General features: G+C 46.5%; 1 protein-coding gene across 2 annotated transcripts; it reads left to right on the top strand.

The window, feature by feature from the left end:
• Positions 1-599: 599 nt before the first annotated feature.
• On the top strand, positions 600-12450 carry NEK2 (NIMA related kinase 2). 2 transcript variants are annotated; one of them, XM_004275281.3, is made up of 8 exons: positions 603-821; positions 1998-2215; positions 2485-2725; positions 4808-4890; positions 5633-5759; positions 6806-7025; positions 8449-8574; positions 11372-12450. In XM_004275281.3, the coding sequence occupies exons 1-8, from the start codon at positions 726-728 to the stop codon at positions 11596-11598; spliced, it is 1338 nt and encodes a 445-aa protein (XP_004275329.1). In that variant the 5' UTR covers positions 603-725; the 3' UTR covers positions 11599-12450. The 2 variants fall into 2 exon arrangements, with proteins under 2 accessions (XP_049569181.1, XP_004275329.1); XM_049713224.1 differs by lacking the exon at positions 8449-8574 and having other exon boundaries at positions 600-821.
• The last annotated feature ends 48498 nt before the right edge of the window (positions 12451-60948 follow it).

The raw sequence follows: 60948 nt of genomic DNA, 5'->3' as shown, positions 1-60948 counted from the left end.
GCAAATACTATAACCTTCCTGTGCTTCCATTTCCTCATCGGAAATAACGCCAATTCCTGCTTTATTACTTTACAATACATGTAAAGTGCTTGTCCCGCAAGCACTGTACACAGTCCCGCAGCACTGTCAGCACTTATTTGCGCACCCTTCAGGGAGAGACAGTCCTTTTCATCTCTGTACTCAGTTCTCACCCAGACTTTAGCGTGACCCTGCCCCGGGCTCAGGGTACAGGAACCTGAGAGAGGAGGGCGCGTACAGAGAATGGGTTGCGTGAGAGGTCAGAGTGCAAAGGCAGCTGGTTGAGGCAGTGAGCAGAAAAGTCTGAAGAGAGGTCTCTGGACTTCGGTTGCCTTGGCAACCTCAGCCAGAGGAACAGGGTGGCGGGGAACCGCCTGGCACTGCGGCTTTCTGTGCCCCGCCCTCTCTTTGGTTTTAGCTCCGCCCCTTTCTCCCGAGACGTCGGAAGCAGACGCCGACACCGACGCCGACGCGGTTGCCTAGCGATACACTTTTCCCAAGATGCCCAGGGTGTTGTGTTCTTCTTAGCCAATCAGAGAGACGAAGCGGCCTTACCGCAGGCCAATAGACTGCGAGGCGGGGGCCCGCGACGGTTAAACTGGGCTGGAGACTGGGGCGGCCTGGCGCTGTGGCTTGAGGTCTCCGACTCGGTGGCTGCATATCCGCCACAGTGGTGCGACGTTCAGGTGTCCTGCGCGGGTCTGGCCATGCCGACTCGGGCGGAGGACTACGAGGTGCTGTACACCATTGGCACGGGCTCCTACGGCCGCTGCCAGAAGATCCGGAGGAAGAGCGATGGCAAGGTGAGCGCGGGCTTGGTGCCTGTCTCCGCCCCCGCCGCGGTTGTACAAACTGCGGGGGGCGCGCCCTCTGCCGCCGAAGGGAAGCGAGGGGCCTGGGGCTGTGCGTCTGGAAGGCAGGGTGCTCAGAAGAGTTAGCCATCTCCCCTCAGGTCTGTGTCGGTCCTGGGTCTCTCAAGGGATGGGAAACTGTGTCCCTTTTTCCTTTTTTTTTTTTATTTTTCATTTGTGAATCTGTTCTTAATCTTTAAATAAAATTAATAGAATGTGTCAAATAGAATATTGTCAAATACATAACACCGCTTTGCTATTTACATGAGATTGCGCATTTTTATATATTTATGTTATATGTATATATATTTTTTCCATCTTTTTTCCTTTCTCTTCCATTTTCTTCCTTTTTCCCAATTTGACCTGCTAAGGGCCTTCAGTTGGTGACAGCTAGCTGACTCCTGAGCTGTTTTTTTTTTGCGGTACGCGGGCCTCTCACTGTTGTGGCCTCTCCCGTCGCGGAGCACAGGCTCCGGACGCTCAGGCTCAGCGGCCATGGCTCACTGGCCCAGCCACTCCGCGGCATGTGGGATCCTCCCGGACTGGGGTACGAACCCGTGTCCCCTGCATCGGCAGGCGGACTCCCAACCACTGCGCCACCAGGGAAGCCCTCCTGAGCTGTTTTTAGAGAAGAGCCCTCTCGGTCATGACCATCAGCACCTCGAACTTTTATGTCTTGTAGTCAGAATTCATTTAAAATACCCATTATTCGGATTGTTGGATTCAGATTTCCCAAGGTGTGTAGGTAGACTTTACACAAAGCAACAATGGAGAGGAAATTGGCTCTGACGGAAGGACCTTTACTAAGTTCTCTTACCTTGGAAATCTTGACTTGGAATGTTCGAGGACTTTGACTACCTCTACCCCAGCTTTGACCAGCTTTGACTAAGCAACGGAGGTTAGGGGGTTGGGGGAGGTCTAATGTACCTCGTCACTCTCTGTTGCATCATTTACTGCTGAAAAATTAGGGGAAGATTATGGAAGTAAACTCAGGGGTCCTTAGGTTCATTGAACTACATTAGATGATGTCACTGTATGATCTACTTACTAGAGAAGTAATTTTTAAAAGTTTTTAAAAAGGTTTTGAGTATAATGAGTTTATTTGTACCTTGGAAATTTTTATTTCAGATCTTAGTTTGGAAGGAACTGGACTATGGCTCCATGACAGAAGCTGAGAAACACATGCTTGTTTCTGAAGTGAATTTACTTCGTGAGCTGAAGCATCCTAATATCGTCCGATACTATGATAGAATTATTGACCGAACCAACACAACACTGTACATTGTAATGGAATATTGTGAAGGAGGGGACCTGGCTAGTGCAATTACAAAGGGGACCAAGGAAAGGTAAAATCTCTTAAATGGGCCTAGTTTTGCTTCTGTTAAGCATCCTGTATTAGGATCAGGGACAGAGTACTTAGTAATGCGGAAGAGTCTTCTGGTGTTTGTTTGGTGGGTCCACGGTACTTTAGAAAATCCTTGGTACGTCAACACCCATATTTCATATCAATTTATTTCCCTATGTGTACACTTTGAAAACTAGATAATTCACATCATCCCATCTTTGTTATGGTTTTATTCAGAAGTTATAGGCTATATAACTGCTTTGATTTCAGACAATACTTGGATGAAGAGTTTGTTCTTCGAGTGATGACTCAGTTGACTCTGGCCCTAAAGGAATGTCACAGACGAAGTGATGGTGGTCATACTGTGCTGCATCGGGATCTGAAACCAGCCAATGTTTTCCTGGATGGCAAGCAAAACGTTAAGCTTGGAGACTTTGGGTTAGCTAGGATATTAAACCACGATACGAGTTTTGCAAAAACATTTGTTGGCACACCTTATTATATGTCTCCTGTAAGTATTTCAGAATTTAGATGCTTTTTAAACATCTTAATGCTAAACACTCAACTTTTTGTTTGTTTAGTAATATCCAATAGCCAAGAATTAACAATACTGTTTTATTTTAAATTTATATTTTTCCAAATGGACCACCAGACCATTAAGTTCCTGTATTAGCAATATAAATCAAGCTTTCACTGAATGACTACCAAGTGCTAAGCTCTGGGATCACAAAGATGAGATAGGTTTTGTCTCTGCCCTCAAGAGCAGCACTTCCCAAAGTGCCGTAGGTCCTGGACACCAGCTGGAACTCATCTGGGGTGATCGTTTAAAATGCAGAGTCCTGAGCCCCAAATCCAGTGAATTTGGATCTCTGGACAGGTCTTTGCACTCATCTTCTTTTTTCTTTGTTTGTCCTCCACCACTTTTTATTTTGGACTTTGTATTTTAACAGACCTTCTAGGTGATTCTTGTGCATGGAGATTCAGGACCCAGAAGGCTCACTCACTTCTGACAACATATTTTTGCAGTGTTAACTTTTTGTACTTATTCTTTTTTTATTGCCTTTTCCTACAGTGCAGCTGCAGAGTCCACCCATTTACCTGTTTCCTCAGTTGCTGAATATTTTGTTTCCAAAATGTCTCACCATTCTAAAGAGCACTGCTATGCATGTCTTTGTATGAATTATTCTTTCTTCCTTTTTGGTTATTTCCTTGGTGTTTAGCTCTCGAAATGACATTTCTGGGTCAAAGGGTATGAACTGTTTATGGCTCTCTAGTGACTTTTGAAAAGCTTGAATCAATAAGTGATAGCACCAATGTGTTGTATATGAAAGATGAGCAGATAAAGATGGAGAGAGATTTATTTTTTTAGCTGTTCACAAACATTTTCAGGATTTTCTCAGTCTTTTTTAGTTATGTTAACCAATCTGACTACAATATAAAACGTTGTAAATTAGTGATTTTTTTTTTTGCGGTACGTGGGCCTCTCACTGCCATGGCCTCTCCCGTTGCGGAGCACAGGCTCCGGACGTGCAGGCTCAGCAGCCATGGCTTACGGGCCCAGCCGCTCCGCAGCATGTGGGATCCTCCCGGACCGGGGCACGAACCCGCGTCCCCTGCATTGGCAGGCGGACTCTCAACCACTGCGCCACCAGGGAAGCCCAGTGATTTTGTTTTTGACTCAGATTAGACATGGCCAGAGCAGTGTCGTTTTCTCACTGGATCAGATTCCAAATAGAAAGCCTTTGATATAAAGGAAAATTATCCAGAGGTGGTTCTTGGAAAAATTGAAACCTGCACAATTCTTTTGTTCCTGTTCCCCCCTGCCCTTGTAAATAGATCAGTTTAGCCTTCCCTATGGGATTGTCAGGAAGTGGCACCAGACTCCCCTGTTGGACTTTAAATTACTAAGAAGACTTCTGAAGATTTCAGTACAGTACTTGCCTCTGTGCCCTCTGTTGAGAATAAGAGCCGTGGTGGACTGTTGTTACTGTACGTGTGGAAGAAAGGCAAACAATTAAAATAGGAAGTGAGAATATTACTTACTACTGTGGTATATAAGTGGACTAAGGGAAAAATATATAAATGAATAATTCAATTAGCCATTTATGTCTATATTCATTTAAATGTGGGCTAGATGTTATTCTAGAATTTTCTGTGGTTCTTTTAAAATGGAGTTTCTAGATTATGAATTCTTTGAGGGTAGAGGGTAGAGCTATCTCATGTTCACCTTTAACTTGCCAGTGCCTTGCCTGTAGTAACATAATAAATATTTGCGAATGAAAAATAAGTGAATGAATTATATATGACAAAGTATATTAGGATAAGATCATTGCCTTTTTTCCATTATAAATTTGAATATAAAGTACCATCTTTTTGTTGTTATGATATAAGATCTAATCAGCCTTTTGTATTTGAAATTTTTGTTATAGATATAAAATATTTATAATATAAAATTTGTTCCCTTCTTTTCCTTGAGTGAATATTACCAAACTTTAAGGTTCCATTTTTGTCCCAGGACTAATTTTATAAGTTTTAAAACAAAATGAACTTTAAACTCCTATTTTCTTACCTTTTTTTTTTTCCCCCCCTTAAGGAACAAATGAATCACATGTCCTACAATGAGAAGTCAGATATCTGGTCACTAGGTTGCTTGCTGTATGAACTGTGTGCATTAATGTAAGTATAATGAAGACAGATTTTTAGTCTGAGGTTTACACTTAGAGAGATTTGTCACCTTTCACCAGGTTCAGCTTTTTGAGCATCCATGCACATTCAAGTCTGAAAGAATTGTACCGTGGGTTAAAATTAAGGTAGATGGACAGGTTAAAAAAATTATTTACAAATTAGTAATATAATCCCTGAGGCTGGATCTAGACTTGTTCAAGCTTCTAACCTGGTTAGATGTTTCTCTGTTAGACTGAGCTTAGCTCAAGGGGAGAGCATATAGGTCAAACCTGTGGAAGAAATGAAATAAAGATCTAGAGAAGCAGTCTAGGGTTTGGACAGGAAAGAGTTCTGATTCTTTCCCTTTTTTCTTTCTGTTTTTTCCCTTCTAAAGTATTCTGTAGAGCAGTGGTTCTCAACCAGCGAAGGGGAATTTTGCCCCCCAGTTTTGCCTCCCATGGGACATTTGACAATGTCTGGAGACATTTTAGTTGTCACAACTAGGGATAGCTACTGGCATCTAATGGACAGAGGTCAGTGATGCTGCAAAACATACTAAACAATGCACAGGACAGTCCCCATAACAGAATCATATGGCTCCAAATGTCAGTAGTGCCAAGGTTGGGAAGCTTAGCTACAGAAGAAGATCCTAGAAGTAGAAGCATAAATACAAACTGGACCTTAAACTCTGCTTTTGGTTTGCTTCTTCTTATATATTTTCATTTTTACATTTAAAAAAAATTTTTTTCCCCAGGCCTCCATTTACAGCTTTCAACCAGAAAGAACTAGCTGGGAAGATCAGAGAAGGCAAATTCAGGCGAATTCCATATCGTTACTCTGATGAATTAAATGACATTATTACAAGGATGTTAAATTTAAAGGTAAAGTTTATAAGATGATATACTGTATGTTTCCATCTCTCAGCTAAGTTTTGCAGTGTATGCGCTCGTGGAGCAATGAGTCTAAAGAAACATTAAATATATTTCTTTAGCTAAATCTACTGTTACCACGAGTGAAAACGTGTATCCTTGGCACATTGCAGGCCTGCCTTCTGTGCTTTCTTTGTGTCTCCTCCCACTCTGCCATGCTAACAGATGGTTGGTAGCAAGGAGAGATTGCAATAAGGATCCAAATCCTCAGTTCCCCTTGTCCTTGCCTACCTCAAAGTGGAAGGTGGTACAGGAAGGGGCCAGGAATAATACCTTATTACTCTGCCTCTAGCTCTGAGAAATTAGAGATCATTAGAGATGGGAATCGTGGGGGAGGGCTGACTAAAAAGAGTAGAGGGGAAATAAAGAGATTATGTAGAAAAAAATCTGGCAGTGGGATGGGGAGGGAGATGTCCTAGGGATCGGGCTGTGTAAGAATAGAGTTAAATGCTGTGGGAGTTCAAAGAGAAGGAAGGATGCAGGTGAAGTAACAGGATTGAAGGTCGGTGAGAGAGCACCCTGCTTAATGTAGTTTGGAGATGCAAGGGCAGTACGTGCCCTGAAACAGACCGACCCTAGCAACGCTACCCAGCACAGCACAGGGATTGAGCCTTCTTAGGTTAAAAGGGGAAAAAAGGTAAGTTAAAATCTGCATTACTTTGTGGACCCAGAACCTCATGAGTTAAAGCCACCAGTGAACTTATTTTTCAGGTGTTTAAGACCCATGTGTGTGTGTTGGGGCGGGGGGAATGGGCAAAATGGGCGAAGGGGGTCAGTTGCATGGTGATGGATGGTAACTGAACTTGTGGTGGTGATCACTCTGTAGTATATACAGATGTTGAACTATAGTGCTGCGCAAGTAAAAAAAAAAAAAAACCATCTGTAAAGGAGTCCTTTCTTTTGCCTTGGAAATATATGCTGTTTTAAATGTCACTGCTCTTTCAGGATGAGTAGTCCATTATGTAGTGTGCCCGTAACACCGAATATTTTTTTCCCAGGATTACCATCGACCTTCTGTTGAAGAAATTCTTGAGAATCCTTTGATAGCAGACTTGGTTGCAGAAGAGCAAAGGAGAAATCCTGAGAGAAGAGGGCGGCGATTAGGAGAACCAGGAAAGTTGCAGGACTCCAGCCCTGTATTGAGTGAGCTGAAACTGAAGGAAATACAGTTACAGGAGCGGGAGCGAGCCCTCAGAGCAAGGGAAGAAAACCTGGAGCGTAAGTCTGAGTGGGGGTGAAGCACAGAGAGCTCCAGGAAGCTTATTCTAATGTATGTGAAAATCTATCTGAACAGAGGATCTCATGTCTGAGTTCTATTAGAACGTTTTTATAAATACTTGCGAAACCAAGATATGCACATCAAGCTTGCTGCACCTTCATGTTGAGCCTCTTTCTCTGAGATCAGCTGTTGTCGTCACATTGTTGGGCCGTAACTGTGACAGCCCAGCCCTGGGCTGTAGAGTCACTCTTTTCTTTATCTTTCTTAATATATGGACCCTGAGGTTTCCCTTTGTAAAGAAGGTCTTAGAATTTGCCAGCGCTTCTCCCTTCTGATACGCTGCTCCAACACAGCCCGGGTCTGAAATCCTACAGTGTGTAAGACCAGATGTATTTGGGCAGTTCCACAGAGCATGTGGGTACAAGATACTTAAATACTCTGATAGGTATTGACGGACTGGGTGCTAATGAGTTTTTGATGTTGAAACTCTGTCTACTCCACTAAAGTGAGAGCTGCTACCCAGGTTTTAGGATTCTGCAAGGCAGCAGCAGCAGTGCAGCTCTGCATTTTGACATCGAGGGATGAGACGGGCTGCGACTGTCTCCTTCCCCCCTCATGGCTCACCCAATCTCGCTTCTGCAGCTCAATGCCGATGCAGACTTCATAAGTGTTTTTCTATTTAAACGTACTTACAAAGCATCTAAATGCGTTTGTTAATGTTTTACTTCCTAATGATAATTGTCTAGTACTGTGAGATACGCTGTCTGTGGGAGGTACAGCCTGTGCTTACCTGAAAATCTTCGTCTCTTCTGTCAAAAGAATTCTTTAAAAAAAAAAACAAAACCCACAAAAAACAAACAACCAAAAACTTTTCATTAAAACTTTCCCCAGTGTTTTGTAATTTCACAAAGCAGCTGAAATCTGAACTCTCTGAATGCTGGGCCATGAATAAATAATAGCCTTTGTTAGTACCACCTAACTGAGCTGTGGTTTTTTCCCTTCTATTTGGGTGCTGTCATTCACCCAGGGGGAGAAGGGTTTGTACCGCAGCCGGGTAACGCCCGGAAAATGAACTGTTGCCCCTTCTCCGCGGAGAGCAGGGATGGCAGTAGCTCTTTGTTTTCCCCCATGAGTTATTCCCACAAATCACAACCAAAGGTTGAAGCTGACTTTGTCCTTGTGCTTAAGCCAGTCCTTAGGAGAAAACCTAAGACAACATACAACATACTAACCACACAGCATTATGAAACAGGAACAGTCCGGTTGGCTGGAGTATACAGTAGGAAACCCTTCACAAAGCATGACTCATCAGAGGTCAGGCTGGTAGCCTTAGCAATAAGGAAGAGCGGTAAGATTACCAAACGTGAATTGTTTATGCCACTTGTTAATTTCTTTCTTTCTCGTTCCATTCCCTTCTTAAAGAGAAGGAACGTGAACTTTGTGTTCGTGAGAGACTGGCAGAGAACAAGCTGGCCAGAGCAGAAAGTCTGTTGAGGAATTACAGCCTGCTGAAGGACCAGAAGTTCCTGTCTCTGGCGGGTGGTCCAGGTATGAGAACCAGCTCAGAGAACAGAAGCTGCTGCCACAAATGAGGAAACGGGCACCAGCGTTGCCCCGAAGGTGGCTTTGGCAGCCCTTTAAATTTCCAGAGTCTTGAATTTTATGATGGAGTGAATTGAATATATGCATTTCAGTGGAGATAAAAATTGTGTTTTAGCAATGACTGACTTAACTGTGATCAGAGACATGAGGCAATGAGTCAGGGTGATTTCATCTTCGGTTTTATTTGCTTTATCAAACTGTGTTCAGTATTTGATATTTATTTTTAAAAACTAGGTCATTTTAAAAAAATGCTGTGCCTTTCAGATTTTTCTCTGGGTATATTTTCAAAACTCTACATTTCTCTCCATTTTCAAGTGAAAATCCTAGCATTTTACTATTACCACACGACCAACTCATATTTGCCACATCCTTCATAGAAAGTATGGCTTAAAAGATGTGGTAAGCCAACTGTAGAATAGGCCATCACTTTTGGATCTGTGCTAAGACCCGTTCCAATTGAAACGTGTATGTCAAAGTGTGACTGCTTAATACCTGCATATGCTCTGTAATAAGTGATGGAAACAAATGAAACCAGTGATGGAAGTAAATCTCTTTTTTCTCAATATTGCTATCTACCATTTTAGTATTTTTATAATATTTATTTCAGCTTCTCTTAGATTCCACACTGCCATCCATAAAGATAAACTAGACTTAAATCATGATTACTGTGATAGAGTGAGGAGGAATTTTTATCTGGGTAAGCGTCATGCATCAAGCCCGTTGCCGAGAACTATATGGAAGGTCCTGTTGGGGACGGCTCTCCCAGTTAAAGAGTTTATTTACATCTTGCCCTGAGAGTCTTTGAGCAAAGGGTGAGAAGAGCTGGCAAAGGATGATGTGTTTCACTTCGTAGGACACGTAGGTAGAAGAATCTACCGGTTTGCGAATCATGGCAGAGACTTAAAATGAGCTGTGGGAATGGTGTCCAATGTGGGTAGGAGGTGTTTTAAAGTACTGAGCATGTCAGAGCCCTAAGAAAAGCAACAAAGCGGTGGGGAGGGGGTGCCCTTGTGAACTCAAGACAGTTGGAAATATCCTCTCCCCATCCTTGGGCTATAAAATTCAGACATGAGGAAAACAAATAAATTGAGATCATCACAGTAAGCAACAGCATCTTTTTAAAAGCTCTACTTAGTCTATTTAATGAAATACTAATTCTTTTTTTAAACACTTTCTTATAAAACTGTCTTATTAGTAGGATTTACAGTTTACACTGTCTGTTTACAAATGTATAGGTGTTTGTGGTAATAAAGGTGGATCTATTTGAAACAATGGAGTTGAGGCCTGAAAGCAATCTCCTAAAATGCTTTGCAGAGAAGCCGTGTATGAAATAGGAAGTTGGGACAGTCGGAGGGCAGCGTTTCTCTGTGCAGCCTGCTCCTCCCTCAGGGCGTCTCCATTTCTTTGGACTGGAACATTCATCTCTAGATAGTCACGTGACTTCTTACTTCCTCACTCTCATCAGGTCTCTGCTCAGAAGTCACCTTATTATGCAGCTTCATCACTGCCAACACCCCCAGCACCTCTGTCTCCCTCTCTCCGTGTTCATTTCCTTCACAGCACACACCATCCTCAAATATTCCTCATATGGGCTTGTTTATTTGTTTATGGTCTATCTCCTCCTACCACAATAGGGCCTTTGTTTGGTCCACAACGACCCATACAGTGAACTCAGTAAATATTTGAACGTATTTCCTTTAAATGAACGCAAAGGAAAAACAAAAAGGTTTTAGAATTCAAACCTTCAAGCCCCCAACCCCCAGATAGTTGTCAGTTCCTAATAGTGTAGCCACTTTAAGTAGATTATTATTTTGTTCATGTTAAAAGTACAGTTCGCTCACTGTTAACTCGATTTACTTTTACCGTGCTGAATCTTGCTTAGGTTCTTTTTGGAAGAAGTTTCTGGTCAGTTAAGCCGCTTTAAAATGTGTTCTTAAGTATTTAGCCAAAACTGTAGGTGCTCGCTGTGAAGACGAGCTTCTGCTTCCGTACTTTTCTGGAAGTAATGTGTTCTAGGTAGAATGACACTTGCTTTCAAGCATAGAGATAAATAACATTGGTTTCCAGAAGTTTTATATTGTGGCCCATAATCCTCAGTGCATTTAACCTTAAGAGGAATGTTGATTGTGAGAGAATAAAACATAGGTTCCTTGATTTTTGGCTACAGATTAAAAGGCTGATTGATTTCTGCCAACCTCATGCCCCTAACCTGTTAAAAAAGAGACAACAGATCCAAAATGGAGTCACTGGTCACCAAATGTCACCAAATCAGGACTTAATACCTAACTTACTGGCAGTTTCAGCCTCTCTCAGGAATGGAATCTTAAACCAGTTAATCTGGAATTACCTGGTCAGCACTAGTGAGGTCATCTGCCTGATAGACCCCTGCTGTCCCCTAAAGGACGGTGACCTTGCCACAGACAATCCCCCCTTTGCTGGTGTAACTTCCTGGTCCTGCCCCCTTCTACCTATAAAAGCCTTTCCTTTTGTACAGCTCCTTAGAACTCCTTTCTGTCTTCTGGATGGGATGCTGCCCAATTTATGAATCGTTGAATAAAGCCAGTAAGATCTTTAATATTTGCTCAGTTGAATTTTGTTTAACACTCCTATCCCAGAGAGAATAAACAGGTACCCAGATTTCACATGCAAACTGACAATAAATATTTTGGTAAGTTTGATAAGTATGGAGGAGTTCATCTCCTGTTCATGAAACTCAAAAACCTTTTTCTTTTTTTTTCTAAAGAACTTTTTGATCTTACATCCTCGATAACGAAGAAGAAAGTTCATTTCAGTGGGGAGAGTAAGGAGAATGTCATGAGGAGTGAGAATTCTGAGAATCAGCTCACCTTCAAATCCAAGTGCAAGGACCTGAAAAAAAGGCTTCATGCAGCTCAGCTTCGCGCTCAAGCCCTGTCAGACATTGAAAAAACTTACCAACTGAAAAGCAGGCAGATCCTGGGCATGCGCTAGCCTGACCCAGAGACACAGACCTGTGCACAGTGTTTAATGTTGCCAGCCCTTTCGCGATGGGTATTCTACTGCTGTAGCCTGTATACTTGGTTCTGCGAGCCGTGCCTTTTCTATAGTAAGCAGGGTGGTTTGGTATTACTCTTGCTGTTTTTCAGCAAGAATTGTACCAATGGGGCTTCCCTGGTGGCGCAGTGGTTGAGAGTCCACCTGCTGATGCAGGGGACGTGGGTTCATGCCCCGGTCCGGGAGGATCCCACGGCTGGGCCCGTGAGCCATGGCCGCTGAGCCTGCGCATCCGGAGCCTGTGCTCCGCAACGCGAGAGGCCACAACAGTGAGAGTCCCGCGTACCGCAAAAAAAAAAAAAAAAAAAAAAAAAAAGGTATTGTAAAGAACGCTTCATAGAAAGAATAACGCTTTCTTGGCCAGTTGGGTTTTTAATCCTGTGTGTGATTACTACTGGAACATGAAATGTTATATTCTATATGTTGGGGTGGGGAAATAATATTAGAAAAAGATATTTACCCAGGAGCAGCACTTAGAAGTTTTAAGGAACTGAAGTGGTGTGCTTACAATTGTCACGTCTAGAGTTAAAATTTAAGTCTGAGGCTTTAAATGTTCTTGAGCTTAGAGAAAACCTAATTGGATATAGATTGGTCACTAATACCTTGACATCTCGCTTATAAATATCCCCTTGCTCTGTAGTTTAAATCTGTCCCCTTTTGTGAAAATCCATCACTATAATGTCTCTACTCTTTTTCTTTCCCTTTTTATCCTGTTTAACAGTATGTGAGCTGTCTGTCATTTGCCCACTCTTTTTTCACTAAATAAAAGAATTCTTTAGTTTTCCTGTATTCATGTCGCTTGTATTTGTTGATCTTAGTTGGAGGGAGTCTGTGTTTATGATATTTAGGCATTGGAGGGTAGGGAAGAGAATGTGATGCTCGCAAGAGCTATACGGCACTTTACTACCCATCTCATTTGTCCATCTAAGCCAGTGGTTCTTACGGGGGCAGTTTTGCCCCCCAGGGTATATTTGCAATGTCTGGAGATATTTTTAACTGTTATGATTGGAGGGAGGGTGCTACTGGCATCTCTTGGGTAGAGGCCAGGGATGCTGCTAAACATCCTATAGTGCACAGGACGGCCCTCACAACTAAATGTCAGAGTACCACTCTTGAGAAACCTGATCTCAGCTGAAACTCGTTGGAATATACCCCACCCTTGAAGGAAACTTATTTTGGTTTTGATGGATTTTTTTTTACATGTCTGACTTTTAATATGAATTAGCAGTCCTTGCTGTGCCCATCACATTTTTCATGTGATGTTTTCCTGGCAATGCTAATCCTTTTAGCTTAATGAAATAAGACCAAGTTATGAAGGGTTATAATGTCATAAATGGGAAGAAATAGCTCCTTTATTAGTTATCTTATTATAGGTTTATTACACCGTTGATAACGTAGTTCTATCAAAGATATAATATCGAAATACAATCAGAAACTGATTACCAGGCCTTTATGGTATACCCACAGATTAATCCTAACAGAGCCACTTTGATGTAAATGTTGAGTATAATTTGCAGGGCCCAGTGCAAAATAAAAATGTGGTTCAAAAAGCAGGAAACAAGTACCATTAGAAGTACATATGGGACTTCCCTGGGGTGCAGTGGTTAAGAATCCACCTGCCAATGCAGGGGACACGGATTTGAGCCCTGGTCCGGGAAGATCCCACATGCCGCGAAGCAGCTCCGCCTGTGCGCCACAACTACTGAGCCTGTGCTCTAGAGCCCGCGAGCCACAACTACTGAGCCCGTGTGCTACAACTGCTGAAGCCCACGCGTCTAGAGCCCATGCTGCGCAACAAGAGAAGCCACTGCAATGAGAAGCCCGTGCACCACAACGAAGAGTAGCCCCCGCTCGCTGCAACTAGAGAAAGCCCGCGCGCAGCAACGAAGACCCAACACAGCCAAAAATAAATAAAGTTTATAAATAAATAGATAAAAGTAAAGGTATATATAAAGCCTTGTCCTTTCTTCCAAGGTCCCTTAGCTTATTGTGGTGTTGTTTGCTATTTAATTTTATAAGTAAAGAGAATTTGAAATTTTAAATTATTAGCATGAACTTTACTATTCATCTTTTATGTAGTGTGATGCCAGTTTTAAATGCAAGTAGCAGCACATTTAGCTCATCTGTGGGATCACTGAAATTATGTAATTCATATTTTGTGACTCAAGCTGGCCAGAAGAGACACACATACACATGCCTGTGACAGGTGCCTGGGGACGCGTGACTCTGGCACCTGCCTTACACACTGCTGGTTTGGAGAAGTGGAGCCCACAGCCTCCACTGCAGCAGATAGGTCCCCCCAAGGATCTTACACCTCCAAGCTGGGACTTTCTTTGTACCTTGATCGAGGTGCCTGGATCGCCCCCGCCAAGATAAGGCCTCTAGCTGGCTGCCCACCAGCCATGCTCTGGGGCTGCCAGCCCAGGACGGGGGAAAGGCATTGGGAGGCAGCTGCCGCCAACCCCTTTCCGGAGAAACTTCTGGGCACCCTTGCCCTGCCCATGCTGAGGCCCCTCTGGGAACAGAGTGTGGGAGGCTGGGTGGGGCTCGGTGCCCCAGGGGCAGGAGGCGGGACCATGTGAGCTGAGGCCCTGAGCCCATACCTGCACCCCTGCCCCACTGGACTGGACTTACAAAACACGAATTCAGCAACACATGATGAATTTCAAGACTGCAAGCACAGAGCATTAGACTCCAGGTGGACCCTTCTGAATGCCAGCTCCTACATGTGAGGCCTATGTGACTACACTGGACCCACACTCGTGAAACCAGTCCTTTCTTTAGGAAACTCCTTTCCTACCTTAGGAAATGAGGTTCCTTTCCAGTTTTAATCCTGTGGCATGCAGAGCTTCTCTAGTTTCCCCTATCTCAGACTCCACCTTTACTTTCATTCCTTCCTTCAATCAACCAACCAACAATTACTGAGCACCTACTACAGCTAGGCACTGTTTAAGGTGCTGAAGGTACAGCAGCGAAGAAAGGCTAAAATCCCTGCCCTCGGGGAGGTGCCGTTCAAATGGGGCAAGATAGTAAACAAAGAAGACACAAGTAGGGGGAGTCAGTGCTGAGTGCCACTGAGAGGAATGAAGCATGAAAGGGGCGGAGGATTGGGCGGGTGCAATTTTAGAAGAGATGGTCATTAGTGTTGAAGTGGGGTGGAGGAGAAAAGGAAAAGGGAGGTTTGAGTGGGGTATGTGGTCGGGGAAGAGATATCAGTAGGGGAGGGGAAAGTCAAACACGACTGGGAGATGTGATAGGGCAGGACTTGAAAGCGAGCAGAAGCTTGGAAACTGAGGAGTGATGTTTTTATTTGCTTATGCATCTCCACCCCTAAAGCTCGGAACATCTGAGGGTATTTGGGCAATGATGATCGTAATCTAAGAAGAGGATTTCTTTGACGGGGGAGCCGGGAGAGTCCTCCCAAATGATGCTTCTTCAGTATCACTTTCTAAGATATTTCTAAGGTGCATTGCATGACATCAACACCATACTTACCATTACAGTCTTTTATTGTTTAAACAATAATGAATTTCACCAAGCACAGCCTGCTCGTAGGCATTTGAAAAAGGGTCATTGGATTTGAGAAAGATTAACCAGATGCTCTGAGAGACAGCAACCACAAGGTGGCACCATGGGTCTGTTAGACCGGAAAGCCCACCCTGTCCATATAGCCCGGGCAGTTGGTTTGTTACTGAGAGATTGCACGTGGGCCTTGGTTAAATGCCTTATTCTCATTATTTCATTCAGTCCTCACAACACCCCCTGAGAAGTTGACATCATTAGTGTCACATTCTACACGGGGGAACTGAGGCTCAGAGATCACAGCTGGGAAGAAGCACGGTTGGCTTCTGAAATATTTCTGACTCCAAAGCTCATGCTCTTGACTATAACCCTCTACTGGCCTGCCTCCACAAGACAGCAAAAGTTTACCTTTGTCCCCAAACCATCTAGTTTCCCCTAATGATGCATTAAGGGTGAGATACCCCATAGCCTTACCCAAGACACTTGAATGATGCTGAGCCGGCATGGCTAGGGTCCAGGGGCCTTTCAGACCTGCTTGCTTGGGGAGGCAGGTGACTGTTTCGGGAGGGGGTGCCCAAGAGGTGGTTTTCCAGTGACCCTCAGAGGACCCCAGGCCTTCCCTTCTTTCCTCAGCATCTTCTCCAGGGCCACCTTACTCAGGCCTGTCCTCCCTGGAGATATTTTGTTTCCAGGTGACTTTCCTTCCAGGATAAAGCCCATATCCCTCAAAGACTCCAGGTAAGGCTGCCCTCCCAGAATGAACTGAGGATGAAAGCAAAAGATGATGCAAGGAAGCTGATTAGAAAAGAATGGAGAGAATGTCTATGTTCCAACAAGAAAGGATTATCATTCATTGGCCTTGATGGCGGGGAAAATATAGATCCATACTGGATGGATGGATTGCACAGCGAGGAGGATGACGAAAGCTGATGGAATCCATGGGCCCGCCTTCCCCATAACCCCGGCTCACCCCACACTGGAAGGGCAGAGGTCAGGGACCTGGGAACCCCCCCACATCTGAAAGGCTGGGTTCAACACCATACTCAGAGAGGCCAGTAGGGGCACCCTTGCTTACCTCCACCAAGGCTCCTCCTACATTTCTGACACCATGGCCACAGCCAGGGCTCTGAGGCTCCACAGCTCTGCTGGAGCTACTGAAACCCTAGACATCTAAGGCTGCCCCTCACTTGACACCCAGCCAGGAAGGAAACCCCCCCTCCTCCCACCTGCCCCGACTTTCTCTTGAGACAACATGCTGGCCCTCTTGATACCACTGGGTGCTCCTTAATCTTAGCCACACATTTACAGGAAATGTTCACAGCAGTTGATTTTATTCAATACATTTGTTTTTAAAGTCCTTAAATTATGAAGTGATAGCATCAATGTAAAAAATCTTAACAATATGTCCATTGCATTTTGTTCAGAGATTGTGACCAGATTTTAGAATGTGATTTTTCTTTGCAGCTTAATATGTGACCAGTGAAACATTCTATGAATTACAGGAGACAAAAAAAATCTATGTTCTTTTGTAAGACATGATGGTTAGCTTTCTCTGGACAACCCTGACTGATACATAATGTATATCTTTTGATGTGCATATTTAATTATGTCCTTGCTTATTATTCATCTGTTTAGTTTGTTAAAAACTCAAAATGTGTCAAAATGTTTCACTGCTATTGTTTTTCTGTTTCTTCTCCTATTTCTAACACCTTTCCCTTCAATACATTGAGATAGTGTTATTTGTCACTTAAAGGTTTATGAGAGTTTCAGCTTTGAGAATTATATCCTTGTTAGTAAAATGGTTCTCTTTGTGTAAAGATGTTTGTAAAAATTGTTTTGTCTGACATTGATATTGTTCACAATCAGTATACTGTCACTGATATTGGTATTGTTTCTTGTTAGTTGCATTTGCATAAAATACTTTTGTTATGTTTACTTATAAATTTTATTGTAATTTTGCTAAATAAGTTTCTGATGAACAGCATATAATTAGGTTTTGTTTTTTTTTAAACACAGTCTAAACATCTCTGTCCTTTAATGGAGGAATTCATCTAACTTAGATTTACTTTTGTAAATTGTAAATTTGGTCTTTGTCCTTTTGTGGTATTCTAATCCATTAAAAATGTTTTCTTGTTATTTCTGTTTTCAACCCTTTGATAAACTACATTTTCTCTGCATTTATGATTTATAGTTTTTGGAGCATATAAGCAGTTCCTAATTATATATGTAAGTAGTTACTAGTTTAAGTATATCATTGGTTTCCAACAAATTTTTCAAGAGCACTCTGTTAACTTGCATTTCTTTACATTGAAGTGGAGAAATCAACAGTAAAAAAAAAGATTCTAACAATATATATAGTATTTTACAATATATTTACAATATACAATATATATATATATTTATATATATATATATATACAATATATATTTATATATATATATATACACACAATATATATATACAATACAATATATATATTTACAATATATATAGTAAAATTTAAAAAGTAAAAGTTCTCTCATCCATGATCCCACTTTCTGTCTCTCTTTCCAGAAGCAGCTGTTAACAGTTTGGTGTTTGGTGTTTCCTTCTAAACCTCCTGTGTGTGACAGGGTTGGGAGGGGCTTTCGAGTGGGGAGTCTCTATGTATGGAGGTCTGTGGTGTGTGTGCGTCTACATATATGTATCTATCGAGTATGTGTATTTAAAACACACTCACACATAGGATCTTTTTTTTTTTTTAAACATCTTTATTGGGGTATAATTGCTTTACAATGGTGTGTTAGTTTCTGCTTTATAACAAAGTGAAGCAGTTATACATATACATATCTCTTCCCTCTTGCATCTCCCTCCCTATCCCACCCCTCCAGGCGGTCACAAAGCACCAAACCAATATCCCTGTGCCATGCGGCTGCTTCCCACTAGCTATCTACCTTACGTTTGTTAGTGTATATATGTCCATGCCTCTCTCTTGCCCTGTCACAGCTCACCCTTCCCCCTCCCCATATCCTCAAGTCTGTTCTCCAGTAGGTCTGTGTCTTTATTCCTGTCTTACCCCTAGGTTCTTCATGACATTTTTTTTCTTAAATTCCATACATATGTGTTAGCATACGGTATTTGTCTTTCTCTTTCTGACTTACTTCACTCTGTATGACAGACTCTAGGTCTACCCACCTCATTACAAATAGCTCAATTTCGTTTCTTTTTATGGCTGAGTAATATTCCATTGTATATATGTGCCACATCTTCAATATCCATTCATCTGATAATGGGCACTTAGGTTGTTTCCATCTCCGGGCTATTGTAAATAGAGCTGCAATGAACATTTTGGTACATGACTCTTTTTGAATTTTGGTTTTCTCAGGGTATATGCCCAGTAGTGGGGTTGCTGGGTCATATGGTAGTTCTATTTGTAGTTTTTTAAGGAACCGCCATACTGTTCTCCATAGTGGCTGAACCAATTCACATTCCCACCAGCAGTGCAAGAGTGTTCCCTTTTCTCCACACCCTCTCCAGCATTTATTGTTTCTAGATTTTTTGATGATGGCCATTCTGACTGGTGTGAGATGATATCTCATTGTAGTTTTGATTTGCATTTCTCTAATGATTAATGATGTTGAGCATCCTTTCATGTGTTTGTTGGTAGTCTGTATATCTTCTTTGGCACACATAGGATCTTAATACATGCACTGCTCTTTTATTTGCTTTTTTCAGTTAGCAATAATCCTTTCCTTTTGGTGCATATAAACTCTCTTCATTCTTTTCTGAATAGCTCCTTTGTGTCAGCTTTTGCATTTATCCCAAACTCTTTCTAGGAAGGTAACCTTACCTCCAGTCGAGGAGAACAGCATACCTGGAGTGCCCAGCATCTGGAGAACACAGTCCCGTCTCAAGAACTCGGGGCCTTGGGGATGAGGTTGGCACACACCTTTGAAATACTTATTCCCACAAGGCAGTTCACCTGCTCCAGTCACAGAATCACTGGCCCCAGCTTGGCCCTTGAGAACCTTCTTGGTCAATTAACTGGGGAAATGGTGGACCCAGCAAAAGGAATCCTCTCAAGCAGGGCTGACTGTCCCAGAGCATGCTGGGTAAATCCCCATGATGCTTGATGGAGACTCTCAGGGTTTGGAACAAATCTGACATGAATCTCCCCTCTGCTCCTTCTCAGCACAATGTTGGCCCACCTGCCAAGAGAACCACGTCCAAGGGCTTCCTACTGGGGGTCAACTCTGAACACAGAGAGCTGAGAGCCTCACTTAGACACTCAGCAAGGGCCCTGCCTTTGGCCTGTTTAACCTCTCTGAGCTTCAGTTTCCTCACCTGGAAAAAAGATTAAGTGGGACAGGGACTTCCTTGGTGGCACAGTGGTTAAGAAGCTGCCTGCCAATGTAGGGGACATGGGTTTGAGTCCTGGTCCGGGAAGTTCCCACGTGCTGCAGAGCAAAAACGCCTGTGTGCCATGACTACTGAGTACGCGCTTTAGAGCCTGCGAGCCACAAGTACTGAGCTCACATGCCACAACTACTGAAGCCCACGTGCCTAGAGCCCGTGCTCTGCAACAGGAGAAGCCATTGCAATGAGAAACCCGTACACCGTAACAAAGAGTAGCCCCCGCTCAACGCAAATAGAGAAAGCCTGCACGCAGCAACAAAGACCCAACACAGCCAAAAATAAATAAATAAATAAATAAAAATAAAAACACCAGCATCTCCTTTAAAAAAAAAAAAGATTAAGTGGGACAAACTGTAGTCAGGGACCTAGAATTGTACCTGCCCATGAATTTATTTCCCCTGACTTCGGGAAAGATTTTAAAGTGGCTTATAAGAAAATAAAATGCATACATTAAAATTAAGGAAGAAAGATGGAGCCAGGAATGGGTTCAGTGTGAGGATTGCACATAATTAAACACTTACTATTGTTGGGCCACAAATTTGACTTTAAACTTCCTAGCAGCCAAAACAAAAGGGGGGAAATGCTTGGTTATCCCCTATTGGCCTAGAAAATAAAGGCAGTCTGCTTGCTCAGGAAATGTGGGGCCATCGGGGTGCTAAGGTGAGAGGGTCCCCCCTTTGCACCCTTGTGAGGAGGACCCTCTACCCCACATGTGGGATGCTGGCATCACCCAAGCTTGATTCAGTGAAAGCTGTGATAACTGGGAGAGCAGTTTTTGAAATAGTGTGTTTTTCTCTTTCACAGTCCTGTAACTTTGCCTCTTTCCCCACCCCTATTTTCACGAAGCATGCCTTGGGGAGGATCAGGCCTGTTACAGTAAGAATGTTGAGAGAGACCACCAGTCCCTCCCATCAGGAAGCTTGTACAAGCCTCTTAGATAGCCTCATCCACCAGAGAGCAGACAGCAGAAGCAAGAAGAACTACAATCCTGCAGCCTGTGGAACAAAAACCACATTCACTGAAAGAGACAAGATGAAAAGCAGAGGGCTATGTGCCAGATGAAGGAACAAGATAAAACCCCAGAAAAACAACTAAATGAAGTGGAGATAGGCAATTTCCAGAAAAAGAATTCAGACTAATGATAGTGAAGATGATCCCGGACCTTGGCAAAAGAATGGAGGCAAAGATCGAGAAGATGCAAGAAATGTTTAAAAAAGACCTAGAAGAATTAAAGAATAAACAAACAGAGATGAACAATACAATAACTGAAATGAAAAATACACTAGAAGGAATCAATAGCAGAATAACTAAGGCAGAAGAATGGATAAGTGACTTGCAAGACAGAATGGTGGAATTCACTTCTGCAGAACAGAATAAAGAAAAAAGAATGAAAAGAAATGAAGACAGCCTAAGAGACCTCTGGGACAACATTAAACGCAATAACATTCGCATTATAGAGGTCCCAGAAGGAGAAGAGAGAGAAAGGACCTGAGAAAATATTTGAGGAGATTATAGTTGAAAACTTCCCTAACATGGGAAAGGAAATAGCCACCCAAGTCCAGGAAGGGCAGAGAGTCCCAGGCAGTATAAATCCAAGGAAAAACACACCAAGACACATAGTAACCAAATTGGCAAAAATTAAAGACAAAGAAAAATTATTGAAAGCAGCAAGGGAAAAACGACAAATAACATACAAGGGAACTCCCATAACATTAACAGTTGATTTCCCAGCAGAAACTCTACAAGCCAGAAGGGAGTGGCATGACATATCTAAAGTGATGAGAGGGAAGAACCTACAACCAAGATTACTCTACCTGGCAAGGATCTCATTCAGATTCGATGGAATAATCAAAAGCTTTACAGACAAGCAAAAGCTAAGAGAATTCAGCACCACCAAACCAGCTCTGCAACAAATGCTAAAGGAACTTCTCTAAGTGGGAAACACAAGAGAAGAAAAGGACCTACAAAAACAAACCCAAAACAATTAAGAAAATGGTCATAGGAACATACATATTGATAATTACCTTAAACTTGAATGGATTAAATGCTCCAACCAAAAGACACAGGCTCGCTGAATGGATACAAAAACAAGATCCATATATATGCTGTCTACAAGTGACCCATTTCAGACCTAGGGACACATACAGACTGAAAGTGAGCGGATGAAAAAAGATATTCCATGCAAAAGGAAATCAAAAGAAAGCTGGAGTAGCAATACTCATATCAGATAAAATAGACTTTAAAATAAAGAATGCTACAAGAGACAAGGAAGGACACTACATAATGATCAAGGGATCAATGCAAGAAGAAGAGATAACAATTATAAACATATATGCACCCAACATAGGAGGCACCACAATACATAAGGCAACTGCTGACAGCTATAAAGGAGGAAATCAACAGTAACACAAAAATAGTGGGGGACTTTAACAGCTAACATACACCAATGGACAGATCATCCACACAGAAAATTAATAAGGAAACACAAGCTTTAAATGACACAATAGACCAGATATATTTAATTGATATTTATAGGACATTCCGTCCAAAAACAGCAAATTACACTTTCTTCTCAGGTGCACATGGAACATTCTCCAGGATAGGTCACATCTTGGGTCACAAATCAAGCCTCAGTAAATTTAAGAAAATTGAAATCATATCAAGCATCTTTTCTGACCACAATGTTATGAGATTAGAAATCAATTACAGGGGAAAAAATGTAAAAAATACAAACACATGGAGGCTAAACAATACGTTACTAAATAACCAAGAGATCACTGAAGAAATCAAAGAGGAAATCAAAAAATACCTAGAGACAAATGTCAATGAAAACATGATGATCCAAAACCTATGCGATGCAGCAAAAGTAGTTCTAAGAGGGAAGTTTATAGCAATACAAGCCTACCTCAAGAAACAAGAAAAATCTCAAATAAACAATATGACCTTACACCTAAAGGAACTAGAGAAAGAAAAACAAACAAAGCCCAAAGTTAGCAGAAGGAAAGAAAACATAAAGATCAGAGCAGAAATAACTGAAATAGAAACAAAGAAAACAATAGCAAAGATCAATAAAACTAAAAGCTGGTTCTTTGAGAAGATAAACAAAATTGATAAACCATTAGCCAAACTCATCAAGAAAAAGAGGGAGAGGACTCAAATCAATAAAATTAGAAATGAAAAAGGAGAAGTTACAACAGACATCGCAGAAATACAAATCATCTTGAGACTACTACAAACAACTCTATGCCAATAAAATCGACAACCTGGAAGAAATGGACAAATTCTTAGAAAGGTATAACTTTCCAAGACTGAACCAGGAAGAAATAGAAAATATGAATAGACCAACCACAAGTAATGAAATTGACACTGTGATTAAAAATCTTCCAACAAACAAAAGTCCAGGACAAGATGGCTTCACAGATGAATTCTATCAAACATTTAGAGAAGAGCTAACATCCATCCTCTAAAACTCTTCCAAAAAATTGAAGAGGAAGGAACACTCCCAAACTCATTATATGAGGCCACCATCACCCTGATACCAAAACCAGACAAAGATACTACAAAAAAAGAAAATTACAGACCAATATCACTGATGAATATAGATGCAAAAATCCTCAACAAAATACTAGCAAACAGAATCTAACAACACATGAAAAGGATCTTACACCATGATCAAGTGGGATTTATCCCAGGGATGCAAGAATTCTTCAATATATGCAAATCAATCAATGTGATATACCATATTAACAAACTGAAGAATAAAAACAATATGATCATGTCAATAGATCCAGAAAAAGCTTCTGACAAAATTCAACACCAATTTACGATAAAAGCTCTCCAGATAGTGGGCATAGAGGGAACCTACCTCAACATAATAAAAGTCATATATGACAAACCCACAGCAAACATCATTCTCAATGGTGAAAAACTGAGAGTATATCCTCTGAGATCAGGAACAAGACAAGGATGTCCACTCTCACCACTATTATTCAACATAGTTTTGGAAGTCCTAGCCACGGCAACCAGAGAAGAAAAAGAAATAAAAGGAATACAAATTGGAAAAAAAGAAGTAAATCGGTCACTGTTTGCAGATGACATGATACTATACACAGAGAATACTAAAGATGCCACCAGAATACTACTAGAGCTAATCAATGAATTTGGTAAAGTTGCAGGTTACAAAATTAATGCACAGAAATCTCTTGCATTCCTATACCCTAATGATGAAAAATCTGAAAGAGAAATTAAGGAAACACTCCCATTTACCATTGCAACAAAAAGAATAAAATATCTAGGAATAAACCTACCTAGGGAGACAAAACACCTGTATGCAGAAAACTATAAGATATTGATGAAAGAAATGATGGAGAGATATACCATGTTCTTGGATTGGAAGAATCAATATTGTGAAAATGACTATACAACCCAAAGCAATCTACAGATTCAGTGCAGTCCCTATCAAATTACCAATGGCATTTTTTACAGAACTAGAACAAAAAATCTTAAAATTTGTGTGGAGACACAAAAGACCCCAAATGTCCAAAGTAGTCTTGAGGGAAAAAAATGGAGCTGGAGGAATCAGACTCCCTGACTTCAGACTATACTACAAAGCTGCAGTAATCAAGAGAGTATGGTACTGGCACAAAAACAGAAATATAGATCAATGGAACAGGATAGAAAGCCCAGAGATAAACCCACGCACCTGTGGTCAACTAATCTATGACAAAGGAGGCAAAGATATACAATCAAGAAAAGACAGTCTCTTCAATAAGTGGTGCTGGGAAAACTGGACAGCTACATGTAAAATAATGAAATTAGAACACTCCCTAACACCATACACAAAAATAAACTCAAAATGGATTAGAGACCTAAATGTAAGACCGGACACTATAAAACTCTTAGAGGAAAACATAGGAAGAACACTCTTTGACATAAATCACAGCAAGATCTTTTTTGATCCACCTCTTAGAGTAATGGAAATAAAAACAAAAATAAACAAATGGGACCTAATGAAACTTAAAACCTTTGGCACAGCAAAGGAAACCATAAACAAGACGAAAAGACAACCCTCAGAATGGGAGAAAATATTTGCAAATGAATCAATGGACAAAGGATTAATCTCCAAAATATATAAAGAGCTCATGCAGCTCAATAGTAAGAAAACAACCCAATCCAAAAATGAGCAGAAAACCTAAATAGACGTTTCTCCAAAGAAGACATACAGATGACCAAGAAGCACATGAAAAGCTGCTCAACATCTCTAATTATTAGAGAAATGCAAGTCAGAAGTACAATGAGGTATCACCTCACACCGGTCAGAATGGCCATCATCAAAAAATCTACAAACAACAAATGCTGGAGAGCGTGTGGAGAAAGGCGAACCCTCTTGCACTGTTGGTGGGAATGTAAATTGATACAGCCACTATGGAGAACAGTATGCACGTTCCTTAAAAAACTAAAAATAGAATTACCATATGATCCAGCAATCCCACTACTGGGCATATACCCAGAGAAAACCATAATTCAAAACGACACATGCACCCCAATGTTCATTGCAGCACTATTTACAATAGCCAGGTCATGGAAGCAACCTAAATGCCCATCGACAGACGAATGGGTAAAGAAGATGTGGTACATATATACAATGGAATATTACTCAGCCATAAAAAGGAACGAAATTGGGTCATTTGTTGAGACGTGGATGGATCTAGAGACTGTCATACAGAGTGAAGTAAGTCAGAAAGAGAAAAACAAATTTCGTATATTAACGCATATATGTGGAACATAGAAAAATGGTACAGATGAACTAGTTTGCAGGGCAGAAATTGAGACACAGATGTCGAGAACAAACATATGGACACCAAGAGGGGAAAGCGGCAGGGGTGGTGGTGACGGTGGTGTGATGATTTGGGAGATTGGGATTGACATGTATACACTAATATGTATAAAATTGATAACTAATAGGAATCTGCTGTATAAGAAAATAAATAAAATAAAATTCAAAAAAAAAATGTTGAGGGAAAGATAAAGTCGCTGTTCAGCTTGTGACTTCCAAGGCACTAATGCAAGATTTTTGAGTCTGCAGCATTCAGAAGCTGGGTTTCAGCAAGAAGGAAAAGGATTTCCCAAACTTGCTGAGCTCCCATGAATATGTTAAGAACCAGGCCAAGAGGACCAAATTATAGAGTCTGACATCAAACAAGACAGAAAGCACCCATGATGTAATGTGAGCAGTTGTGCTTCTCAGACTATAATGTGCACACGAATCACCTGGGCATCTTGTTGAAATGCAAATTCCAATTCAGTAAGTCTGGGTGGGGCCTGAGAATCTGCATTTCTACCAGGGTCCCAGGTGATACTGATGCTGCTTGTCCATGGACCACGCTGACAGCAAAGCTGTGAGGGGTAGCAAGGCGGAAAGTGAAGCAACAATAGCCCTCCCCGCCTGGCCAGGGAATTGCGGGAAGAAGATGGGCCGAGGTCGGGGATGTCCTGGCCTTCCTGCTCAAGGCGGAAGTCCCAGAGTGAGGAGGGAAGCTGAATAGACTGAGGGGAAAGACAAAAGCAGAGGGTCTTTGGGCTCCGATCCCCATTTAGAACTCTGGTAGTGGGAGGGTTTTCAGGTGCTGGGAACTATGGCAGTGCAGGGGTGAGAGGGTGCCCGGTTTGACATTCCCAAAGCCCTGGGCACCACATAATGTAGGAGAGACTGGAAGAGACCCAGCTTGCTTCATGTCCCCATGGCAGGGTTCCGATAAGAATCTGGCTGGGGGGAATTCCCTGGCGGTCCAGTGGTTAGGACTCTGCACTTTCACTGCCGAGGACCTGGGTTCAATCCCTGGTTGGGGAACTAAGATCCCACAAGCCATGTGGCGTGGCCTCCCAAAATTTATTTTTTAATAAAAATAAAAAAGAATCTGGCTGGGGCCATAGGGCTACACAAGGGTCTTGGGCTGAATAGGAGTTACAGCCATGCTTTGAGAGTCAGCAGAGCTTTTGGGAACATGTCTGTGTGCCAAGAGAACAGGCCAAGGGTTACACCCGCCATGGATGCCGGCAGGAAATGTCCCTGAGACCGCAGGGGCAGACTGGCCATCCTAGCTCATGGACCGGACAGACAATCACCCAGAGCAGAGAGCCATGGAGGGACCAGTTGGGGATCCGTCCCCACCAGAACCCTGAGCAACGCAGGAGGGCTACTACTCCTGACACCTCATTACCAAGGGCACCGGGAGAGGCGAAATGGCTCGTTAGAGTTGAACTTTGAATTCACTGAGTATTCACCCCAAACCAGTCAATTAAAGTCAATTAGCCTAGTGAACGTTTCTCTCACTACCCTCCCTACCAGGTGGAGATTGTGACAATATTTATTAGATTCCTTACAGGAAACAGAGGTCACAACTTTGCTCATCTGGGCCAAGTGTACGCATTTTTTTTTTAAGCAGGCATAACAAAGATGATCTGTAATGCTGATCGATAGAGTCCTTGCTGCCTTGTAAGAGAGCGCACACACAGGCAGCGTCTTCGTGGACTCAGCAGAGACACAGGGACGCAGGGCTGAGACCGCAAACCTGGGAGGGGTGTTGCTTCAGTTGGAGGTCTGTCCAATTTGAGCAGAAATCCAGAGAGGAGACACCTGGATTGTCAGAGAGGGAGCAGAGGAAGGATATGGGGAGGTTTCAGCAAAGCGTGGGAGAAAGCCTCATTCATTTGTCTCGGAGACCTTTATTAAGCTCCTGCTGTATGCCAGCCACTGAGCCAGGTACTGGAAGCTCAGAGAGCCATTCCATGCCGCGTGTGGCTCACTCTCCAAGGAGAGGCTGGAGGAAGGACAGCGCTTGGGGCGTGTTCGAGGTGGAGTGTTCAAAATACTCCGGAGAATCCCCTCGCTGCCCTGCCCTCTGCCCTCTGCCCTCTGCCCTGGAGATGCTGGTGCGTGGATGGAAGATCCATGCGGCATGTCTCCTCTCCCACCCAGATTTACCCTGGGGAGGAGGGAGCAGCCATTTGTATTTATTTATTTATTTTTATTTATTTTATTTTATTTTATTTTTGCCATCTGTATTTAGAAAGAGGATCCTAGTGACCTGCTTTTTTCCCCTCCTCTCCCTCCCTACCCCCCTCACTCTCACCCCCGCCCCCCACCCCCCCTCCCCCAACACACACACACACACACACACACACACACACACACACACAAGCAGGCTGATGGGTCTGGGTCCCAAAGTTCAAGCTGGGTCATGAAGTCAGGTGGCATCAGCTGCTGGGAGCCGGAGAACAGCTTGGAAGGCCTTTAAAGTCTCTCGTAAGGCATAATTGTAAGTGTATTACTACATTTTGCAGAAATTTTCAGCTGTGAATTCACTTTCATGCAGTATAGCCCTTCATTTTACAGTGGGGCCCTGCGGGGTCAGAGAGGAGGGCTGGCCCAGGGCTGTCAGGCACCTGACGGCCGGTCCTGAACCCAGTCACCCTGTGCAAGGCCTCTTGAAGGCTCCTGGCTGCTGGCCTCCAGCATGCAGGAAAGGATTAATTATTAATTTTTATAACAACCCAGGTACTGATATCCGTGAACCGCAAGCCCTGACACTTCTCCTCCAACGTCCAGCTACTTAATTGCGGTTTTTAGCTGGGTCAGCATAACAGTCTCGTAACCTCAGAAGTGGAGAGCCTTGAAGGCCTTCATCAGACATTCCTGGGGGGCGAAGTCCAAGTTCACAGGGGGCAGTGGTGTCACGGGAGCCAATAACGCTCTCTCTAAGAAACTCAGCCGCCTTCACTGCCCATCAGAGCTGGGCTTCATCATACTCCCTTTCCTGGCATTAATTGTCTCTTCCCTTCCTCATTTAGCTGCTGCTTTCCAAGCACTTTTACAAACACAAGCTCAGTTGATTCCCAGACACTGCTATCACAGGACTGGGCAGCTAATTGATTCTCTAGGAGAAAATAAAGATTCAGAGATGGAAGTGACTCACCCAAGGTCACACAGGCTCAAGCACTTTGTCTTCAGCACCACCCACCTGGAGGAATTCATAGCTGGATCAACCTTTTAATGCAGGATGTTAATTACAGTCCTTGGATGTGTTTGGGGTCCATGAATCCTCAGGAAGTATTGACAGCACTTGGGCATCTTTCTGAGATAAAGTCCATAATCTTCACCAAACTCTCTCTGACCCCAGACAGTAAGAACCACTGCTTTAAAATAAGCAGCTAAAACCCCTCTGTGCTCCTGCCTGCAGCTGTTCCCACCCAGTGAAGCCTCCTCTTGCTGGGTTCTGGGGTTTGCTGGGCAAAGTTGTGGCCAGGAGCTGGGCCAGGCCGGGAACTTTGCTGTCCCCAGATGTTTAGTTGACCTTGAATCTGGGACTGTCTGGGCAGCAAACACCAGGCTTGAAGACCTGTAATGCAAAAGGGTCCCATTTACAATAGCTACACCAAGGTGTAAAGCTTACAGGAAATGCACAATACTCATAATAAAAAATCTGCCAAACTACACCGAGGGACATTAACTAAATGGTAAAACATGCCATGTTGAGAACTCATTACTGTAAAATGCCATTTGCTCAAATTTATAACTTTTATGCAATTCTAATAAAAATATCTAAGGCTTTTTGTTTTTTAAATCTGACACATGAATTTACATGGAACAATTCGCTTGGAAAAATAAACATATAAATGGAGTCATGAAATTTGGGGGAAGAAAAGAACAGTGTGGATTTACATTCCCAGATATTAAAACACATTTTAAAGCTTCAGAGATGAATACAGAGAGGAATGGAATCAGGACAGGCAGCTCAATGGAAAAGAAGAGAAAGCCCGGGAACAGACCCTATGTATTAGAGAAAATCAGTATATGAGGAATGTGATGTTCAAATCAGTGTGGGAAAGATTAGCTGTTTAGTAAATGATGTTCAAGTAATGTGGGGAAATAAAGCTAAATCCCTACTTCATCCCATGTACCAGATTAAATTCAAAATCTCTGCTTCTTTATAGTAAGAAGGGCTATAGTTCCTGCCTTGTAACATAATTGTAGGTGTATGTGAGAGAATGCATGTCAAGTTCTTAGTATAGAACACACCTGATAAATATTTCCTAGTATTATTGGTGTTATGATTACTCCAGATGTATTATAATCCAAACATGTAATGACAAATTCATAACATTACTGAAATTTCAGGTATAACCTCCCTGATCTCAAGGTGGGAATTGTTTTCATAGAAGCAAAGGAAGAAACCGGCAAAGGCAGGATGTGTCAGGAGCCTTAGAAGGTTCTTGCCCTGTGACTCAGCAATTCCACCACTATGAGTCAATCCTAAGTATGTTCTCAGATCAACGTGCGAAGACGTTTATTAAACATTTTTTTACAGGAGTAAAAAGTAGAAACAACCTAAATGTGAAAAAGGGAATGGATAAAAAAACTTGTTCAACCACATAGTGGACTCTATGCAACCATTAAGATTTTTAAAATTATCTCAGTGAACATTAATTGATTGATTTGGGGAAATGCTTAGGTTAGAATGCTAACCATGAACCGAAGTATTCAACAGTGTATATAGTATGATAGCTTGAACCTAGCAAAATATACACCAAAACAGTTATCTCTGTGAAGGGAATAACTTGAGTTTTTTTTTCTTTATTCTTTGCAAATTCACTATGTTAAACCTGCTTCTTTTATGATTCTACCACATTTTTTAAAACTTTTTATTTTATATTGGAATATAGTTGATTAACACTGTTGTGTTAGTTCCAGGTGTACAAGAAAGTGATTTATTTACACATATACATGTATCTATTCTTTTTCAAATTCTTTTCCCATTTAGGTTGTTATATAATATTGAGCAGAGTTCCCTGTGCTATATAGCAGGTCCTTGCTGGTTATCCATTTTAAATACAGCAGTGTGTACATGTCAATCCCAAACGCCCTAACTCTCCCTCTCCCCCCACCCTTCCTTCCTGGTAACCGTAAGTTCCTTCTCTAAGTCTGTGGGTCTGTTTCTGTTTTGTAAACAAGTTCATTTGTATCATTTTTTTCTTTTTTTTTTTTAGATTCCACATATAAGCTATACCACACCATATTTGTCTTTCTCTGTCTGACTTCACTCAATATGACAATCTCTAGGTCCATCCACGTTGCTGCAAATGGCATTATTTCACTCTTTTTAATGGCTGATTTGTGCTTTTAAAAGTCATTTATCGAGCAGAGATTTTACAAAAGATACTTCTTCACCCTTGCCTCTCAAACTGGGGTAAGTTTGGGGTTTCTGCTAATCGGTCATCACAGGAACATGTCCACAATTTACTTGAATTATCTTCCTCTAGGTGCTCCTTTTACAGTAAAACAAATCCAAATGAATTGTGGGAAGAATACAAAATGCTTATAATTTCTCTTTTCAGAAGGAGACGCACGCAACGCTGCTGCCTGGACAAAGCTGCTTCGGGCAGGTCCCATGGATGAGCTCTTGGGGGGGCTCAGCTTCTTCTGCTCCTGTGCTACTTCGGAGAAGCGTGCGAGGAGCCTGCTGCCACAGCGACGGCCCTGAGGTCAAGTGTGTCCCCACCCCCAGGCCTGAGGTGGCCAGCTGTGTGCTGGGCTTTCTTGAGAGTTCAAAGTCTCGGCCATCACAAGTCCCCAGAGTCAAAGATTTCCCTCAGGTGGAGACTCACCTCCCAGAAGCCTCCAAAACAAATAGCGATAAGCAAACGAGACGCAGGAAGCTGGCGGGCAGCCAGCTTGGGGCTGGATGCCAGGCTTGGGGTGGCAAGAGCCCAGAAGAGACCTAGCGTTCCCACCACACCAGCCTGTCGGGCAGCTCTGGCCCAAGCATCTCCCCCCTCCCTCAGCAGCCGTCCCCTCTGGGCAGGATGAGGTGCAGAAGTGGGAACACAGCCTGCCCAGGTGAAACTTGGCCGGGACCAGGGGCAGGGGCAGGCTGGCAGGAGTGCCGTGAGGCTGGCAAACTCTGTGCAGGAGGGAAGCTTGGGCTCACATCATCTGCCCATACAATGCCAAGGCCTAGGGCGATGACCGTGGGGACAGCTCAGGCTGCCGGAGGGTGCAGGGGGGCAGACACCCAGTTGCCAGGCCTTGGTGTAGCCCATGCTTTCTGGGCCACCGAGTCCATGGACATCAGCCCAAGCCAAGGAGAGCAGCCTCGAAGGTTCAGGGGCGTGTGGGGCAGTGAATGTCCCACAGCTGTGACCCTGCTCTCACTGTGGGCTGCAGCCTTAACCCTGGCTTGGTATGTGAGAGGTCTGGAGTGAGGGAGGTGGGGAGAAGGGGGTGGAGGCCACAGGACAACGCGCATTTATTGAGCCTTTACTCTCCATTAGACTCTGTATTGGCTATAACATGTCATCGTTCACATTTTTCATCACAATTACTAGATTATCTCCATTTTACAGCTGGGGAAACTGAGGCTTGGACACGATGAATGGGGCTGGAGGAAGGCCACACAGCTAGTGGATCACTAGCTGGAGGGGGAGGGATTCACATGCAGATGGAGATTTCTGAGTCAGGCTGTTTCTACTGTCCTGGGCTCTCTGTCATTCTGGAACCCACCCCTCAGGACCCAGCCCTGGCCATGGACCTGCCACTGCACCACTCCAGGCCCCCTCTCAGGCCCTCAGGCCCCACTCGTGACTCCTGCCTTCTTCCCCTGATCAAGTCCCAGGGACCTTGCTGAATATCCTGTCTCTCCAGGAAAGCTGTCACCCGCTCCCGTGCCCCCCACCCCCAACCCCGGTCTGGCCCAGGACAGAGCTGGGGAGTGGAATGCTGACTACTTTCTACCTCCTTCCCTGGGCTGGTTTTCCTCTGGGAAATCAGGCAAGGGATCATCAAAATAGCAAGCATGAAGCTGCAAAGTTTTAGAACCTAACTGAGCTCTCATACTGCCCGCCCCCCACCATCCCCGTCCACGCCCACCCCCGTCCACCCACACACCCCGCCCCACTCCTGCCCTGGTTGGTAGTCCCTAACTTCCTCTGAGAAGGTAACTAGAAACTCAAATAGAGTTGAATTGCTTAAACTCCCTGCCGAACCCTGCTTCTGCACTTTCCCCATCCTCCCCCTGGTCTTCAGAGGTGTAGGCAGGAGGGCTCTCCCTTTCTCCGGTGGACTGTTTGCTTCTCTGTGATTTTCTAGTCCATCCCGCCACTCCCTTCCCCGGGGCCAAGGCTAACTTGTGACTTGCAGAAAATGGAGATCAGTTTCGGTGTTTTGCATTCCTTTTCCCAGGGGAGGTCACAGCAGGATGCCTTACCAGGGGCTGGTTCGTAGGCCCTGGGCTTCTGGGAGGGGCCGCAGCTGGCTGACACTCAGGGAGAGGGCCCTGCAAATGCTGTGAATGTTTGGAAGCCTAAGCTCACCTCTGCCTAATCAGAAGGGAGGCGAGTGGAGTCCCACGGGCCCAACTTGTAGGGCCTCAGAGTAGGGAGGCTGTCATCTGAAGGAGACTTCTTGGGGTCCCCATCATCTAGTCACATGGCCTCCCCATGGAGGGTGACATCGTCTCATATCTGGTCTTGCAGAGGCAGGAGTGCCAGCTGGGCTGCTCTTCTTCATAGTCTGTTATGTTAGTGTAAACAGCTCCCAACCCTCCTTGACCTGGGAGGTGGAGGCTGGCCCAGGATTCGCTTGCACAACCGTACCTTGAAAACACAGAAGCTCGGAGTCCACTGCGTTTGTTTTCTAAGCCTAATCAAAGATCTGAAATAATATCTATGTCTCCAGCCAGCGAGGGGCAGCCAGCATGGGTAGCACATGGCTGGTTAGCCGTAGGATGGACGGCAAGGACGCAGAGCCACACAGATCTCAGCCACCAGCTGTGTGAGGTCAGGCGGGGCGAGAGCTGGGAGCTTCCATTTCCTTGTCTGTCCAAGTGGGATGGGAACCTCTATTTCACAGAGTCGCTGAATACATAGACAGCACTTACATCACTCCTGGAACGCCGACAGCACTGAATTTATGTCAGTTGTGGTTATACTTTAGAGTCACAAAGCACTGGGGGCCTCAGTCATTCACTGACCAATAGTCATGAATAGTCACGACTGTTGTTCAGAAGATCTGAGGACCAGCCGGTGGTGGCGAGCCCTTGCCCTCACTCAGGGAGTACAGTGGGAAGACAGACAATAAACAAAGAACTGCACGTGGTGGGCCCTCAATAAATATTTGTTGAACAAATTGCAAAAAGAGATGAACCTATGATGGGAGTATGCAAGGTGCCATGTGGGGAGGCATGGGGGCTTCCCCGACCCAGGCCTCCCTGGAGAGGTGATGGTGAAGCCAAGTTTCAAGGATAAGAAAGGTTTGGCCAGGTCCTTCTCGGCAACCTTAAATAGGCATTTTCCAAGAGCTTAGGTGGGCTGGAATGCTACTCTTGGTTAGGAGGATAAACCATTTCAAGTGTTCAAGGTTCACGTGCAGATCAGGCCCAGAGATGACTTTTTCAGGTCTGGTGAGTATCCATTCTCTGACCAGTAACTTTGAGTGGAAGGAAGCTACTGGACGGTCCTCTCCCTCCCTTCCCGCTCCTCCCCTTGGCCCTGCTCTGCCCTGTACACCGAGAATTCTGATACAGTCAGAAACCTTGGGAATTATCTCCTGGCAGACTTGTTCCTCACAAAGGCCTCCTTGCACTTGCACATCCAAACTATTTTATCTAGTCTTTTAAAGCTTGTAGTGATAGGGAGTTTAAAAGTCTGGAGCCAAGCGCTAACATTTGCTGAGCAAGATCTCCTGTCAAGTTCATAACAGCCCAGTGAGAGAGGTGTTACGGTGATCAGCCCAATTGGAGGCACACGAAAGTTAAGTAACTTGCCTAAGATCACATCGTTAGCTAGCGGCCAGGCTGAGATTCAAACCCACACATCAGACTCCCCAGTGCTTTGGCTCCAGTTGGCTAAAGTTGGCCTAAGGGATTTCCCTCCCTCACCTCAGAGCCTACATCAGCACCGACCCTTCAGCTCTTCAGCACGACTGGGGCATTTCCCTCCAGAGATAACTTCAAGACTCATGGAGTCTCACGTTTACTGATGGGTCAGAACTGTCCCCAAAGGAGAATGTAAAGAGCCCTGTCTTGTGAGAACGCCCAGGACCCGCAGGCACCTCTGTTCTGGCTCCAGGGCCCGGGTCAGCTATAGCCAGGGGTGGGCAGGCAGAAACCGGCCTGAGAGAAGCACCCAAAACAGTGTCTACAGGCCTGTTAGGGGTGGATCGGAGGGCTGCTTCCTGGGGTGCTGAGCACCACTGAAACAAGTATGGGACCGGTTTCTGTCTCTGCTCAGAACTAAGGCATGATAGCTGATCCATCTTCTGCCAAAGAAAACAAACCACTGAGTAGGAATAAAATATGTATTTGTCCCCTGTCTACTAACCTCTACTGAAAGGTTTTCCACAGGCTGCCTTGTGCAATGTTGCTGGATCAGCAAGCCTGAGGTTGACAGTCACCTGAAGTGAGTGGTACCATGTGGCAGGTGCTATTCACTGGGAATAAGTTATTTACCATCAGAATTTAAAGTATGTTAATGTGTCTCCCGTCGTGAGCAGTTTTGGTTGTACTGCATTAGCCAAGGGCTGTTTAGACTGCTGTAACAAAGACGTCCAATAACGATATAGGGTAGAGATCAGTAAATTTTTTCTGTAAAGGGCCAGAGAGTAAATATTTTAAGTCATACAGACTCTGTTGCAGCTACTCAACTCTGCCACTGGACCGTGAAATAGCCATCGGACAATACATAAGTGAATGAGTATGGATGTGTTCCAATAAAGCTTTATTTATAAAAACAGGCAGTAGGCCTCTGTTTGCCTACCTCTGCTGCAGCTGAATGATGATAGAAGTTTCTCTCTCTTGCATGTAACAATGGTGCAGTGAGCGGTTCTAGTTCGGGGGACAGTTGTTTAGGGATCCAGGCTCCTTCCATTGACTTGCTCTGCCATCTTCCATCCTCCAGAGGCCATGTCCTCCTCTGCATAGTGGAAGGTTTAGGGAAAAGTAAAAAGAGCATGGAGGAGGCAGGACCACTGCCTTAAGGCTTAGAGATGAAACAAGACCTAATCACGTTCCCCTGGCCAATATTTAGTCCTCCAGCCCCACATAAGAGCAAAGGAAGCTGGGAAATGTAGTCTGGTTCTGTGTCCAGGAAGAAGGGAGAAGGATGTTGGAGGATGTCCGACAGCCAACCAGCCTCATTTTCCCTTCCCCTTCTTCTCACCACCTCCTCCATTGTTTTGTTCACGTGTCCATCTTCCCCACAACCCCTGCCCAATAAGGCTCAGGGGAAGTTGACTCCATCCCTACCTCAAAGGTTGGCCTGACTGGTCTGAGGATAATCCCAAACCTTTCCACACAGCGAATGGGTCAGGGACCTGGACTTTAACCAATCAGTGCAGAGCATTTTTCCTGGCCACAGGGATGATTTAGGAAAGAGAGAACGTGACCCTAATGAGAGGTTTGATTTATTAGGGCCATCTGGCAAAGAAGCCTTCTTTCCCTTAAAAGAGTCGGTCTCTTCAAAGTGGTGTGAATCCTGAGGTCACTGTAGCTATTTTTTAAAAATTGTGGTAAAATATACTTAACGTAAAATTTATCATTTCAACTATTTCAAAATGCACAGCTCAGTGACATTAAGTACATTCACATTGTTGTGCAAACATCACCACCATCCATCTCCAGAACATTTTTCATCTTCCCAAACTGGAACTCTCTACCCTTTGAACGATAACTCCCCAATCCCCTACTCTCTTCAGCCCCTGGTAGCCATCATTCTACTTTCTGTCTCTATGAATGTGACTAGTCTAGATACCTGTGTAAGTGGAATCATGCTGTGTGTGTCCTTTTGTGACGGGCTTATTTCACTCTGCATATCTTCAAGGTTCATCCCCGTCACAGCTCATGTGAGAATTTCCTTCTTTCATAAGGTGAATAATATCACGTTGTATGTATAGACCACATTTGCTTATCCATTCATCTGTGAATGGACACTGGAGTTGTTTCCACCTTTTGGTCATTCACTGCAGCCATTTTGCTCCTAGGACCTGAGCCAGCTTGCGCACGAAGCCAAGGCTTAGGAGGAAAACACAGCTAAAGGAATCACAGGGACTGGGCTGAGCTACTGGCCCTAGCTAATCCCGAGGGCTGCCCTACCTCTGGATTAGCAGATCTGTGAAATGATGAATTTCTTCTGATTGAATTGAGCTTTAGTTTCCTTACGGCTTTAAGTGATGCATCTCTCAAGAAGTTGCCTAGTTTCACAACTGGAAATGAAACCCCAAAACAAGCAGAACCACAGAAAAGGAGAAATGTTTTGTTGACATGAATGCCAGGAAAAAATTTTTAAGGCACGTTTTAAAAAAGATTTTGTAACTATATCTTTGCTAGTTACTTCTCTCCTGATGAGTGGAAATGACTGATGGTATGAGTGATGGGAAAACTGAAAAGACAAATCCAGTTAGGTGAATATGTTTGGTTATATACAGCGTATGTCATAAATACCTTATTTTGACCTTAAAAAATAGAAGACTTTTATCGAAAGGAAGAATCGGGTTTTCTTATACGTTGGCTGAATAAACGTTGTGTGAATATTTAGAGGAGGGGAACAAGATTACGAGCCTGCCTAGGGCTCTCACGTCCCCATCTACCTCAACTATGGAAGAAGCTGGAGGGTTGGGTCTTGGAGGTCCCCTCTGAGCAGTGGCACCATTTGTGGAAAATGCCCTGAACTCACTGGCCTCCCAGGGGTCTTTCCCAGCTGAGTGACCCTGGGAAAATCTAACTTCTCCGGGCCTCTGTTTCCTCATCTGTAAAATGGGTTTCTTGATATCTTTCTTATCTACCCTACAGAGTTGGTAGTGAAACTGATAAGTGCTGTGCACATTTAAGGTTCCAGGGGGAAATGTATGAACCCATCTTCTGTGCGAAGTTCAGCAGCCTGAGGGTGGGGCCGTAATCCCTCTTACAAACAGCCAGGACTGCCCTTTAGACTACAGTATGGGAACCCAGCAGCCAGAAAGCTTGTGGCAGCCAACGATCACGTTCTCCCAGGGAAGAGGAGATGGGCTCCTGGCCCTGGGTTCCCCTCCTGAGCAGGTGGGTCCTGACACTGGGGCTGGTCACATTCACACATGTTGTCCAATTTAAGCTGCTACAACTACCCTGGGGGATACTATCCTCATCTGAGAGGCGAAGCAACAGAGGCTCAGAGGGTTTACATTCCCATTGTCACACAGTTCATAAGTGGCAGAGTCCGCATTTGAACTCAGAGCCTGTCTTGGTCTCTGGAGCTCGCCCTGCTATTCCATGTTGCTCTTGTCTCCAAACGCTGGACACTTCTCCTACCATGTCCCTAGGTCTCTGAGGGTTCCTTCTCTCTGCTACTGGGCTATGATCCTGGATATGTTTTGGGTTGGTGGGAGGCATCTTGGAGGAGAGCAGATCCTCAGGGTAGAGACAAGGGGTTCCAGGGACATGTGTCAGCTCACAGGCCGCGGCTCCGTTTTCATATTCCTCACTCTTGCCCTGCCTTTGGAGCTGCCTCTAGGAATAAACATTGACACTGAAGAGCTTGGGCCCATGATAGCTTTTCAGCGAAATAATTCTCCATTTATTAGTCCCTAAGATAGAAGACTCCCCTGGAGGTAAGACCATGTGTCGTGGGGAAACGGAACCAGAAGAGCGAGCTGCCCGCCTTCTTGGGGTGCCGCAGACTTATGGAGCCTTGGCTGTAAAAGCAGGTAATGCCTCCTCCATCACCTTGGCTGCCAGATGGCCTGGCACACAGCATGCACTCAGTCGATGTTTGTTAAATGAGTGAATGAATGAATGCTGGTGGCTGTGAGTGATCTCCCTGCCCTGCCTCACTTCCTGTGCCCTCTGTACTGCACTCTCCTCCTGAGGGTCCCTCCTACATCTCCTTCTAGTCCCCGCCTCCACCCTCTTGACTTGAGTTCATCTCCCTCCCCCTGTCCCACCCTAAGTGCCCTTCCTTCCCCCTGGTGGCCTGCCCCATGATAAGAGCTGTTTAGCTGCCTGTGCCCAGATAATTCTCCTTTCTGGCCTCTGCTGAGTTCCCCTAGCCTGTGACTTAACCAGGCTGGCCAATTTGACCCAACCTTTGTCCTCCTTATAAAAAAATATTAACTCTCTTGAGTTCAAACCCTTAATTTAAGGAGGCTCCCAGAGAGAGACTTTAGTTGTAAGCTGTCCAGAGGGAGCAGAAATGAAAGGCACTGTCCATGCTGTGACCCCGAGCCTTGTGCAGGCAAGGAGGTGCCATGTGCTCTCCCTCTGGTGGTTTCCAAGAGGCAGCCTGTCAGGCACTCTGTTCTCTTTGGTGGGAAAACCGAGGGACAGGGTGCTCAATCTGGGTCTCCCCAAACCCCCAACTTTCATTTCTGAAAAAGCTAGAGATAATGTAGCAGATCTAGCTTGAGTTGTATTTGCTGAGCACCTAACTCTGTCTTCACCACTTTCATATGAGTTTTCTCATTGAGCCTTCACCAAATTCTCAAAGCCACCTTGTGAGGTAGGTGGTATTGGGGTCTTATACAGGGAACAGGAGCCCACTCAGACAAGTTCCAGTAGGAGAAAAGGTTTGTAGAAAGGATTCATTGCAGAGGTTTCAAGGAAAAATGATGTGCAGCTGGATGACTTGTGAACATTTGAGAGGGGAGGTGTGTGCAGACTCACAGTGACTGATCTCTGCTCTGGTTGTCATCAGCACTGCTTCATCCCACCTACTGCCCTGTGTGTGCTTATGAATTTGCCTCCCCATGCAGCAGTAGCTGCTGTCCTGACCCAAGTGAATGAATTCACAGGCTGGCCTCAGTTATCAGATTTTTTCAAGACTTTGAAGTAAGAGTGTTGTAGCCAGACTAATGCAAACCACCACCCCTCCCCCTCCACCACACACACACAAAGATGTCCATGTCCTACCCAGCAATTTCACTCCTAGATGTATATCCATTAGAAATGGAAACTGGTATCCACAGAGAAACTTGTACACAAATGTTTATGCAGCATTATTCACAATAGCCAAAAGATGGAAACAACCCCCATTAACTGATGAATGGATAAACAAAATGTGGTGTATCCATACCATGGACTATTATTAGGCCATAAAAAGGAATGAAATACTGACATATGCTCCAACATGGATAAACCTTGAGTCCATTGTGCTAAGTAAAAGTTAGACACAAAAGACAGTATATTGTATGATTCCATCCACATGAAAGTCCAGAATAGAGAAATCTATGGAGACTGAAAGTAGATTAGTAGTTGCTTAGGGTTATGGGCCAGGGTAGGGGAGGGTAGGTGGGTGAGAGCTGAAGGGTATAGGTTTTCTTCTTGAGGTGATGAAAATGTTCTAAAATTGACTGTGTTGATGATTGCACGTATCTGTGATATACTAAAAACCATTGACTTGTGCACTTTAAATGGGCGAATTGTATGGTATGTAAACTATATGTCACTCAAGCTGTTAAAAAAACTAACAGAAAAGAGGTTCACCTCCTAATCTCCAGAACTTGTGAATATGTTACCTTATGCAGAGGGGATTAAATTAAGGATCTTGAGATGGGGAGATTATCTTGGATTTTCTGGGAGGGTTTAATGTAATCACAAGAGTTCTTATAGGAGAGAAGCAGGAGAAAGAGAGAGAGAGAGAGAGAGAGAGAGAGAAAGAGAGTAGAGATTTGAAGATGCTATGACTTTGAAGATAGAGGAAGGGACCATGAGCCAAGAGTGAAGGTGGTGCGAAAGACAAGGAAACAGATTATTCCCTAGAGCCTCCAGAAGGAATGCAGCCCTGCGGACACCTTGATTTTAGCCTGGTGAAAGCCATTTCAGATTTCTGATCTCCAGAGCTGTAAGACAATAATAATGTGCTGTTTTAAACCAATAAGCTTGTGGTAATTTGTTACAGCTGCAAAGGAAACTAATACAAAAAGTTACAAAGACAAGGTCAGGTGGTGGTGGGTTTTGAAGCTATAAGGTCAATCTGAACCAGTAAATGTAGAGAAAGTAACGTGGCTTCCTCCAGGAAGCCTTCCTTGGCCTCCTTCTCCCACCTTAGACTATTTTGGAGGTCTCCTCTGGGATCCTACAATGCCAGAGCTAGTACCATTACTGCATGGCAGCCCTTGATTACCTCAGTTTCCCTCATTTGGTTAGAGATTCCTGGAGAGGGCAGGATCTTAAAGGCTCATTTTTGCATCCCCAGTGCCTAGAATCATGCCTGGCACATCATAAATGTTCAGTTATTTGGTGACTAAATGAGTAAGGCCCCCGAAGCTTAGAGATCATCACAAGTAATGATAATAGCTGGTCTTCATTGAATTCTTACTGTAGTCAGTGCTTTCTATTCACTTCCTTTTTAAATCCTCAAATCAATCCTATGAGCCAGGTGCCATTATGATCTCCATGACTCAGAAGAGAGAAAAAGGCTCAGGAAAGGGGAACATCATGCCTAGCCTGCCTCAGATCTGCTTGGCTCAGAGCCTCGGCTCCACACCTGTGCTCTCCAATGCCACGGCCACGGGCTCCACGTGGCTACTTACACTGAAATGAATTACAATTAAGAAAAATGAAAAATTCAGTTCTTTGGGCACACTAACCACACCTCAACTTCCCAATAACCACACATGGTCAGTGGTTACCCTGCTGGGCAGCGCAGACATAGAGCATTTTCATCATCACAGAAAGCTTTATTGCACAGCATTGTTCTCAACCACTGAGCCCGTCACTAGATCAAATAAAATAAGTCATTTCAAATCCTTGATTGCCTTGAAAAAAATAGAAGCGGGCCCAGCTCTTCATCTTTCCAAGGCAGGAGTATGGCTTCTTAAGAAAGCTTGCATCTCCCGGCTCTCATGAGAGGTGGGATCCTCTCTCTGGAAGACTCAGGGCAGATACAGGCCAACTCCTCCCCTCACCTGAATAGATCTGACACACAGGGTGCTGCCCACCGGGAGGGTTGTGTGGCTGGGTCACAGTGAGGACTCTTCCAGCTGACAGCTCCCTCCCTTTCAGGCCCAGGGAGGGTGTCCTTGGGGCCTCATTCTTCTCCCTTCTGATAAAGCAGGCCTCAAACATACCCCAGGTTTGCACAGATCCCATATGCTTGTGTGGTGACCAGCTTACCAGAAGCTTCCAGAAGCACAGCGGGAGGAGATAGCAGAAACAACAACAATACTAAAATAACACGTAGGGAGGGCCTCCTGGAGGCCTTACACTGCTAGAGTTGCTTTCTAGGCATCATCTTAGTTAATCCTCACAAGTAGACATCGTTTTAGCCTCAATTCACCGACGATGATGCTGAGACCGCAAAGCCAGGTTGGCTTGCCCAAGGTCACACGCAGGAAGTGGCAGAGCTGGGACACGAACTCCAAACTGGCTGAGAAAAGAAGCCATTTTTGTGTGATGGCTACTCCGTCTGGGGAGCCCAGCCCCTAGATGCAGTTCCCCCTGGAAACATCATGAGATGGAGGGGAGGGGAAGATCCAAAGCTTAGCAAGCTTGCTGCCAGCCCTGAGTGTTCCCTGCCAGGCCCACGGCCTTGACTGCTTCCCCGTGTGAGCAGAGAGGAGCCGTTGGGGCTGAGTAAGCCGCCAGCAGAGATCTTCCTGTTTGCCCTCTGCAAAGACGCATCTGCTCCTGGGATCCCGGCCCCGTGATGCCTGCCATCCCTCACTGTCTTTCTCAGGGACCAGGACATGTGGTTCTGCCTGGGGGGTGTTTCAGGGGAACCCCTCTGACCCAAGATTATGCAGCAGGAGGGGAAAATCTCAGGCCAGTAACACAGTCTGTGGTTTCTTGGGGAAAACCACAGAAGACTCAGCTCAGGATGGCAAAACCCCCAATCTCCACCACACAGGGTGTGGCCCGGGAGTACCTTGGCCGCCAATACCTATGTTGGCACAAGACTCCACTGGCAGCACCTTCTTATGGCTGTTAGCTCTTCTGTCTGTCTGTAGCCCCTGGACCAGGTGGTTGTGCTGTTGGTGGCCCTGTGATGGGAACGCTGGTGAGGGGGGAGGGTGTGGCAGTGAATAGTGAGGAAGAGGGCTTCTAGCTCTGCCCTCAGCAAACTCCCAGCATGATTCAGAGACATGTGTTTTTACCCCAGAGAAGCTCCCAATCTGATGCGAGAGACGTACCCCCTTCCCTCAAGGCTTGCAGTGTTTGAGAAGCCTCCTAGAGAAAATTCTGATCTAATGAGGGAGGTAGGGAGCGTCCACAGAGAAGCAAAATTTAGAGAAAATTCAGGAATCCTTTCTCAGCCCTCCTCCACCCCACCCCACCCTGGCCCCATCCTCCCACCCCTACCACATTCGCCTACCGCACCTTCTTCGTTATTTTGATCAGTGGGTCTCACCTCCCTCCCCCCATGACCTTGAGGAATTCCCAGCCCAAGGGCAAGAAACAAGCCCTTGTCTCCTATGAATATCCGAATGCAAGACAGGTGGTGCTGTTTGATGCGTCACCTTGATTTTACTTGGACTGATTTTTAAAACTAAGTAATTCATGAACGTTGATACTGTATTTCTGGTAACGTCTTCAGGTACATATTTTTGTGTGGACATCTGTTTTTATGTCTTGGGTATGTACCTAGGAGTGGAATTGCTGGGTCATGTGGTAGCTCGATGTTTGACAGTTTGAGGACCTGTTTTACATTCCCACCAGCAGAGGATGATGGTTCTGATTTCTCCACATCCTTGGGCAGGTCAGTGAGAGACGCCCATTGGATGTCCGGTTGGGGATGTCGAGCCAGTGTGGAGTTCAGGGAGAGGCTGGGCTGAAGACTCTAAGGTCATCAGTGTAGAGATGGTGGTTAAGGTTCTGACACTGCATGATGGCATTAAGGAGTGAGTGTGGGCCCCACAGCCAGAGGTTGGCAAGATGAGGAGGAACTGGCCAAAAAAACCGACAGGGGGCCTTGGGAGAGGTAGGAGCAGGCTTGGGAGATCAAGGAGGCCAAGAAAGGAAAGTCCTTCTGGGAGGATGGAGGGAACAAGCCAAGTCAGATGCTGCTGATGAGGAAGACAAGGGTAAGACCTGACCACAGCATTAGGCTACATGGAAGTTTCTGATGACCTGACAGCAGCAGTGTCACTTCAGCAGTGGGCAAAAGCCTGACTAGACTGGGGTCAAGGGATGGGAGAAGACCCAGAGACAGTGGGTGCAGACGATGGAGGAACTTTTTAAAAAAACAGTTTTCTTTTTAAAAAGATGTTTATTGGGCTTCCCTGGTGGCGCAGTGGTTGAGAGTCCGCCTGCTGATGCAGGGGACATGGGTTCGTGCCCCGGTCTGGGAAGATCCCATATGCCGTGGAGCAGCTAGGCCCGTGAGCCGTGGCCGCTGAACCTGCCCGTCTGGAGCCTGTGCTCCGCAACGGGAGAGGCCCGCATAGCACAAAAAAAAAAAAAAAAAAAAAAAAACCAAAAAAAAAAACAAAAAAAAAGATGTTTATTGAAGTATAGTTGATTTACAATGTTGTGTTAGTTTCAGGTATACGGCAAAGCGATTCATAGATATATGTATACACACACACACACACACACTTTTTCAGATTCTTTTCCATTATAGCTTATTACAAGATATTGAATATATTTCCCTATGCTATACAGTAGGACCTTGTTGCTTATCTATTTTATATATAGTAGTTTGCATCTGCCAGTCCCAAACTCCTAATTTATCCTTCCCCCATCCCCTTTCCCCTCTAGCAAACCATAAGTTTGTTTTCTACGTCTGTGAGTCTGTTTCTGTTTTTTAAATAAGTTCATTTGTGTCATATTTTAGATTCCACATATAAGTGATATCATATGATATTTGTCTTTCTCTGTCTGACTTACCTTACTTAGCCTGATAATCTCTAGGTCCATCCATGAGGCTGAAAAATACAGCTTTATTGATATAGACTTCTCATAGCACCCACTTAAAGTGCACAGTTCAGTGACTTCTGATATATTCACAAAATTGTGCAACCATCACCATAACCTAATTTTAAAACATTTGCAACCCACTCCCCGAAGAAACCCTTTACCTTTTAGCTGTCGATCCCCAATCCATTCTTCCCCAGGCAACCCCTGATCTACTTTTGGTCTCTATGGATGTGTCTAGCCTGGACACTTTGCATAAATGGAATCATATAATGTGCAGTCTTTTGTGACTGCTTCTTTCACTTAGCATAAGGCTTTCAAGGTTCAGCCATGTTGTAACATATGTCGGTACTTTATTCCTTTTTATGGCTGAATGATACTCCATTGTGTGTATTTACCACGTTTTGTTTATCCTCTCTTCCATGCATGGACGTGGGTTGCTTCCACCTTGTTGCTATTATGAATGATTTTGCTGTGGACTTTTGTGTATAGACATTGGTTTTTATTTCCCATGGGGAGGGGTTTTGTTGTAAATAGGGAAAGATAGAGTGGTAGCTGGATGGAGAGATTTAAAGAGAATATATTTTTTAAGCCAGTAGAGTGATCCCACCAGGAGGGGAGATAATAGTCTAGGAGAGGAGAAGCCGCGTCCTCAGGTAGGTGAGAGGGGTGTGCTGTCGTGTATTAGCCAGGAGCCACGACAGTTTGTCTCATACATGGAGGGAGGCCTCTGGAAAATGAGGAGGTGGGAGCTTCTGGAAGGTCTCTTTTTGTTCCCAAACCTTTGTTCTTTATCATGTGTGACAACTAGGGACACTGTTTCTCCTCCTACTTCTTTCTGACCCCTTCTTTGCCCTCTCATTCTCTTGTTCTCCTTTCTTCTCCAATCCACCTGACTATGGGAAACCCTCACATTTCCCTTCTTGCTCATAAAGCCTTCTCTCTCTTCTAGGCAGACACTCACTCATCTGTTTCTTTCTCTGGGTGTTACCTCTCTCCAAAGCGCTAGCCCCACTTCACCCCCATGAAACCCCTCAGTTCCCAGTTAGGTTCATGAAGTCTCTCAAACCCCGATTTCTGAGTCTCTATAGTGACTATGCCAGGCATCGCTAATCCATTTGTTCATTAATTCATTCATTCAGCAAACAGTTCTGGAGACTCTCCAGGCACGCGGCCCTGAGCTAAGTGCTGGACACCCTGGAGTCATCTTTAACTCCGTCCCAGTCAGTCACACAGTTGGGTCAGTGTTTCCCCTGTATCTTTTTTTTTTTTTTTTTTTTGCGGTACGCGGGCCTCTCACTGTTGTGGCCTCTCCCGTTGTGGAGCACAGGCTCCGGACGCACAGGCTCAGCGGCCATGGCCCATGGGCCCAGCCGCTCCACGGTATGTGGGATCCTCCCAGACCGGGGCACGAACCCGTGTCCCCTGCATCGGCAGGCAGACTCTCAACCACTGCGCCACCAGGGAAGCCCTCCCCCGTATCTTGGGGCCCTCACCTCTTCACCCTGGGTGATCATCCCTGGATGTCTTCCTGCTCACAAGCATGGGCTATAGAGACAGACAATGGGGGTTCAAATCCTGGTTCTGCCAGTTGTTCACTGTGTGTCTTTGGGCAAGTTCTTAACTTCTCTGAGTCGTCATGTATAAAACGCAGTCAGTAATCTCTACCTTACAAGCTTCTTGTGAGGTTAAATGTGACGATGCCTTAAAGCTCACAGTGCCGAGCACGCAGTGAACGTTCAGTACATGTTAGCTGCTGTCATTATTATTATTCCAACGATTATCATGTAATTGCTCATTCAGTGACCCCACCCTCTCTTTCCAAAAAGGAGCTCTGGTTCCTTGGCCTGAACCCTTGAAGCTCATGCCTTAGCCATGCAGACCCATCAGCTTCTCTGCTCGAACATGAGCCCTCCTATGAGGTCGATGAGTTTCTCAGTTCTTCCCGAACCTGCCACCTTCCTCCTCATCACCTTGACTTTGCTCATGGGTGGGGGTTGTTGGCCTCTATGGGAAATTCAAAGTTCTTCTCTCCCTTCTCAGTCCCCACCGCACCCCATTGCACTGCCACCCACGTAGGGGGCATTGACTGCTGGGCTTGTGGGAAGAGGCTGTGTCAGGTTCGTGGTGGTTGAGCGTGTGGGTGGGGCTTTTTTGCTCCCTGCTGTTTCCACAAGGCCAGATGATAACCTGAGCCCACGCTGCAGCGGACGGCGGGATCGGGGATGGGTGGCTTGGTCAGCCCTGCACAGCGCTCCAAATCGGTCTTAAGGTGCTACGGCTTACCTGATAACGTAATAAGGGAAAATGTGTATGTGTGGAAATGATACAGCTGTATCTATTGTCAGCACTGCTGGAGGGGATAAACATGCTTCCTGTATGTTTAGACACTTTCAGGAACTTTTTTCTTTTTCATTTCATTGCTATAACAACCCTGCGTGGTAGCTGTTGTTCTCACTTTATAGCCGAGGAGACTAAAGTCCAGGAAGGTTAGGTAACTTTTCCAAGGATACACAGCAAGCAAGCCGTTGAGTCATTAAGTCAAACTTGGGTCCTTGGACACCACAGAAACCTTTGGAGTTAACAACATGGCTGAAGCGGGTGTGGGGAAAGGGGGTGGCACGTTCTTCAGGGTCTGAGGAAGTTTTCTGAAGCTTGGTGACTAATCTTGGCAGGCTTGTGAAGGGGAGATGAGCCCAGAAGCCTATCCGTAAAGCTCCACTCACCTCTTTCATGATGTTCCTGTGATATTTTGGAACTACAGAATTCTCAAAACTCTGTTTACTCGTCTTGGCTCCCTCTGAGCGCCCAGGACAGAGCCCTTCATGGGGGGGTGACGGGGTGGGATGGTCCCCTCCGAGCCCTTCTCATCCCATGCTGAGATCTCTGCTTGCTTCACACCTCCTGGTGCCCCAGCTCCTGGGCAAGGAGGAGGATGACGTCACTCCCGGAATGGGCATCCTGGAAGGCTGGCACACGCTTCTCCCTCTCCGGCTGGCACCAGGCTGCATCCCATGCCAATGTGTGGGTGTTTAGCCACGGGAGCCATGAGTTCTGGCGGGGGCTGCACTGTGCCAGCCTGCTGAGGTCACCCCCGACCCGCCCATCCCCCTTCCCCTGGCTTCCAGGCCCTCCTCTTGGCCAGCTGCCTCCCACGCAGGGCTGTGGCCCGCATGGACCCTGAGACAGAGGCACGTGGAGGCATCTGGTTCGGCCCCCCCGCCGAGGGCAATTCCACGGGAAGGCGGGGTTAGGCAGCCTGCTTTACTTTCTACTGACCACCAGCCATGTTGAGGTTGGGGGTGGAGCTTGGGGGACGGAGGGCTACGGCCACTTTCCTTTTTCTTTTTCTTTTTGGCCGTGCTGTGCGGCATGTGGGATCTTAGTTCCCTGACCTGGGATGGAACCCATGCCCCTTGCAGTAGAAGTGCAGAGTCTTATCCACCGGACCGCCAGGGAAGTCCCGGGCTATGGCCGCTTTGATCCCGAGACAGCCTGCAGCAGCTCCTCCAACCCTGGGCTCTCAATCAGCCTTATTGCAGCCTCCACACTAGTCTGGTGGCCCCCAGGGCTGGCTGGGGGTGGCAGAGGTGCTACCATTAAGAGTGCTCCGACATCCGCCTCTCAGAAATATATGGGGGTTGGATGCGCTGCTTGGCAACGGTGAGTGCCAGGGGTATATGTGGAGTGCCAAGGGGTACGTGTGGAGTTTGGGAGGGGGTGTGGCCTCAGAGGCATACATCTGGGTACCACCGTTCGTTTCTGCGGTAGATCCTGGCAGAAACCTCCCATTATGCTTTCCCCCCCCGGAGCCAAAAACGTTCCTAGGGTCCATTCCCTAGCTGTTAGGTCCCTGGACAGTCTCCAGGGACTGGGCGATGCTGCTCCCTCCCGTAAAACAAAGCTATAAACTGTTGTTCTGCCTTCCTAGGCCACAGGCCCCACCGCCCCCGGTGGGCCTGCCTCTCAAGGCCAAGGTCAAAAATCACTCATGACCTTGGCAGAGGAACCTCAGTGGTCTTCATTCTGCTGCCTTCCCCATCTCCCCAGCCTGGCGGAAGGATGGGCTAAGAGATGAGCCTGAAGAGGGAGAAGCCATGAAGGGGGTTGGAAATCATTCTTCTCATTTACAAACAGGGAAGTAGAGGTTGAGCGGTAGGATGCCTTACTGAAGGGTAAGCCTGAAAGCCTGACCCAGGTGCTAGATTATATATACTAGCTCCTGTGTCTGTAAGGCACATACAGCATCATGCTAGTCTGACAACTGAAGAAACCGAGGCTCAGGTTCAGGTAATTTCCTAGAGTCACATGGCACAAAAGGAGTATTGTGGATGCCACCTCTGGCCAGTGGCATCCCTCCCCTCCCCCCTCCCCCGCCCCCAGCCCAGGGACAGCCATCTCAGTGCGTTGAGAATGAGCCTGCACCCTTGAGGCTCCAGGAACCACAGAGCCCCTTGGTTGAGCCTGCTATCCCCAGAAGGGGACGCAGTGCAGACCCTCAGAGGGCGGACTTGAAGCCAGTCAGCTCTTAGTTCACTGCCGGCTGTAGCACTTTGGGCACGTTATTTACCACCCTAAGTCTCACTCTCTTCATCGTGAAAGTGGGCTTTCGCGTTATAGGTTGTCGTGAAGATGAATGTGCTCGCGTCAGGAAGGGCTCAGCACGGGCATAGGTTCTGTGCTCTCAAGATGGGAGCCAGTATTGTTGTTGTTATCCCAAGACCTGAGGCTCTGGCATCACCTCTCTCCTGTTAACCCACCTTGTCTCTTCTCCAGGGGTGACATTTCAGATACAAGGAGCCTTAGCTATGGGAGATGGGCCAAACATTAATGGTTTAAGGCTGACCTCCAGTTTTTTTTTTTTTTTTTTTTTTTTTTTGCGGTACGCGGGCCTCTCACTGCGGAGCACAGGCTCCGGACGCGCAGGCTCAGCGGCCAGGGCTCACGGGCCCAGCTGCTCCGCGGCATGTGGGATCTTCCCGGACCGGGGCACGAACCCGCGTTCCCTGCATCGGCAGGCGAACTCTCAACCACTGCGTCACCAGGGAAGCCCTGACCTCCAGTTTGAGTGTGAATTACCTGATCTCACGAGTGGCACCAAGGTCCAGGCTCCACGGCTGCCTCCCTCTCCCAGCCCAGGAGTAAGAATGATCACTAGAGCACCGGGATTAGGGGCTAACTGCCCCTCTCTCCTGCCCCTCCTCTTCTTGGAAGTTGCTAACTGTCAGGGGCGAGGTGAGGCAAAAGGCTGTCACAGGGGAAGCTGGGGTTCCCAGGTTCACATGCAATAGTTACCTGTCCTCTGGTTTGGAACCACAGACAGTAGCCACCAGCCAAGCCAGCCCTGGTTCCCCAGGAAGACCAGGAAAGAGTGTGGAGGGCTTAAGACTCACAGTTCCCTCTACTGATGGGGCCAGAGAGCCCGGCCTTCCCTCCTCTGGAGCCGAGCAGTGAGTGCCTAGGCCGTAGTGTTGACAGCCCACCAAAGCCTCCTCTGCCGGAGGGAAGGAAGCAGAATGAAAACAGCTGGGCCTGAGAGGGCCCAGGAATAACTCTCTGGGAGTGTGACAGGCTGGTCTGGAGGAAAGGATGCTGCTTCTCTTCCCACCCTTTCAACAGTCCCGCTCTAGTGGCAACATGTAGAAAGGAATTATTCTTCCATTTGAGATATAATTATAGCTGCCAAAGCAAAGTCTCGCACCCTGGCGCTGTGAGGAAGTTAGGCTTGTAAGTGCGTCCTGGACCTACCACCCCACTGCCCTCCCTTCTCTCCTGTCTGCCCGTCCAGCTCAGCGGGAGGTGAGCTGTGCCCCATCCCCACAGACATTCATGGGAATTCTCTGCCTCGGGGCCAGTGAGGTCATTTTGTCTCCCTTCCCACTCCCCACTGCCTCTGGAAGGCCCTCCTTTTAGCTGCAGCCTCCATTGAGTCCAAACTCAGCAGCCCCTGTGGGTGGAGTCCCCAGAGCTGAGGTCACTGGTCTGGGAGGGCTTCGCCCTGGATTCTGTCTCCTGTGGGGCCTCTGGGTGGGGGGCGGGGTGGTCTCTGCAGAGGACCGCAGCCACAGGACCCGAGCCAATGCGGCAGAGGGTGCAGGAGGTACAGGGATCTGGGCAAGCAGGGGGTCTTGCAGTCGGTCCTCCGACTGGGCCTCCCTTCTGGAGATTCCCTCTGGCTCCACAGTCCTCCAGGGGGTGCTGAGGAGGGCAGAGTCAGGAATGTTGCCAGGTACTGAGAGGGCCCTGTGACCTGCCTTGGCAGGGAAGTCTGGCTGCACGTTCTTCCAGGAGCTGTCCAGTGGGGAAGGAACGTGGTCTGGTTACCAGTTGGCTTCTTGGCCATTTGTTGTGGGTGCAGTGAGCGGCACCAGGGCTGCTGAGATAAGATAAAGCCTCTCGACTAAGAGGCCCTGCAGCAGAGATACCAGTTGCCTTCTTCTCCTGCTGGAGGTGATGACTCATGAGAGAGGCAGGGTAGGGAGGGCCCCTGCAGTTCTGTCTCTCTGTAGGAACACATGCCAGGAATCTCCGCAGCCCAGGAAAGGCCTGTGAGCCTGGTGAGAAGGACGGGCAGCCCAGAGAGCCACGTGACTCCGCGGAGAGTCTGAGATGTGAAGATGGGGGCAGCCTGTGCCCCACCTTTCAGGCGCTCCACTATTGGTCCAAGTTCTCTTATGGCAAAATCACTTGCGACCTATGTCCTTGGCTTCCTTTCTGCTCCCATAGAGTGTACTTTTGTTCAATCAAATTACTCAGGGGATTGAGATCATCCTTAGGGAAAAAATACCTATAAAGGGACCCTTGAATGATGGCCCGAGTTGCTAGGAAAGAAAGTTGTGTTGATTTTCACCATTCAGAGACTCTACAAAGAATCAGGTAAGGAAACAAAGTTCTAATATAGTAGCCAGTCAGAGGCATCACATACCTACAGTCCGAGACTTGTTCTCTTCTCTCTACCCTCTGTCTGTGGTTCTGACTTTTCCCCATCCCTTTTCTTTTCTTTTTTTTATTTAAATGTATTTACTTATTTATTTATGGCTGTGTTGGGTCTTCGTTTCTGTGCGAGGGCTTTCTCTAGTTGCGGCAAGCGGGGGTCACTCTTCATCGCGGTGCACAGGCCTCTCACTATTGCGGCCTCTGTTGTTGGCAGAGCACAGGCTCCAGACGCGCAGGCTCAGTAATTGTGGCTCATGGGCCCAGTTGCTCCGCGGTATGTGGGATCTTCCCAGACCAGGGCTCAAACCCATGTCTCCTGCATTGGCAGGCAGATTCTCAACCACTGCGCCACCAGGGAAGCCCCTTTCCCCATCCCTTTTCTTAACACTCGTCCTTCTATGTTCTGGGTCCCCCCAGGGGCCCGGGGTGTTAAATGACAGGTTTGCCCACGAGCAGGGGGCAGAGCAAGGGGATGGGCTGACCCGTACTTGACAGTCAGATGTGAGATGGAACCACAGGGCTAGAACAATGAAATCTGCCTAGGGTGGAGTGGAGCATTGGAGAAGGCTTCTGAGACATGACATCTGGACTGGGCCTCAAAGGATGAGAGGTTCCTCAAGTGGACGAGCTCAAGAGGGTCTCTGGGCCCAGAGTAGGGTTGCCAGGAAAAATGCAAAACGTCCAGTCGCATTTAAACTTCAGATAGACAGTACAAAATTTTAGTACTTGTCCCAAATACTGCTCGAGACATGCTTATACTAAAGCGGGGTTTGTTATTTATCTGAAATTTAAATTTGACTGGACATCCTGAATTTTGACTCGCTAAATGTGGCAACCCTAGTTCAGGAAACAGCGGGAGCAAAGACGGAAGGAGCCCTCGTGGGAAGGACAAGTGATGATCAGGCTAGTCGGGGCCACAGGCCTCAAGGCCTCAGCAGCCATGATTGATTTTACCCACAGGTCCTGACTTAGCTCAGGATCACAGACCACCTGCCCGCGAGTGCCAACACTTGGGCCGTTGCTCTTAGCTGCTGCGCCAACTCTTTCTTCTAGGACTACCTCATTACCAGCTGGAGAAACCCAGTATCTGATTTCTTTTTTTCTTTCCCAAGCTTCTGCATCCAGCCCCTTCCCTTGGGTCAGTGGTCAGTCAAGCTATTTAGCATACATTGACTGAATACCAGTCCTGCGCCAGGCACTGTGCCTGACACTGGGGATATGGGGCACAAAGAACAGACAGAGCCCTTGGCCACATGGAATTTACAATGTACACTTTTTTTTTTTTTTTTTTACAATGTACACTTTTTAAAACCTCTTTTGACAGTATATGGGAGTAGGCAGTAAAAATGTACATATAAAAACATGTACAAACACAATTTCTCCTATCCTCTTTTTTTGTTTGTTTTAATAGCTATTTCAGAGAAAGGAAACTTCTGAGCCAGAGACCTCTCCTGGAAATCTTAACTCCTTCTGCATTTCCACCGTGGAGCTGGAACAACTGAATCCTCAGAGTTCTCTCTGTCATTTGCCTCGTGCCCTGGGAGCAGGACACTGTTAAAAGGTACAGGAGGAAGGTGACTGTCCCACACCCCAGATGCTAGTCTGACATGGGACACAGAGTGCATATGACAAACAAACACCCCCCCACTCCCCAATCCCAAACCACCTCTAATATAAAAATTTAGTTAGAAACACAAATCGGTAACAATAGGACCGTTATTTCCGTCAAGGCTAATGAGGGCCTCCAAGTGTCAGGCATGTACTGTACGTGCTCTGAGCACTTCTCATTCATCGTGCTGCGTAGCATCTGCCCCGGAACAGTCCTGTGAGGTCGGTGCTATTATTGGCCCCTCTTGACAGCTAAAGAAACGACAGCCCAGAGAGAGTGGGTAATACGCCCGGGGTCCGACAGCTGGCAAGAGGCACAGCCAGGTCTGAATTCGGGGCTTCAAGACTGCAGACCTCCCAGATATAACCACAACGCTAAAGACCTGGAGGGATGGTCTGTGCACTGAGGTCTGGAATTGCCCATGAGTAAACGCAAATGTTTGTACATGTCCACAAGCGTGTTTGCATCCACACCAGGGAACTTGTCTCAGCCAAACCTTTCACAGGCTAAGGGCAGTAGCTGAGCCGGGGGACTTTAAGTAAATTATCTATAGGGTGGAGATACAAACCTGCCTTCATTGTTCTTTCCTGCCTGGAGGATCACTGTCTGGTTTGGAATCTCTAGGGCAGTAGTTCTTAAAGTGTGGTCCCCAGACCAGAGACATCAGCATCCCAGCACCTGGGAACTTCTTAGAAATGTACATTTTCTGGCTCCACCGTGACTGCCACTGAATCAGAAACTCCGGGGCTCAGCCACTGGTGTGTAGCAAGTCCTCCAGTGATTCTGTTGCAGCCTCACGTCTGAGAACCACTCTTCTCAAAGGGCTTACACTTTCCAGAGGCTGCCAAGTTTCTAGGGCCTTTGCTGTATTGATGAGGCAGGAAGCTGCCCTAAGGGGCTAGTGGCTGGGACTAGGGCTCACTGGGCCTAGTGCCAGACACATGATAGATACATAATAGATGAATTTAGGATAATGGATAACTGGCACCCAGGGTTCACATTTCTGTCACCACGACAGAAGGGGATTGTCACCAGGATGACACCTTGGCCGGACTGCAATGCCAGGATCCTCAGGGGTTCAGGCAGGCCAGACGCACCCTGAAGAGCAGTGGGTGAAATCTTACTTCTGCTTAAGGCTCAGGGTGAGCACAGACCACGACAGGGCTCACCATGCTTCCAACCTTTGGAGTTTTAAGCAGGAGGTATTAAAAGGGTTAAAAATTACCACAGGCATAACTGGCCTCTCTAGTGGTGTGCTGATAACCCAGCTCTCTGAGTAAGGGGCCCTGGTCTGCAGCATTTGAGATTCCCATGACGTAAAAACTTTCACCCCGGCCCATGGGTACATGCAATGCGCTCCCGCACACCGCTGGTCCTAGACACTTGTTTAAAGCTAAGAGACTGTACACTTCTTTTAAAGGTGTATAAATACTATATGTGTATGGGGAAAATCAAACAGCACAGAGGACTTTAAATGAGAAACCTCCTTGCCACCTTCAGTCTTACTTCCAAGCGAATCGCCTGCCATGGTTTCTGGTTTCAGTTCTACTGATGGTCCCTTCACAGCTGCCAGTGGTTAGCGTAACCTGGCTGGTATTGGTCCACCCTCCTCGGTGTCCACCAATGCCGTGGCTTGACAGACTAGGAACCTGGCTCATCTCTAGCACCTTCCACTCCTGGCCACACCCACCCCCACTTGGTTATTTTGACAATACTTTACAATTCTATTGGTTAACTTTACATCTTTAAATAATCATTGCAGCACTCATCTAGTGTTTGTTCTCAGGACAGGCGCTGTTAGACCTACCTGATACATATTAATGATTGAATCCTCCCAGCCCTGTGAGGGAGGTTCTAGTTTCATTCCCATTTTATAGATGAGAAAACTGAGGCACAGAGAGGTTAAATAACTTGCCCAAGCTAGTAAAAGGCAGAGACAGGATTCAGATCCAGACAGGGTGCTCCAGAGTCCATGCTTTTAAACCACTCGGGAAACGTCATATAAAGTTACTTAGCCTGGGGGTGGGGGACAGTTGCCCAGGGAATGAACAAAGGAAAATACATATATCAGCCAGCTGGAACCTATTTGCTTTTATTGCCCTACAGTAAGCAAACCAGGGGAAGGATAATGTCTCTGCAAGCTGCCCCTGCCCTCTTGGGTAGGTTGGGCTGGAATGGCTCAGGGCCCTGCCGGCCATTAGAAATATGGCAGGAGGGAGTCGCTGAACGTCTGTGGTCAAACTACCATTTACACTTGCATATGCAGACCCAGGTGATTCCATGAAGATGTGTCTACTGATGAGGGCTGTTCTTCCCACCGATTCATCCTGTATGGCGCTTGGTGGGCCCTTGCAAACTGTGAGGTTTGAACCTCTTTTCAGATTTGGGAAACTTTCTTACTTGTTTGATAATTTCTCTCCCTTTATTTTCTCTCTTGGATGTTTGGCTTCTTAGACTGATTCTCTGTCAATTTCTTTTGGGCTCACGTTCTGGGAGATTGGTTCACCTTTTTCTTCTAGGCCTTATAGTCAATATTGTATTTTAGCAATCACAGTTTTAATTTCCAAGAACCTTTTTTCTTTACTCATGCCTTTCCCACATCACCTGGTTTGGGTTTATAGAAGCAAATCCACATCTTCTTGGATAGCTCTGAGGGCACAAATTAGAATTATCTTAGAGTTCCCTGAATTTGCTCCATTTCCTTGGGGGCTGGTGGTTTGACTTCTTACCTTGAGTTTTCTACATCCTGATTTTTCTGTTCTTTGAAGCCAGCTCACATTCAGCCTTCATTTGTCCCAGCTACATTCACTGAGCCCCTACTCTGTGTCTCTGCGTGAGGCACAGTTCCTGGGGCTGGGAATACGAGGATGACAAGTCCCTGTGCTCATGGAGTTTCCATTTCACAACAGACTATCATGATAGATCAGATTCACTAAGCATTGGCCCACCTGTGTGTTGTGTTCTCCACACTGTATTTCACATTTTGGCTTCTTGTCTGCCACCTCCGCTAGATTGAGCAGGGGCTCACATTTTCTATATTTATTCTAAGGAGGCCCTTGACTGTTGATCTATTTACACACACTCACACCCACACATGCTCATGCTGCAGAGGTGTGCTTCTGGAAGGATGGGAGTGAGCAGAACCAAACGGCATTCCTCTGGAAGCTTTTGTAGAGGCATGAGAATCAGTGTAACCCCAAGCCCACTGCCATTCCCACCCACCCAGCACTCACTTTCTAAACAAACACCAAGGCCACCATTGTCTCTTCTCTCTCTAGTGGATACAACTGTCATTTCTGCCTGCAGTGTCTCAGCATCCGACCTTCTGCCTCATAAAGCCTGAAAACCCGCAGTTCTATAAGTATAGTCATTAAAGGATAGTAGGGTGTGTGTGTGTGTGTGTGTGTGTGTGTGTGTGCACGCGCGTGCAGGGGGCGGGGGAGTGTGGAGGGGCAGGAATGCACTGACCAGGTGCTCTCTACGGCTCTCCCAGAGCTGGAGGTCTCCTTCTAGAGGACAATGGGCCACGGGACCAGAACCTCAATTCATTCATTTATTTATGCACATCTTCATTCATTCAGCCAGTAATCCTTTATTAAGGAACCCTTATGTATTAGACTAAGTGCTATGCTCTAGAAACTTGAAAAAATATATATGGTGGGACTTGCCTGGTGGTCCGGTGGGTAAGACTCCATGCTCCCTGGTGAATTGAAAGCATTTATCTATACAATGATCAGTAGTTGAATGTTTGTGGGGATTTATTAACAAGAGTCAAAACCTAGATTCAACTCAAGTGGTCTTTAATAGGTGAATGGATAAACAAACTGTGGTACATTCATAAAATGGAAAACTACTCAGGAATAAAAGTGAACGAACTACTAATACACACAAGGTGGATGATTCTCAAAAGTATGATGCTAAGTGAAAGAAGCCAGACACTGAAGACTGCATACTGTACAGTTCCATTTATACGACATTCAAGAAAAGGCAAAACTACAATGACAGAAAGCAGATTAGTGGTTGCCAGGGTCTGAGGTGGGGGCAGAATACTGAGTACCAAAGGCTAAAAGGAAACGCTCTGGAGTGATGGAAATGTTCTATATTAACTATCGTGATGGTGGTGGTTACACGACTAGAAACATTTGTCATTGACATTTTAGAATTTTATTGTGTATAAATTATACCTCAATAAAGCTCAGAAAAAGTTAAAAAAAAAAAAAAAAAGACTCCATGCTCCCAATGCCGGGGGACGGGTTCGATCCCTGGTCGGAGAACTAGATCCGACATGCATGCCGCAACTAAGAATCCACATGCCACACCTAAGAAGTCCGCATGCCGCAATTAAGAAGTCCGCGTGCTGCAACTAAAGATCCCGCATGCCACAAATAAACGTGCCACAAAGAAGATCCTGCATGCTGCCACTAAGACCCGGTGCAGCCAAAATAAAAATAAGATATATATGGTACCCTCCTTACAGATTTCAGGAGTTTATAGTCTAGGAGACTAAGGCATTTGACATCTCTCCAGGAGTGAGCAGCATGACCCTGCTTTCCTTGCCTGCCCCGACCCTGTGCTTCCACTGAGTTTAATCTCTGCTCCTGTCTCGCTGCCATGCTGCTGCCTCCTTAAGTAGGTACTCAGTACTTACACATCGAATGCATGAATGAATGAATGAATAGCAATGCCTGGCTTGGTGGGGAAATGCCCGGCTTCTTCACCCTGGGAGGACGCAATGCTGACTCCCAAAGAATCACGGAATCCCAGTGAAAGTTTGAGACCCAGGATGAGCAGAGACCAAAACTCTGCAGCCTCCAACTTCCTCGCAGCACCCACTCTGGGAGAGGGGTTGGCCCAGGCGCCTGGCTGGGGAGGGCTGAGCCAGGTAAAATCTGGATCAAAGAGAGAAAGAGGAACGCAGACTCTCGTTAACAGAGGTACCAGCCAGCCAGGCCAAGGCGGGGCACAGCAGGCTCTAGGGTGCTGGGAGTTGCTGCTAATAAGCGTCAGGGTTAAAGGAAGAATTATACATGTTGACGTCAGGGCCAGGGCCCTCTGGGATGCCTGTTCTGAAGCCAGAGCTGTGGTAACTGTAGAGGAGGAGGCCTAGGCTTCCTCGGGGCGTTCTGCCAGGTATAGTCCCAGAGCCAAACTGAGCTGTGAAGTCACCGGTCAATGACGAGTGGCATTGGTATTCCCCACTTTCCTGGCTTCCCCATTTAGAAGCAAGTGGCCTGACCGTCTCTGTCAGAGCACAGGATCCTCCCTCTGCTTCCCAGGGAGTGGGGATGCCCTTGCTCTGAGAGATCTTCTCTTATCCACGCTCTGGTACAGCGGGGTTGGGCTGGAGCTGTGGACCCCGAGTTCCCTGAGGTGGCCGTGGTGCAGGCTGGGAGCTCAGGCCAGGAACCCAGAAGAGGGACCTTCTTCATCCAGGATGCATGAAAACGCTGCAGGAAACCATGGACTGCAGGGGGCTCTGGGAGTGGAGGGCAGAATCTGAGGACCGAGTGAGCCTGCTAGCAGAAGGCTTCCCTGCCGTCTCCCCAGGGCGGCTCTTGGCAAGAACACAGGCAGGCAGGACAACGGGAGGACGGAAGAATGTGCAGGCCCCGTTGCGGAGGAGTCCGAGGCTGGGCCTCCAGCCCTGCGGGCATCCAGGGACTGGTTAAGATACCGGGGTTCTGTTAGTAGGGCCAAGGCTGCTGGGCCTATGCAGTGTGGCCCGGGTCATGGGGAGTGCCAGGAGGAAGGCCTAGTCCTGGGGTGGACGAGCGGCCTGGGCGAGGAGTCTGGGGGTGGAGGCCGGGACCGGAGGCCCAGCGGTAACAAAGGTTACAAAGCTCCGTAGTAGGACCCAGGAGGGTGGGAGGGTAGGTTTCCTGGGGCCGGTTGTAAAGCTTGGAGGGGCTTGTCTGCAAAACACCTGGAAGATCTGTGTCTCTAGCTAATCAAGCTGCAGAGTTCTGCCTGGCTCATGGTTGGCGGGGGAGGGTGTACAGCACTGACCACAGTGGACACACGGGGATATTGGTCCCCAGAGACCCAGACCCTCTTCCTTGTGATGAAAAGAGAACCATCTTCAAGGAGAGAGCAGTGAGCTGGGGAGTGCCTTCCACTTGCGTGTTTTTCCTGAGAAATCAGCTTTCCCCTTTCCCTAGCTCCATCTCTCCCTCCCAGGCAACGCCACACAGCCCTGACCTTGCAGACCGAGGAGTGCAGTGGTGCCCACCTCGACCTGAGCCCCAGGGGAGAACCAGGGAGCAGCAGGGGAAGCCAAGGAGAAGAAAGGGCGCTCCGGAGAGCTTTCTGGTGGTGGCCAAGGCTGGCCTGCCAGGGCGGGCACCTCCCTGCCCGGGCAGTGTGGGGAAGCCCTCAGGGATATTCCTCTGCCTCTGCTTGTCTCCAGCTGCCCCAAGGATGGCGGGGTGAGGCGAGGGCAGAGCCTACTTTCTCCATACATTTGGAAACAGCTAGGGGCGAGGTCCTGCCTCAGCTCTAGACACCCGCCCCCGTGTTCAGTCTGTGAGCGAATGTGCGTGTGTAAGTGTGGTGTGTGTGTGTGGGTGTTGAGAGTGAGTGTATGGGTGTGAGTGCCTGTGTGTCAGTGATGTGTGTGCAAGGCAGCATGTGAAAAAGGGTGTGAAGGCGTGAGCCTATGTGTACGTGTACTGTGCAAGTGTGGTGGGTGTGAACGTGTAAGGAGGCTCCCCTGCCTGTCGGGCCCTGCATTCCCCACAAGGGCCCTTTTCAGTTGATCCTGATGCCGTCCTGGAGTGATGAGGGCTGATGAGACAGAGAGATCCTGTTTCCAGCGGGTCCAGCATTGGGCTTCAGGTTCCCTAGAGAGAGAATCCTTTCTGGTTAAAAGGAGTGACAGCTCCCGGCCTTTGTCTGCCCCCCTCAGGCCACATCCCATGAGTATGCGTGTTGCGTAGCTGCCCACGGCACACCGTGGGTTCACTGCACGTGGGATTCCGGGGATTCATGGAGCCGACCCCAGGGGCACATGTCTCACTGCGCATGGGCGGTTTCTGCCTCTCTGGATGAAGATGTTCTCATCCCGCGAGGATTCTGGACATGGCCTTTGAACCTTTGTCAGGAGCTCTGTGGCCCCCTTGGGAATCGAGTCCACTGCCCTGGTCACCGGGGCCTCTGCCTCTCCCAGCCCCATGCAAGGTATGTTTGGGCTTCAGGGGACGGGGTGGTGAGGAGGGCTGGCCCACAGAGCCCTGGAGCAGTGTCTGGGGTTTTGTCAAAACCCAGATTTCTAGGCCTACCTCACACGTATGGAGTCAGAACTCACGGGGCGGGGCCGGAGTTCCTCTTTCTCCCCAAGAGCTCCGGATGCTCTGCTATTTAGCCAGTTTGGGGGCACTAGGCCGGGAGAACAGGGTCTGACATGGTGGAGTGAACGCGGCAAGCTCGGGGCAGTGACCTTTCCCAGCCCTCACAGTCCCCTGAGCTGGTTTCCCCAGCGAGCCCTTCCTTCCCCCTCTAACACACATCAGAACTTCTCAGGGGGCCTGGGGAAACGTGAACGAGTCTCGGCTTTCAGTCTGCTCCCGGCGGATGTGTCAAGACAGCGGCTCTTGCCAAAGGGGCCCAGGCTGGAGCTGGGCGGCCGAGAACGCGCTTGGGCCGCAGCTCTGCGCTCACCGAGGGATGATTTTGCCCTGGGCACCTTGACTTTGCCCCAGGCAGCTTGGCTGGTGAGGGAGTCAGTCATCCAGCCCGCAGCCAGGGGTGGGCCTGACAAATGGCCGCCAGCCAGCCTCCAGTGTTGTTTGGCTCCAGGGGATGGCTGTCTCCGACAGGAAGCCTTTAATCTCCACTGCGGTAATCTCGAGTTCAGAGGGACCAACCAGCTTCCCTCTCCAGGGAGCTCAGTGGAATTGTGCAACCTGGGCCTTTGCGAGGAGAACCCCCTTTCATCTGAGCCTGGCAAGGGT

The sequence above is a fragment of the Orcinus orca genome, chromosome 1 (genome assembly GCF_937001465.1).
Source record: "Orcinus orca chromosome 1, mOrcOrc1.1, whole genome shotgun sequence".
NCBI lineage: Eukaryota > Metazoa > Chordata > Mammalia > Artiodactyla > Delphinidae > Orcinus > Orcinus orca.
This window is presented reverse-complemented; position numbering and strand designations above follow the sequence as displayed.

Coding starts and splice junctions, on each gene's coding strand:
- NEK2 (XM_004275281.3), top strand. CDS start 726: ATGCCGACTCGGGCGGAGGACTACGAGGTGCTGTACACCATTGGCACG. Junction 822..1,997: donor GGAGGAAGAGCGATGGCAAG/GTGAGCGCGGGC, acceptor TTTTTATTTCAG/ATCTTAGTTTGGAAGGAACT. Junction 5,760..6,805: donor CAAGGATGTTAAATTTAAAG/GTAAAGTTTATA, acceptor TTTTTTTCCCAG/GATTACCATCGACCTTCTGT.